Source organism: Varroa destructor, unplaced genomic scaffold, assembly GCF_002443255.2.
Source record: "Varroa destructor unplaced genomic scaffold, Vdes_3.0 BEIS01000002.1, whole genome shotgun sequence".
Taxonomy (NCBI): Eukaryota; Metazoa; Arthropoda; class Arachnida; order Mesostigmata; family Varroidae; genus Varroa; species Varroa destructor.
In genome coordinates, this window is record NW_019211455.1 from 45,588,718 (window position 1) to 45,660,806 (window position 72,089).

General features: G+C 42.4%; 1 protein-coding gene across 1 annotated transcript; it reads right to left on the bottom strand.

The window, feature by feature from the left end:
• Positions 1-40,381: 40,381 nt before the first annotated feature.
• On the bottom strand, positions 40,382-55,592 carry LOC111245245 (uncharacterized). Its single transcript, XM_022793348.2, has 3 exons — positions 55,347-55,592; positions 41,112-41,347; positions 40,382-40,634 (listed from the first exon to the last, which is right to left on the bottom strand). Exons 1-3 carry the CDS (start codon positions 55,390-55,392, stop codon positions 40,587-40,589), a joined length of 330 nt encoding a protein of 109 aa, XP_022649083.1. The 5' UTR covers positions 55,393-55,592; the 3' UTR covers positions 40,382-40,586.
• Positions 55,593-72,089: the final 16,497 nt, after the last annotated feature.

Genomic DNA, 72,089 nt, shown 5'->3' on the forward strand with positions numbered 1-72,089 from the left:
AAGAGGCTAAACATGCAAGGATGGCAGACCATGCTATGATTCCTGGCCTTCAGTCGCCGAGAAGGCCAATAAGCCTAGCGAGTAGCCTGAGCAACGCGAAGTGAATGCGAGGAAGAGGTGCTTGCAGAAACGGACGTTCAGCCGACTTAATTTTCCGCTTAAGTTAACTCACACTTCCGTGATAACGCCAGTCAGGTGCGCTCTAGAGGTCACAGAAAACGAAAAACGCTTTCACTACCGACGGTATGAACCATGTAAGAAGTGTTAGAGATGTGAGGTAGATAGAAAATACATCACGTGATCAGAAAATAGGTCGCCATTACAAAAGTGCAATGACCGCGTGGCTAGGGCATCTTCATACTCATTTCTTTAGAATCCCTGTTGGGATCTTAGAGGGTTCCTGTGTGAGGTAAAGGTGTACATGTGTTACTTAGTTAACCAGATAGATTAGCTTTATGGCAATCTAACTATAAAGGTTGAGAAGCAGTATGCTGCGAACAATCGGTTAAAATATATATTAGACTAGAACGCATGCATGCCCTGGCGACTTCTTGCCCGACATGGCTGAAAGAGAGAGTCTTCTACATGCGTCATACTTGCGCTCGATAGGTAAGGAAGTAAACAAAAATATAAAATAGAAAAAGGTATTGAATGCTTTTAGATTATGCAAATAAGTTGACAAGAGCTCTTCGAATTTGGAGATGCCTATTTTCGCCAGCTCTATGCACTGTTTCTCAGCTCCGCTTCATAATCCGCACGAATAGTGAAAACATTTCTAATAACTCTTGCCATACGACGATCAAGATTAACAGCATTACGGGGGTTCTTGGCACTCAGTATCGAGGTTTTTCTGTGATCTACCTTGATCTTAATATGTACCTCGAAGTTGATCCGATTGTTTCGAGACGGTACTACACCCATACGCGCATGCGCTTTTTCGTGTTACTCAATCTGTCGAATCTACCATTTGATCTCGTATATTATGAACTCGTATATTCCCGAGTGTTTCAAGTATGTTGATAAGTCACTTGTTATCTGCACGATGTAAGAGTTCTATTATCATTATTCAACTCAATATGAATCCAACACGCGGCTTGGTACGAATTTCTGCGACGAGCGTGTTGCAAACGGCTTTGTTAATTTTTCGGTGTTCCGTTGCCACCGGTTACGCTTGTATTGGGTACTTATAACACAACCATCCTATAATAGAATAAAGGACTTCGTTCCGTAATTTGAACTGACGCTCCTGATGTCTCACGCGTGGCGCCATTTCGCGGACTGTTTGAAGCTTGAGCAAATACTTCCGAAGTAACTGAAACCGCTTTGTGGCCTAGGGTTGTTACAGACCTCACGGGGCACAACGTATCGTCAGATAAGATGCAAGTTGAATAGTTTTGCCAGGGCAGGAATCATCCAGCAGCCAAGGTAATTCAAGTGCCACTCCAAAGACCTCGGTCAAGTCCGGAATCTCGCGGACCTGGATTCCTTATGCATCAACTCATTACGCGATAGCGGAAACCCAAGGGAAAATCATTCCGTAAATTCAAGAACGACCCCGAACCGCTCGTCGGATTCGCCAGATTAGGCTGAGTTATGTATTATTTTACTGGCAAGACTGTGACAAGAATTTTAACTCATATACACCGTGCGTCTTCTTCTGAGATAGCAGAATCCTTCTCGCGTTGTCCGTCCCCCAGGTACTGTGTCTGCTCGTCCTTGCGCGCTGGGACCAGGGTGAAACTCACTTGTACAGAAAATATGGAGCTTTACGTTGCTTCAGTTGTACCGTTCATATGCTGGACCTATGGTACAGAAGTGGAGTTTCTTAGGTTAATGCGATACGCTCTGCTTACACACTTGTGCAGGTGGGTGCATATTGCTTGCTAACCGTGATATGTATCATGTAGATTTTCCCTCCCGACTCATCATACTGCGCAGCCTGTTGCGAGTTTGCAGTAGATTTTTGCGACTGTAGAGTCGATGGGGTACGCATGTATCGTATGGGCGGGCAGGGGGATACACGAGCTTTGCTGATGTCACTTGAGCTGTTGCTTCGTTGCCGTCACGTTTCGAAGAAGGCAAGTTAACAGGAATATGACGGAAGAAACGGCAAAGAGAGGTGGATTGGGGGGGGACCCTCTTATTCTCAGAAGACCGTTGTACTTTGAGGCCAAGGAACTTTGGAGTGCGTGCTAAAAGCGTGGCTGCTGCTGCCGGGGGCAACGGTGAGTTCTTTCCCTCCTAACCCCTCCGCTGCGCAAGTTCCACTGAAACAAGTTTTACAACCCAAGGCAGCTCGTATCGAGACCGGTTGATGCCTAAAAGGCGGTCGAGTCTGGCTGACTGCGAGTACAGAAACGGAGCCCTGTTTAGCCAAGTTAAGTATGGATATGTCTGGGCCTGGCAAGGGAACGCGTCACTGCTGGTCGGGAGGCCTGGAGCACAAGACCCGTTACAGACCAAGTGCTGCTGTGGACTCCCCGGCGCGATTTGAAGCTCCGGCAGCCACTTCTCAAAGAGGCCCCGGGGCTTGATGATAATATTCAATGAAGACAAAAGAAAATGGTGATGACATCATTTCGACAACGATGCGTGAATCGCGCAAAATACGACGAGGACAGCGACAACGTTGATGACGTAGACGGTGAGGCGTCGTGGAACGAAAATCACTGTCCTTCGTATTCTGTGCTCGCATGCGGCGATGTTGACACAAGAACTGTAGTTAGACCTGTGTTCGCGCTGAAACCAGTTTTGTCTAGGTCGTATTGCCGCTAGGCCCGATCAGCTCTATTCTAAGGACTTTTTTCCTGCCTTATGCGTTTATATGTTACAGTAGTCCCTGCCTGCATTCGTTTGGTTCGACCTATTCAAAAATAGCGCTGCTCCGCGTGTCATCCGACTCGAACCTTGTGCTTCCGTCCATGTGAACAACAGAACCGTCCGTAGGATCGTCTGACCGATCGTCGGACTGCCGAAGCATGTCGAACCAGTGAGCTGATCAGAGGAAAGAAAGAAAAAAGACCACTGCATGCCTCATATTTCATATCGTTCGGTGCTTGTAGACCGTACGTAGTGCCTTATGCAGTGCTTTGGGAGCTGCACTGCAAGCGCTCCGCCCTATTCGCCTGCTGTGCCGGCGCTACGTATGCGGCGGAATATGGCAGCGCATGACATTGGCTTGATGATGATTATGGGTGGCGATGATGACAGTTGTGGAGCACGGCAGTACGAACGCAAAGCCTGCGACCGGTACCAATTAGGTTCTGGACGTTGTCTTTGCCACCGATGGAGCATGGCTCGGCGAGTTTAGCTCAAGTTCTTCTCCGACGAGAGGGTCGGGATCAAATGGGACGCACCACAAAAGGACTGGTTGGGGAAGGCTCTGGCACGCGATGACAGGACTGTCGAAACCGGAAGCAGGGAAATTACGAGGAGGGATACGATCAGCGATCAACATCCTACATCATGGGGAGGCGATCCCAGGCTTGAATTCAGAGACAAAGAATGGGGGTGTCGCCCAAAGTTAAACCCAGACCATCCTTTCTAAAGGCATGGAGAGGGAAGACGAATAAGTGGCATCCTGCTGGCCGTGTTGCCGCGAAGGTTTTCCATACAATAGGGCGGTCGACATCGGAAACCGCGTCATACCATGTTCCAATGGGAACAGGCTCGTAGACCCCTATCTGTTCCCTTAAACGCTACAGTACGCTATGGAGAATATGGTTTTAGCATTCACTAAGCAACCAAGGACAGAGGTGCGGCGAACGCAGAGACGATCCGGAGATAGTTGGGTGTCGCCGAGACTATTTTCGAAGCTGCACGTCATACTGTTGCCGTGCCGGAGCGTAAACGAAGCAATGTGGCCTTCGGAGAAAGTCGAGGGTCGTCAGCCTCCTCGTCGCTACTCAGAGGAAACTTAGACGACGTCGGTGCGTTGCATCTGTCATTCGCCGTAATAGCGATAGCTGGGTGCGGAAAAGAGACCAAATGAACGAGAGAAAATGGGAGACACGGACCGCGTATAACCGGAGAGGGCTATAGACAAATAAGTAGCTACTGCTGCTGCTTCTGCGCCACACAACACGCTTTCATTTTTAGATAAAGTGGAGAAAAGAATCGAGGTTAAGGAGAAAATGTACTATGATGCTAACGGGAATGAAAAGTATAATTTTGTTGAATGACTGCTATCTAAATGTTTGTGTGGTAATGATGGGTGCGCTAATCTAGACGCATCTCTATATGGTTAGCACTTTATAGAAATATAGAGAATAAGGAAAGGATGCTTCTAATCTCTAATGTGGGTTAGTGGTTCGCAGCAGCTCTTCATAGGAGAGTTTTTTATTGCTGGAAAATTGACAAATCGTTTAACCTTTATTTCTATGAACGGTGGTATTCTGGTATGAACGGTAGTAGATGGCTATTTTCAGCATCTTTCAGCATACCGTACCGTGTATGTAACTTTGAGCGTGATTTTACGACTCACGGCTTCTTAGATGAGCGCCAAAATGCATAGGTTTAGCATAGAATCTTGTTGCGGCGGATTTTTCTTCAGGAGCGATAGAGAGGAAAAGGTTAAGCATGTACTAGATATCCTCGAAATATAGGAATAGTAGGCAGTGTCGGTAGGCAATTAAGCACTTGAATTACGGAAACTGGAAAAACAAAATTTTGCCATTAACAAATTTTACGTATAGTTTTATTCTCCTTAGGACTAAGGCCAGGGACTGCTAAAACATATTTCACTCGTAATTTCAGACGAACAAATGGATTTCAAATTTAGAACTGAGTAACGTGAACTATCTGAGTTACATAAACTGATTTTTAGTTGCGTAGTTATTTAAAGGGAACCTAACTATCTGTGCGAGGTTTGATAGTGACACTTTGAAAAATGATTAATTTAGGAGTACGACAAGATTTTTCGAACGTGTTGAGTAGAAGAATCAGGAGTCAAACTAAGTTTAATATATTATAAAATAGAGAATATTTAGCTCTAGAGGTCCTGCTTCTGTAACCTCTAGATGGTAAAACAACTAATAGGGAGTAACGGGGTTACACGATTAAGAGCATACGCTATCTATATGGTGCTCTCGTATACTACGTTGATACAGTTTTAAAAACTAGAGTTCTTTACTGCACGATACACAATTAACCCTTTAATTTTAGAGGTTCCTCAAAAGTTCACCACTTGAAATAGGTTAGCCTGTTTCCTTGGATTCTCCTCAATAGATAATGATTATCGACGATCGACTTAGTAAAGATCTACATTCCTGTGATGATTTGCGGTATATTAATCGTCACACGCCACATCCACCGCGCTTCCTTTCTATAACCTCAACCAAGGTTTTATACCAAGGTTTACGGGTCGGTCATATTCGTTGCTTAGGGCGTATATACTCTGCTAGAAGCAAACCAGCACCATAGCAGTATATAAAAAGGAGGCTAAACCGAGAGTTGTTAAGGGCCTGGCCGAGATCTACAGTCTGTGGCTAGATTTTCGCTATAAAAACAGACAAAACGTCAAGAAGAAGGAAAATAACCGACGACAACAATATAAGCTGTCACCATAAGCTAGCTTATGTTGACTGACTGCGCAAGTTAGCGCAAGTACCGTTCCAAGCAATCCGTTCCTCTTCTGAGATAGCGGCTTGTGAACAAAGAATGAGTGTTTTGCTTTACTTATTAGAAATATAACAGAACACAGCGAAATATGTGAGTACATCATTGGCTTGTGTCATCGATTGAAGTTGTCGTGAAGCTGCAATTTTCCGTTATAGGATTAATTCCGGAATTCTAGATGTAATTCCTATGATCTTAGTTGACAGATAAGCGGGCCTAGTTAGTTTAGCTCTAAACAGACATAACCGCTTTTAAAGGCTCGACATCGCAGGATACAACGACTCTTATATTTTTGCAGTACTATTTCAGTTTCACCTTGATGAAACAACAGGATCAGTGTTTTACGACAGTCACTGCATCTAAACTGTCTAGCTACCTAGCTCGGCTCGAATCTCTCGCCTGTCATCTATTTGATAGCGATTTCGCTTCGGCAGAACATCCTTTACTTGAAATATCCTCTTCACCAACAATCAGACACGCAAACGCCACGAATCAATTCAAATGGGCATAGGGTACAATAAGGGAAACTTGAGGGGAGACTCGATCCAACCCTTCTCTCTGCTTGTGTCTCTTCCTCTTTTTCGCACAGGAACGGTCGCTCGCCCTGCGTGTCCACAATCGTTTACAAAACTCTATCACGTCCTGCACATGCTGATGATTTTGCTAATTCGCCTCTGACTCGACACTTGTTTCTGCGGCTTTCTCGATAACAGCTACTTCCGCTATCAGTCGCTGCGGAAAAACTAGAAATTGGTTTGTATTCGTTGGGACCGACCACTATCGTTGACGTCTATCGGTTGTGATGAAAACGCGGGTGGCGGTGATGAGCCTGGCGATCAGATGGACTGGAATCGTGACGGCAAAACACGTCACTAACTGCGAGGGAAAGGAAGTTGAGAGAGACAAGGCCGTCAGCGAAAGGCGTGACGCCGATCAGTTCACAGCGCTGTGGAGTAATGAAGCTTTAAATAGGAACGGCATAAAGCTAGAAGCAACAGACAATAATGTAAGTCCATAAACTTAACGATTTCATAATGATCACATACGCGGTAAAACATGTCATACTGATTTGGATAGGCCACTGACCGGCCCTGATGCAACAGTCGTGAGTTGAGCAAATGAGTGAGTTAAACTGCTACGTATTGTACGCTATGGATGATAGTAGTACAAGGTCGTTTGAAGAGGACGACAATTCAAAATACACAATCAGGCTTTCTGGATTTGAACGTCCCTGCTTCTACTCGCACTCAATTGTGTAATGTTGGTAGAACATAGTGCGAAGACCGACTCCCGATTTCGATGACGCAGCGATTCCTGACCATCGTCATCTGCACAGTGTTCGAACATATTTCGTAATCTAATTTCGAAAACAGAAAAATCATATATCTTCTGCACGTCTGGCACGCTCCTGCTTTGACGATATCGGGACTAGAAACATTGTTGCTACTGTTTCACTAAGTCTATATAAATTCGGCGCAAAATTTACAGCTTTTGCTATTACAAGAAAAAAAACGCAGCCTAACAGAGACAGCGTTCTTTCTGTCTATTTAAAAGTTGAAGTTTGAGGGTTCCTGCTACTTAGGCCTCCTAGTCCGTTCCGGTTTCTTCTATTCTAACCGTTTCTCTTAAGGCGTTCAGCGACAGACAACGGAACTGCTCCAAATTGGGCCACCGAAGCATTTGCTTAATGGACAAAGTTGAGATCAGTTCCCAAGCCCAAGTCAGTTCGCATTCCGAACCTTTCCCTGTCCTGTCGGTTCCCGTTGGTAGCCTCCCTGTGAGACAATTTCCCAAGGAGCCTGAACACAGCTTTGTTCGGATCTTCGCTAAATCTTCTTCAGCAGCGCAATCGGCATTGCAATGACTGTGATGTGCTGATGCAAGTTAGAGAAGGAACGGTGGAAGTGGCCTTTCTAAATAGCTCTCATCAGGACTGTTCGTCCTGCGAGTCTTCAACGGCCTCCACCACCTTGTGCGACTCCGGGTGCTCTTTAAATTCAACTCTCTGAATCGGGTTTCGGGTGGACGGTGAGTCTTAGCACAGCGCTACCTACCAATTACGTTAGTTATATAGGTTCAAGAGCTTATACGTATTTGGTCATGGCCATCGAAAATCAGCTCTGTCCGCTTTGCAGGCGTTGTCGAGGTTTTCGATGCGACTGAGCGTAACTGTGTTCGTAATAGATACAGGCTGTGTCGTCGTATCTGCTTTCTTCTGGGCGTATTTCATCTGACAGGACAATTCCGGAAAAGTTTCACGTTTACGATTGGTGGATTATGGAAAAGGTAGAAAGGAGTCCTAATTCATGGCCATAATAAAGCATCAAATAAAATCATAGGTCGCCGTGGAGGGTATTTCAGCTGGCCAATGTAAGGAGTAATAAGGTTATGTTTGCACAATATGCCCAACGGTATTAAGCAGTTCTACTTGTGTTTGCAGTTTGCAATACGTGTCTTTGCAAAAGGTTGATTTCTTTTAATGAACAGATAAGGAACTTCTTTCACTTACACAAATTGTGTTTAGGGCATAGCCCTTAGCATTAATCTGTTGACTAATAGACGCAAGATAGCTTTCTGCAAGTAGATCGAAAAGGTTTGATTAAATGTTTGAGGCAGTTGGAAACCCGCTGCTATGTAGACCCATTTGACTTCCCTCTTGAATGGTAGTTCTCAGTAGTGGCACTTTGCGATCAATAAATCTAAAGGATTTTTTCATTCAAGGTCAGAGGTATAAGACTCGTATTATATATTTAAAGGCAAAGCCGAAATAATCTATGTGAGTATACTTTTCTATAATTCACAGTCTTCTACGGATGTTTGATTGTCACAATAGACAGGGAGACATGTGAAAGGGTTGTTCTAACACTCCTTGACTAAGCAGTGTTGTAAACTCGAGGAAACATATCCGAATTTGTCTCTGACATGTACTCGCAGTGTTGTTCTTATTTGTGTACGAAATCCTAATTCTTAGCTAGATCGCTTCCAAATTGGCAATATGGGTCGCGTCGCATTCGCCGCGCCGGAGGCTGCGATTTTGCGAGATCGCAGGTTTATATTGGAGCGTTTCAAAGATAAGTGAAATTCCCGCAAATATTCGCGATTACAATTCTATTACGGCAAAGGCATAGATTCTGGCCAGGCTTATAAAAGAGGTACGCTGTTCATGGGTTAGCAGAGAGAACGGTCCATAGAGAATGCTATACCGTTTGTTGTCTCTCGTAATCGTCGAGCAACTGTAAAATTAGTTGATGAAATTCTTGCGAAAGTTAAGCAGAACCCCGATGTGGGCAATGATGACCAACGAACTAAATAACCATCATCAATTATCTAGAGCTTTACCATAAACGGAAGCTCGATGTTTGGGTACGACACGAATTGATGCAAAATGAATCGGAAATGAATAGGAAACGAAAGCTACATTAATGCAGTATATGATTTCTAAAGCCGTTCTAATTACGGCTGACGAAAAGTCAGTCATAACGTGCGGTAAAACAACAAACAAAAACAATGCGTCCCACAACATGTGGCCTCCCCTGGACAGACGCGACGCTATGTGTTTAATGAGATTTGAATGGAATTTTTCATTATGAGCTGTTGCTGTTTGGCAAAACGGATTAAGTTGGACTTCTACCAAGACAACGAACAAGATTACAACGGGTCTTTAGAGATAAACGTCGCCTCCCACAATGCCGGACCGCATACAGTTTAGCTAGCTGGAAGAAAATTGAGAGAATTTGAAGCGTTAATTCGGTATCCACCAACGTGTGCAAAAACACCTAGTTACAATTCTTCAATCAGAATGCACGGAAGCTCTACAGTGGTAAGGTGATAATGTTACCAGAAAAATGGCAAAAGATCCCTCTACCACAGGTCTTTTTGCGAGACAACTCTTGTCAGGCTGCTTGTCGTACAGACATGCGTTCATTTACTATTCTTATATTGAGAGAAAATCCAATTTTTTTTTTTTAGAATCAAAGCAAACGTGTCACGCTATTAAACAAGGTACAATAAATTATTATTCAATCCCATTGCGTTCGATGCCCCCCTTAGCGAAACTAAAGGCCTCCTTTTCTGCCCAAATGGCTCCTGAAAGACCTAATAAACATTTCCATAGGGCAGACCAAAGGGCGCTCAATAGGCTTCAGATTTTAACAATTCAATGGCTAAGATTTATTTTTAAACCCCCCTACGCCCAGATTTTCGATAAGAAAAATAGTGTTCAAACGAGAAAATGTATTCACTTTAGAACAGAAAATAGCAGCTTTTTTTTTCTTTGAGAACATTTTTACCTTTTGCACTTTTTCGACTCCTTGGACGTCTAGACTTCTTTTTGGATTGAGATCATTGGGCCTGCTAATAAGCCAAAATTTAGTTCGCACGTGGTGTATTCGACCGACATTTGAGTAAGGCAACATTAGCTAAGGTACTTGACTCATAGTTACTATGAGAAAGTTATTGCAGATTAGAGATTAATTATGGCCCGAAAGAAAACTGTAATCGAGATCAATGGTGGTTATATCAAATAAAGATGAATATGAGGCACGATACTTCTAACAAATATAGAGAGATTTACTGAAATATCTATTTTTTTTTAAGATTCAATATTGAAAAGGAAGCATAAAGAAAAGCTAAAGTCCAGTTGCTGTGCCTTGTACAAAACATTAGGTGTGTAGGAAATTTCATGTAAACTAGCGCTCCCCATGAGCTACTCCGATTCGCTCAACAACTCATCAAACAGTTGTTTCCGCATTTGTAAGTAACAAGTCAGTCACTCTGGTATCGTTGTCGACCAAAGCCTGGAGTGCCAATCTAGCAAGCACCAAGATGGCCCACTTCGCACATATTTTTTTTTCTACATCTAACTCAGCCTTTATCTCTAGCTATGTTTGCGCATCTCACAAGCTCATTTTGCTTGTCCCCTTGGCTAAGAATGCTTGGCCAAATGGCTAAGAAATTGTATTGATTCGACGACAGCAACGCTTTCTCTGTTTAGCTACGTCACTTACAATTTACATATTGTACGTAAACGTTCCTCTAACCTAAAGAGCCCCCACCTTTGCAGCCCTAACTCGCGAGGCTGGATGTTCTGACGCCGCCATTATTATCTTGTTAATAAAGGTTGCCTTGCTTGTACCGCCGTGCTCCTAGTACCTAGGAAAGGCCATAATGGTATGCGATCCTGATTGGATCTATTCAATTCGTTAGGTTTTTGTAGGATCAAAGCGTTTTGGCATCTGAAGCAAGCTACGCCGAAGTACGAACGCGTTATGATTCCGATAGGTGCATCTTGAAACACACATGTATATATGTGAACCTATGTATTTGTGCGTGTCGACATATTCATCTTAAAACAATATGTTGTATATTTTGATTTGGCATACTCAGTGGAGTGCCCCTATGCTGATTTCGCCCTTGGCGAGTTAAGCCGTCAGGCCTTAAAATACTTGCAATCACATTGTTTTGAAACAATGGAGCCATCCAAAACCAGCAGTAGAAGACCTGCTTCACAAAAAGCATAGGCAAGCGTTTGTGTTATAGGCTAGTTATCCAGAACAGTAGTAATATCAGACTTCAAAGTCGAAATTAAAAACGTCTGGTCCCGTTATCTGTTTCAGCACAAGTTTTACTTGACGCGTCCCATTACTAGACCTGGATTCTTAGCGAACACGGTGTTTCTTCAGTTTAAAGAAAGCTCTTTGGACCTGGCCAAGGCTGCTGTAGCGTTAAGTAGCTTGTCAATGCAAGCAAATACATTAGCATGGCTGGTATTCCATGTTTCCCTGGTCCGGTATCATAACGAATAAGATACAAGAATAGCAAGCGACAACGACGAGTGGCAAACAAGCAACAAATGCTCACTTTCCTCAAGTATGCAAAGTAATAGAATCAATTGTTATCTTCTTGAAGATCCACAATGGACGTAAACAGATCTGTCGTATATATGCCAGTAGGCTTCGCGATGCCCCGTCGCATCGAACGTCCCGTAGACGGGAATAGGGGCAAATATTAGTTTAGAATAACTGTCGCTGCTTGACCTCTCCACGATCAGTCCTTTTGCTCATCAGCTTCGTGGAGCTGACTCACCAGGCAGTTACAACGTATGGTATCGTTGTAATTCGTGTCGAAGTTCATCCTATTTTTAACACGCAGCCTATATATTTTTTGAGTGTTACACAAAGTTTCTATGTTGGGCCTTTCTTTTAACAAGTAATTTTAAACGGCCTTTACTCTTTTCTAAGAAACTCTGCAAATGAGTCAAATTTCTATGCTTTCAAGGAAAACGCTGAAAGCATGTATATCTCACTCCTGTAAAATGCGTAGATCACAAAAGGTCCGTTCATAACGTTCAGATTAGGAAACCAAGCTTGCTGCTTTTGATAATTGTGGACGCGTTATATTTGCTTGTTCCTACATTGCTTTCGGCTTAACCTAGTAATTCACAAGCGTTGCCGATATTGGTTTGTTTCCGGAGTTACATTCAATGTAGTTAACAATCATATGCTCAATTCCATTCGTCCGACTGGCTACCAAATGTATAGACTTCATCACTGAACCGAGGTAACCGATCAACTTTGTTTTGTCATAAAGCAAACAGCTGATCAAATCTATACGGTTGCCTTTAGCCTGCAAGAAAAAGTGCAAAGAAGCTACCGATTTAATCCCTTGTGCCGCGCTTACAACTTCGAAGATTTCGACCTAAGTGGGCGTGCAGGTATTAGTGAAACGGTACGTAACTTCGATGTGTACGTACAATAAATAACATACATGCACTTACCTGTACTCTGTCATTGTGCTTTGCCAAAAAAAAGCTATGCAAGCGACACGGCAACTGCAAGCGTTGACAATCGTTTATAGTAAATCAGTGCTAAAAACACGTTTAGTCCTGAGTGTTCTCAGGAAACAAGTTCTAAAGGGAACGTTACTCGATCGCACCAATCGCTGAACAGCGTCCATCTCTTCATTCTCAGCGTGTCGAGGCCTGCTAAGGCCAAGTATGTAGCCGCTGATTATGCATACTCTGGTAGAATGCTAGCGTTTATTACCAATTGAAATTGTGATTTCGACACAAAAATGATGGTGCATTTTGTTCAACGCGTTTCGGGAATTTCTAACACGAACAACTACATAAATTCTAAGCCCTTGAACAGCCCCCATAATATAGGGACTCCTATAGTAGCGCTGATATATTCCCATTACCCTTAACGTACTGGCGGAGCGTCATCAACCCCAATAAACGGAACAGTACCATTATAGATGAAAGAAGGGTCAGTCTATCCGAGTTTTTGAGGGCCTTCGACCACTGAAAGGTCGGAGAGTTATGCCTGCTACGTAAGTTCAGACAAAGTAGCCATGCGTTCCGTTGCTAAGGGATAAAGTTATCGTGTAAACATTTTAAAATGTGACCGTTAAGCATATTGAAAAACTAGTTTCTTTGTTACTAATTACAATTGCGAGATATTATCTCGAGATAATTAAGAAATATCTACTACTGCCTAAATTTTCAATCATTTTAACGCTGCATAGTACACCGGACTGAAGCCGCAATTATCCAAATTAAATCTGATTCGCGCGTCGCTGACGCGAGCTTCCGGCGTAGTAACGCTCCGTAAATTGATGTTGTCCTGGAAAAATATCTTATTAATACCGCCTATATTGGCAGCTGTCTCATGACAATACATATTTACGCTTCCGTGCGACTACGTTTATCCGACAGGATGCCCCCACTTAGGTCTTTAAGTATCCCCACGTACCCTATATTTAGCGTAACGCGCCATTTAAATTTTAAAGCCTTGCCATTGTTCAGTCAGTTCTTCTTAGCGGGAATGGCAGGGCCAGCGTACATGGGCGTCGCTGTAGAGGTCGATTCGCAGATGATTCACACATCTTATGACGTCGAAGTACACTTAGCTCTGCGTGGATCTAGGGGCTTACGATGCGCCTATGTTAGCATAACTTAAACACTAATTCAGGAAGTTCATCAGATCTTAGCCTACTAAGGTAGTAGATGGATCAATAGACGAACGTTTGCATATGGATCACTGTGCAAACACAGATTACCGTGTTTCATTTGCAAGCAAATATCGTAGCGATGGGTATATCTTTTAGTCCGAGCCTAAATGTCTCTTTGCGGAAAATCTGTATTTTTAAATATGTATAAATACATAAATAAAAACGTGTGAAAAAACACGACAAGCGATTTTCTCTTCGTTCGAATGCTTATTATGACAAGTAAAGTATATCAAGATCTCCCGTGAGCATATTAATTGCGGTTCGTTCCAACCAAATCGATGAGGATGGATTTTCCCTAAATGAGAAAACGTTTTTCATCCGTCTTGCTCTCACCAATGTCCTCTAATAGCTAATGCGCCCAACAATGCTACTGTAACGTAAGGCTGGCCTATTTTGCAAAGGCTCAATACCGACAGGTCGTAAATGCGCAAATACATTGGCATACGTTGTTAGGTTGTAGCTATAACAAATAGTACTTGCCATTTGCCTATCGAACCAACAGTCAGACTTCTCCGTTACGTATTATCGAATCAGCTAAAAACAAGTACGCGTAGGGAGTCACTCTTACTGCGGTGAGAATGTTATTGAAAGCCGTCGATCTTGCAGTTCTACGAGTGCTAACTGGCAAAAGTTACGATTCGTATCAGCTAGTTTAGAAGGTATAACTTAGTACTTTCGGAGTAGGTGAACATATCATGTTTATTGATGTCGAAATAAGGCGAAGCCCGAGTCATCGTAAGCGTCTGAACGCATACGGCATTACTTTCTTTTCTTCGCTCCTCTTTTTCTGCGTGCTTTTCTTCTTACCTTCCTGCTTTTCGGCCTTATATTTTGGCTTCGGCCAGCCCGATTTCACCGGGAGCTACTGTTAATTAGCCCGCGATCCGACTGGCTTTGCTAACCATTACGGTATGTCAGTCCGGCGTTGCTATCAGACTGAAAAGCTTAAAGCAAGGAACTAAAGTCGCTTCGTATTATTTGGAGCTTACATACTACAATTTACAGTTGAAACGACAGGCACATAATGACTATTCAAATGAATTGTATATGTAATAACTGTAAAGTTGCGCCATTGATGCTTCATTGTTCCAAAAGTATCCGTAACCGGCCGGAAAACAGCGCATAGCATGCTTCCTGTGCCCTGCGGTTTTCGCAGGCACTTATCGCCTACCGTGGTAGTGATCGCACCCCAAAGGAAGCTGGCACGGCAAAACTTGACAACAACTCAAAACCCTCAAATGACTCTGCGAAGAGTTTGAAGGATGATGAGGGCCATCGAGTTTGAAGCTGCTAACATCTTAATTATTATTATAAAATAAAATATTAATTTCGAATCGATATTCCGATTCACCTCAGCATCGAATAGCTTGTTTTTTGACCCTTGCCAGAATGGTCAGATCATCAAGATGTTTCACGTATCGTGGCGTCCGGCGAACCCTGAAGCCAGATTGCTAGAGTAGAAACAAATGAAACAGATCTGATAATCCTTTCGAGCCCAGTACGAGATATGCAGTTCAATTGCATTTAATATTCATTTAAAAATAACATAGGACAAGCTGTGGCCTACGCTGTTGCCAGCTTATTGATGAAATGATGTAAAATCTAGGTACTACGTACGATTTTTGTCAGCAAAACGAACATAAAAATCGGCAAATGCTAGTTGCGACGCTGATGAGCCTCAAATAGCAAAGTAAGGTAGAAAGCATGCGTTCTGAAACCCAGCCAAGATCTCTATCATACTCCTGAAAAAAATTATGTTATTATTAGCTTGATTCGAGCTGGCTTAGAACTGTGGAAACCTCTTGAATAACGATCGGAAATATTCTCAGAAGATAGTCTCGCTCACTTTTAGAAAACTCTCTTTTTGGAAACTAATTTTTTTTGTTATTTTTAGAAAAATTTTGCTCCAGCTGACAGCAAAAGTAAGATTAGGACGAGCCGAATATCATTGATTAACACACTTCGACCCCAGTAAAGTTCAGCCTTTACGCGGGGCGCCTCATCGATAAACTTTGTTATCAATAACAATTCTACAAATCAAGACGTTGACAGCACATCAAGAAAGACAAGCACTGACGACCATAAGAACAACCGTTTCTAGTTGACCTGATACGTAGGCAACGGAAATTGGGCAGTTTTTGCTTGTGAAGAAGAAAAAATAGTGTAGCTTGAGGGCGTCAACAGTACACGGTGCTCTTCGGGCCTTTGTTCACAACAGAACGACCACGAGAACGGCCATCGTTTCAGAGCTCAGAAGGCAGGAGCTGAAGGATCTTTTCGGTTGACACAGATACAGGTGCACAAGTTCGAGCCACTCTCGAACTGACCGGCTACAGAGGGTTACAGCGATGAATGCATATTGAGCAACTGTGAACTTCTGCCTGTGGTACGCGTGTGGCGGTTATGTAAATAAGATTAGGAAAAGTAGAAAAAAAAAGAATATTCAAATGCAAGTTTCAGCATTATGGCATCGAGAAGGATTATTGTCGTACGTTTTTTTACGTGATACGTTTTTATGGATAAACCTATTGGCCAGGAGACTAAGTGAAAATCTAAGCTAGGTTCATACGAACGATAAGGACAGTTGGCCGTAAACGAAAGCACGGACAGAGATGAAACTGAATTGCTATTGGGTTTGTAATGAAAATTAAACTCAAAAAGGTGACATGAATTAAGGCAGAAGGTTTGCAGGTAGGTGCGCATCCAGGCACGATATTTTGCAGGCTGAATTGTAAATTTTATCGTAAAAAATTATCAATTCATGGAACGGCCATGAACTACTCGATTGAATGCGTCCTTTTCAACTGCAAGATCGTTTGCTTGCATAACGTATATATTTTGGATATTTTCAATCAATGGATGGGTAAACATTGAATTTGCTGCACACCGCTCAAACTGGCTTTCTGCTAACAAAATTAATTCGTCTGCAAAGCTATAGCATCATCATGGGAAATACACAAAACTTCACTTGGAAAAATACTAACATCGAAAATACTTCAGCTACGAAACTAGGTCGACAGAAGCGTTAATCAAGCTTCTCTATTTCTATTTATTTCAATAGTTTCTGGCTAAGGGTATTAAGTAAGGGGTTAGCCTGGCTAAGGGTATTCCTTTGTGCAAAGGTTTTTTTTTTTTTTTTCTAAAAGAATGCCATTTTAAAATAGTCAAATGAACTTCTGTACTATTCTGACAAATATCAACAACATTGTCATTTGCTCGATGCTGATAAATATTAAACAAAAGATATTAATTAAGTATGGACGTTATCGGCATTTAGAAAATTACAAACGTTGTCACAAGTAGAGAGTCTCGGGCGAAACTTCACCCAAAATGAATTTTTATAACTGCGTCTTAATAACATAAATCAACTTGTTTGGTATACATTTGTACCTATATTCTTTGTACCTACACCACTCATCTCTAGTTTAGAACCAGCTCAGCAAAGACAACCCTCCTGGTGATAGTTGCTATGAAAAACCTTTGAGGCTATACAATAGATTTTAAACTGTCTAGGAAGACAATTTCTATCAGATACTGAACAATACAGATAATATTAGCATAACATAGTCGGACGATTGATGTCTCTGCAATACAGATGCAAAGCTTCTAATATTTCCAATTTCGGGGGTAGCGGTTGATTTGTTTTTGTGGAACACCAATTGCAGTATAATAACTTTCCATTGTTCGTAAGCTGATGGTTATTTCACAGGCTTTCGTCTGCGTTTAAGCAGTAAATCGCGATCTATCGAAATAGGAGTAACGATGTTTTTCTACCCTAACTTTACCCCAGTGCCCGGCTTGCTTTCTTATCTAAAGATATTTTAATTATCTAAAAAGAAACAAAGTAATCAATAAATAATATTTAGCTTACTTATTTGCGTCCGGTTTTTAATTAATTAATGTTTCACTAATGTCAAAATTCGTCTCTCTAACACAATATCAGCCGAAATAAGAAGAAGACACGTTACGTTATGACTTTGAGGAATATTTCCTGCCCGTCCCGCCCCACAAGCGCACATACATGTCAAACAGATTGTCTAAGAAAAATTAAATACGGCGGCGGTATTTGGCTGCCACTGTGGTACGCGTACCCGCTAAAGCCCCGTACGCTTCGCTCTTAATTGGCACTTAGATCTAAATGTCTGCCTCCATTATTGTATACAATTCGATGCGCCTGATCTTGAGTCGACCAATTTAGAAACATTTTGCTAGGGGGTTCACAAAGACATGTCTAAAATGTCTGAATTCGAGACCAAGCCTTGTTTCACGCTGAGAATAACTAGCCGCCCGACCCAATACTTAACTGAGGTAATGGGGACTTCAAGCATTTGTTTTGATCGAAGCTTTTTGACATAAGCCGCGCGCTTTGCCTCAAAGATCAGCACGTTAAAAGACGATTTTGTCAAGATGGACTGGAAGCGTAAAGTAATTAAATTGAGTGTATTAACCATTGGGGTTTGAGTTCGTTGCAGTTCTCACATTTGGTATTTCAAAGATGCTCAGTCGAAAATTTATCCCATGTACCGTGTAATGGCACTCAGAAGAGAGGAAAGTTCCCAGTGGAGCTGAATCTGAATGTGAGAAAGCTCGTAGGAAACATGAAGTTGATAGAAATTTGTAGGATCTTTAAAATCTGCTACTACGTAGCATAAGCGCATATGCGGGGTTCGAAGTACATCGACACTGCCTCCGCTGTATCGAGGTTGATTTGATATTTATCTACAGCATGTACAAATAAGTTTTCCTCGGGCAATCTTGGCGTGGCTTAAATCATTCGTGCCAACGAGTATCTTGGTTCCAGGAATCTAATGGACTTCAGACTACTAACTTCCAACAGATCGAAACAGATAAAGCACAATGAATACCAGAATTAACGAGTGCCATTCGAGCTAGCAAAACGCTTTCGTCGGTGTACAACGCTGGGACCTCTATGCTGCACGTTGCATGCTGTAAACCACGGGACCTAATCAACTCGACGTTCTTCGAAAAATTACGGGCGTCACTGAGTCTAGTATAAAGGTGACCTGAACGTGAAACAGAAACCCTAGGCAACTTTGCAACCTACCAAATCGAATTTTAAATTAAATTACATTTCGGAGCATGGTCTTCTTACGGCGAAGTCCGATATTGTCCGATATTGAAACTACGAGTCGGTCGTGCTAGAAGTTAACTGCGGTAGCGGTCTACTCAGAGCAAGTTCCGTAATGTTTCTCGCTGTCTTCGAATGAGAATCTTGCCGTCTGCCGACGAATCTTTCAAATGAATATGTGGATGCTACATCTATCATTACGATTCAATTCATTAGGGATCCGTAGTCCGGTAGCGTTCCGACGCACTTTTGAGTAACGTTAAGCTGTTGCTTAGGATCGCAGTATTCTTTTGGTAACATTTTTCGTCAGCGTGCGTGAACATCATCACGAACGTAAACGTAATCAATAACGCGTCATTTTTGGCTAGCGGTTCCAGCTGATTCTGTATGTAACGAATTAAGGTAACACGGTCGCAGTGCTACACATATTCGTAGAATCGGGCTACGATGAAGATGCTTTTCGAGTTTTAGGAAGTCGTACTTTACTCTAGACGACTAACCCTTATTGGTACGAAACACCGTGTTTACGTCTGGACTCAAACGTAGGCTATCGCGTACTCCTGAGTTCAGTAGGTAAACAGCCTATCCATTTCGCTGTCACAAACAAAGATCAAAGCATCTTCAAGTGGTGGTTGTATAGTAAGAAGAAACGTAATTTCCATTGCCGACTTATAGCAGTTGTATATCACCAGGTTTAAAGGATTGTTAGTCCAAGATAGAACCATGTTGCGTTACGTGTATTACGATGTACGAGCGCATGGAAATTATCAGTAGCTTACACGAGAAGGTTCACGATGACCTACTGACTCGGCACGATAGATCAATAGCTAGTTGTTATTATATTAGCTAGAACGTAATCACTAACACCGGCCATTTTGAAAAATGTGGGGACACCGAAAGTCAAAAATGTGCGATCTGTCCAGCTAACGATTTCAACCGAAGATCAATACATGTTGAAATTAACCCAGTTCGAAACTGACTTATAAAGTCTATTTGGGTATTTTTAAATGAACAGAATGCCGTCAACCAAGGGCATTAGTAAATGAAGCCATCTACAAGGCTGTGTGCCATGCTTTGGATACGTCATAGGCCACAACATACCTAAAAGCTGACTCTAGAAGCCTTTTAGAGACGTTTATAAGAAACTAATATATCTGCAAAGGTGTTAAGCACAGTAAATCGACACGCAGCTCTTGCGTTAACGCGTAAGATTATTGTGGTCAAGGTGACCCTGCACTTACGAATCTTGTTGAAATAGCTGATCTTCAGGCTGGAAGTGTCAAGTTCGAATGGGCTAAAACTACATCGAAGAACTTTAGGCGATTTAGTGGCTATACCGCGAAAAGAACCAGTGATTTAGACTACTCGATGGGTTTTTTTTATACTTGAGTGATTTTCGCAAGATATTTGAGCGAGGAACCAAAATGATCATGGCACTTTTCATCCGCTATGAGGTACGACTGACCTTTTAGCGAGTACTTACTAACTTATATACGAATAAATAGGTGGAAAGGACAACTGTGTCTATTCATCGTATCAGATGTTTCTTTCAATAATTAAGAACCCATAAGTTTCTTGATATAATTTTACTCGTTTGAATCGGCCAATCCCTGCCCGACTATATATATATATATATATATAATCAGAAATATAGACAGTTAATTCGGACACGATTAGAGCACAAAAATCCCAGCAGTCCGCTAATGTATCTGCTTTGATCAATAGCCTAGTCCTTCACAAAATGACTCAAGAAACTGATCTATCATCTTCAAGCAGCCAGCTGATACAGTTGGCCGCAGGCAAAACGCCGTCTAATAGAGCACCTACTCAGTTCTGCACTCTGCGGCGATTGACACCTTCATTGAAGCTTCGAATCAGAGAGCTGACACTCTGAACGACGTTTGTTTCGACAGGGGCTACAGCATCAAAGCCGGTGAAAGAGAGCGCACAAACAGTCAAATGATGACTGAGTGCAAAGTATTACACTGTTAATTCTGTCAAAATTATTTCTTGATTCCTACGAAGGGTTAACAGAGACAGTGTTTCATCGAATTTCTTCAGATGTGTGGAGAGACTACCCCAGAACTCTGAACATGTGCCGGTTCGTTCGGCTGTTTCTTGCCCAGGGAATCTGACGTCCGACATCTGGAGTGAAGTGTAGTGTTGTCAATCGTACGAATCAATGGCGCTTGCTAAAATTATTACTCCAACGTCCTTTGAGGATGAGTTCGACCATTTGGCCTATATTAAGGCGTGCATGTTACGGATTACGCAGTGCTGAGTTTCAGCGAAATCCCACAAATTGCTATTACGGCCGTTGTATAAAGGCCATTACTAGCTCTACAAAAAAAGTTTTGCCAGCAACTTCTATTAATCATTCGTACATACCCTCACACGTACATTCTTCATCTGCTAATGGTAGTGAATGTAAGTATCCCGTAACAACGGGAAATGAATATTCACCTTCTTTATATAGACTGAATCATTATGAAACCTTAACAAACTACAAAGATTTACTACTAATTTAACACATTCCTGCATAAACTTTAACACAGTTTGACTACTGCATAGAGCGCGCGTTTTTCATTTTACGGAACGGTGCCGGATCGATAACAATAGAACATTCAATATAGCATTCGGACCTCTCAGGTCTAACATATAAGCTAAAGGTAGTTGAGATTCATCTGAGGAAGGAGTATGCCATAGCCAAGTTAGGATCGATATTACTTTAACTTATATCCATATTTGCTGGCAGGATAGCATTACTTATTGACAGCAGAATAAAATGACATTTCTAAATCTGAAGCGTCAATTTCAACTTGTAACTACAGCGGAATAAAAATGTTCTTCGACCCCCCGCATATTCGACTGACTGTCGAAGTTTCAAGTGAAGCGTCCACGTGTTCATGAGTACTTCGGCGGACCCTATGTTGCTGATAGAATTGTTGGTCAAAGGAAGAAATGAAGACTCAACCGATCAGATCTATAGTATTCTTTGAAAATAAACAATCTCGAAATGAAATCAAATAATCATTTTCACTTTTTCAATATTAAGATCTTGTATGAATAATTACACGTTTATTAAGATATTGAACAAACGAAAATTTCATGAAGAGCATAGCACCATGTTTTGTCGTACTTCCAAATCGCCGCAGTCAATGGAAGTTCCCGCAAATGACTGCAATTAACAGCTTCCGAATAAATACGCTGGCTTTTCGTATTCGTTATATTGATATACCTATAATAGCATTGAGGTCTAGATGGGCATTTTTTTTTCTGCTGGACTCGACAAGCCCTTATGCAAGGGAGGCATAGTTTTAGGGGCGGTTAGGATTCAACTGTCCCGCCGTTCGTGTCGCTAATGTTCGAATCTTCACATCGTTTATTAAACGTAGATAGTGATTCTTCTGTTGTTTTATCAGTGTATTATCATAAAAAAGAGACGGTCTTCTTGCCAGCGACTGTCATGGATCGGTTAAGCACGTAAAGCGCGTAAGTTTCGATAAGATTCACGGTTGTCGATGGGGTAAAGTTTTATTGACGCTTGATCCATTTTCATCGTTACGCATCACGAACCGTGGGTTTTGGTACAAGTTTTGGGGGTGGCTCATGCCCGCCCAGTTGTCTTGTTTGCCAGAGCGGTCTATTCGTACATGACATCAGAGCTTAGGTATTTCTAGTTCTTTTCACTAGAAAGTACACATGAGGTTCACTAGAAAGGGCACATGCTTTTACAGCCGGAACTGGCGCTTTTTTTTTAAAGAGATAACTAATAACTTAATTTAATTGAGTTTTGCATTTTTTTTCCCATGCTACAAAATAGTAAGAGGGCTATTGTGATGGAATTTGTTGTTTACCTTCCTTTCATATATACTTTTAATTATTTTTAATGGATAGCAATATGGTAATCTTTATAGGCAGCCATAAATAAACTAATAATTTTACGAGTTTCAATCAAAACGGACCGCTTTAAGTATGGCCGGTTTCTGAAACTTTGCCCCTATTATACCCAGACATCATTATTTCTTTTTAGTCCATTTTCATGTGCGGATCTCAATTCGCTGGAGTTCCTATACACATAAAATCTATTTGTCGCGGGTAAAAATAGTCCTGAATTTAACTAATTAAAAAACATTATTATTAAAGCTATGTTTAGGAGACCTTGCATATCGAAGGAAAATGATACGGTATCTTTGGCTTTGGCTGAGGACGTTCGAAAGCTGTGCTCTTGACTCGTAACAAAGCCAGTTAACACAAGCCGACTCGCGCTTATTTACGACATAAGTTACCTTCCTGCGTGTAACTTCGTGTATCTATCGTCACGCTTTTTTCGGATGTCAATCAGTTAGAAGTTCTCGCGTAGCTATGATTTAGGTCATAAGTTCTTACCATCGTTGCTATTCATTGCTCTTGTATTTAGTTTAGAGTACTGAGAATGTTTGTTGGATGTGACTAGACCGTGCAGCAGTGGTCAGCCATAGCGGCCAGACTCGATAAGATCAATTTTTTACGATAGCAAAAAAAACGTAATGCAGTATGATGATATCTATACTCAAGCAATTCGAAGGCTGTATTGAAGGTATCCTGAAATATTTACACGCCTGAAGAGGAGTCAACTAAGCATATACAATTGCAGACCACTTCAAATAGATTATATACATATATATATATATATATACCAATCTATATTCACAATTAGTGGACCTAAAGTATGCACGCCTGAGTCGGATCCGGTGGTTCATTAGATTCCTTTCTTCTGACTCCCTGTCATATTGGAAGACTGGCATATCTTTAGACACCAACTTCTATTTGCTGGATTCAGCTTTATGCTAGGTTTCAACGTGTTTCGCGGCGGTCTACTAGCGTTATTCAGTAACGGTGTGTCGATGGAAGAAGTGATTTGTTTGTTAAAATATTGTTTACTTCACTTTGGGTACTAATGCCCAGGCCTTTGAGTGAATGTTGGCTTCGGCCTCAGCATGGACGCTATGGCTGGTATCTGAAAAGCAAAATTTCTAGCTTAATTAATGATAATTAGTTTACGAGAGGAAACGTACGCGCATCCGGTCGTTGCTTTTCTTAAGCAATTTCTATAGCGGAGAAGTGATGAAGCTTCGTGAAGCTCCTATTTAGAAAGCTATACCCCAGGATATCAGACAATCATGACAATATAAAATGAATAAGGAAATCTCCCCATGATGATGCAGTGGTACCATATTTGCCCATTAAACGGATAAAAATGGAAGTAGATTCACTTCGTTCGTCCTGGGAGCCAGCCATCTAATTCAAACCTAAACCACTACATATCCTTAAGTTAAGTAGCCGAGAAAGTTACCGTTGCGCCATCGCAACGACATGCCTAACATACTTGTCAAGCGTCGAGCGCTAACTATTAGCACTTTTTTTAAGATGGCTCCCTTTTCGCCCACCCGGAGGAATGCACCTTTCTCCCCTAGATAAGTTATAACAGCTCTCCGTACAGGAGAACAGCTCTTGAGCTTTATGCTGCAGTGGCCATAAGCAAACCGAAGATGTAAGCTAGTGGATACTTGGGTTACTTTGGTTATATCTACGTAAATGTTTCTTTTGCACGTTCTGATAGTTTTAAAAAAGTGGCTTGCTCCGTTGCAGACCGTCTCTCTTCCCGGTACGTTCCTTTGTTGCTCCATGTTGTCCATCCAGTTTTATCATACAGAAACGATACTTAGCAATGTGATTTTTAGGCGAATCATGATAAATATTCTAAACGCTTGGACACGAACCCTTGGAACGTTGTTTTCTCCAAGCGCATGCTAAGTACATGATATTGGTCAAAATAACACATTTCAGAAGTAGCTAGAAAATGTAACTACCATCGTTATACAAATTTATATACTACTATTGCTAGTAGAGAGTTAGTCAAGCATTGCTTCTGATGGCTATCCTCTTCTAGCGAAAGAAGCGAAATAATCCTATGGCCGCTTCTGAATGTCGGCCACCTTGCGTTGGCTCATTAGTTATCATTATAGTAAACGAAGGTACTAACCGATACCAACGCGAGTAGAATCAGCCAAATTAGCTGAACTCTGTAAGGTACAAATTTTCTCTCTCCCATCTTTTTCTATCGACCTATGTCGATAGAAAGAGATGGGAACCTATGTGGCCTATGTGTAGTTAGGCGCTGATTTGCGAGGGTCACCAAAGCAAGAACGTCGAGTACCCTGCAAATACGATCGTAACACTGCTCAGTATACTGTACGTCGTGTAGAAAATACACAATAAAAATGCAGTCAAACGTGATTAATTACAATACGACATATAAACGCTGCGTTACTGTTTCTATGGTTAGACGCTTTATCGATCGTAATGAAACAAACGGTTGGATGGATCATCCGGCGTATATGAGCATGCTTGCGATTTATTCACGATTGGCGTAGGTATTATACTCGATCCTGCGGTACCGTTTAGGACTTAATGATTTCGTGTACGGAAGAGCGTAGTCGCCTTGACGTACTTTCCGAAGGAATATCCATAGCCGAAGGGGAATCGGACAAGTATTGAAGCAAAGCAAAGAAGGGTGCGCTTGATGAATCTTGTATTTGAAAATGTTGTTATACGGACCCGCAATACCAAGGTAAACATTCACATGTGAGACCCCCGCGTTCATCAACTAAACATGAAAATATTGATGACCTGTGGTGAGATTTACTAGTTTCGCAAGCTTTGCCCAGCCAGGACAAAACAGTATAGTCAGTGAGTCAGTCAGTCAGTCGATACCGATATAGTCCACAGCTGTCTGTCGCAAGTACGTCCTTTCTATTCGATCGTAATTCCGAGTAGTATTCCGAGCCTGCGGCGCTTTGACCTGGTCTTAATCAGGCCTTTAGCAGCAATGGAACTCATCATAGTGCTAGTGGAATAATCAAATGTAAGCGCGCGTGCTAAACTTAGTCTGGGCGATATAGACTGGACTGGCATACGTAAACTGGGTTGGAATAGCATAAAATGGGACAAAACGCCCGGCATTTTTGCGCGCAGGACATACTACAGTCATCCTCTTTGGAAATCCTCGGAGATGTGATCGTTTTTTAACCTGCCTAATCTTTGGCATAAAATTATTCCGCGAAGCCCAGATGTTTCATGTGAGGAACTGCTGGTAGTGAAAAACAGCAGATATTATATGCTAGTAAATACCTTAACCTTTGAACTTGATTAGGGAAACCTGTTTGGGTCCCAAAATGGGCGAGACAGCTGAGAGAGAGAGAGAGATACCTTCAACCACCCTTTGGCTTCCTGTGATTGGTTAGAGATAAATTTCGGTTCAATGAGTAAACAAAATTTTACCAAAATTTCTGCTGTATTTCATTACATCAAACAAACAACTAAGTCGTTGGTTCAGTTCACGAGCCGATAAAGAGATCATCAGGACTTTAGTTTCACGTTATATAGCACGCATTATACATTATTTCTATCAAATAATTGATTTATATATATATATATATATATATATATATATATGTATAGGACGCCTAAAGTTCTTTTATATCATAAATCTGTTAGTAATCGGCAGTTCCCAAACTTACTATTTCTATAAACCGCAATTAATATCCTAACAATAGCTACCGATCCACCTCTTTTGAGAACGGTGTTGATGTGTACTGCTAGTCTGTCTTTAAGTCTTGGAAGACTAATACTCGATAACTTATTTTAGATGTAACGTGTTTTCTTCAAATGGTCCAAAGTTAATTTTTTCCAAATCATCATCACTTGTGTGTGTAGATGTTTGTAATACATTTCAGTACTTTGCACATAACAATATAACGATGGGAAACGCCGTTTTTTGCGCAGATGATGCTAGACTCCTTTAAGGACTTCAGTTACACATGCTCCTACTACAGTAGCTTAACCGAAAATAGAGTCCACTGGCGATTCACGCTAAATTACGTCTTTTAGGACTGTGTTCCCTAAAGTGTAAATCTAAAATATAGAAAAATCGTAATTATTTTTTTGTGTTTATTCCGCTTATAACTAATCATATATAAAACTCAACTAAGTCCTATTGCTTGACATTGGTGCACTTCAATCGTTTCTCTTCTATCTTCAACAGAATTTTCTTAGAAGACAACGTCCAGGAATACTAAGCCGCTAAATTTCTGCTGTTAATATAGTTTTACTAATTAGTTGTATCCCGAATAAATTGATCTGACCAAGACATAGCCCATATGAATCTTCGCCTTTAAGACTCAATCTCCCGGCAGTGTGTCAGTCGCACTCTCGAACCGATCGACAAAGGTGCGTCGTTTTGATTTATTGACAGGCTCGACAGCGGACCTTACAGCCAAACTCATTGGCTCGTAATAAGGCATCGATATAATAGAATAATTAAGTAACTTCGAAAATTATCTGCTTTCCGGGGAACAATTGCTGGTTGCATGAAAGCCCATCAACAGGGGACCGAATGTAGCGTAGATTTACTGAAATAGAATTATCCACTGTAAACCGGCAGTGTTATGATCCACATTTATTCGTCTCACTCGTTGGTAAATAAATAAATCAATTCAGGCTTTGAGTTTTTACGCCCGATACTATATCCGCTAAGCATACAGCTTCAGGCGGCTGTCGGCTCCCGTATAAAACTATGGAAAGTTTCGAACCTAGACCACCTCATGTACATGGGTTTACTAGACAAGCGCGCGTCACCTATATAAGCACGGAAACACCTAGAGTGATAACCGTCAAACTACAAGCAGTAGGTCGTTTAAAATTTGCTACAATAATGAGCAGGCTTTGCCATTCATCTGACGGATATTCGGTAAGTATAAAAGCTGAATGTCTAACGCTATTAAAGTAAGAGTTCGAGTCAGATGATCCGGGTTCGAAATAGGACGTAGACACCGTCTTGAGTAATATTCACTTAAAACGACAACGGAAGCAAGGCTGTTGCATGTTTTATGTGCCTCGAAATCACCTATTTTCTTGACATAGCATCAAAGACCTACCCCCATTCGGTGTTTAACCAGAGCAAGGCTGGCTGGGCTTATTTCAAGTTTACCTGTCAGGCCTATGCAAGGGAATGCCAAGGATACAAAGAGCGATTAACTATAACAGTAATACCTTATCAATTAAAGGGTTTTTTTTTATTAATTTAATTTTTCATTCTTTATTTTCCAGGGAATATTATTACTATATAGCAGTAAATTTTTTTCCAGTTTTAACCATCCTGTTTTTAGTTGTGCATAGATATACGCACAGACAACGCCAATCCCTAGCATATTCAGTTTATACATTAGATAGCGTTTTATCACAACTTCACTGGACCATTGGGAGCTCGCTCGGGTAGCTACCATTCCGAGTTAACACAGTTTATGATTTTCGCAGTAGTTATCTCCTAAGAGACCTCAGAGCGAAAGACGTCATTCAGGGATTAGCTTAACAAAAAAAATAGGACAGTGTTATCAAATGCAGGTTACCGAAACAACATGCTGAAGGCTAACCCAATAGTATACTCGTCAGTGTTTTGATATCATGATGACGTCTGTATGAAGTCGACAAATAGGTTGAAGTCTCAGTAGGTTGGCAGTAGGCCAATTCAGCTGGTTCATGCCTGAGTGCTTCATATGTTAATAAAAATTATTCATAAATTATTGTGCAATCCTAATTTAGTTGTTACTAATCGTTAGATAATAAGTCTCGTCCAAACTCTGCTTTCGACGACAGTTTTCTCCCAATGCTAAAGTAGAGGACTGCTAGAATAATAAATAATAAAGCTTTTTTGAATGATAGAACGTTCAGGATATCAGCCTAATCAAGTCCTTTAACAATTAAAATATATGTGTAACTATATTATTTGATTATAACTATATGACCGATATAAGGAGCCTGGGCCATTGATTAAAAAAAACACCGTTTAATTATTGCTTAGACGCACTAATAGAACGATTACGCCATCATTGTACAATGCGAATGATTCTCCCTGCACTACGCGAATCCCCGACCCATCGTACGCTAAACAGAAATTATAGTGACAAACATACACCCTACCGAGCGAACCGCAACGAAAGAGGTACGGATTTATTTCCTTTTCCCTTCATATTTCGTATCTTTTCTATCATTTCTTCTACTTCTGTATGTATAGAGACTCTGCTAATGCCTTGCCGCATGGAGGATCACCAATTGATCCGGTACCATGCATTAATACTATGGAATCTTTTTAGTGCTTGACGATACAAAATTATTATCTGGGTTGTATCGTCGTTACGTACTTAAGATTGTAGGCAGTAATCTCAAAAAGAATGAGGTTCATCCATTTGAGCTGACCCCTACGTCCTCCCATAACAAATAGATTTTTCTGCTTATACTCGTCTAAGAAGTAAATACATTACTCAAACCATCCATAAAAACGTCTTATAATGGTAAAACCTCGGTTTCTCTCCTCGTCGATACTTTAGGTCGAAAAGCATCCCTTCGGATTTTCGAGAGAAGACTTTTCCGAAACATTTTTACAACATTAATTTCGATTAGGTTCAATGTTTGTGTATATAATATCAAGCTCGACAAGAACTAAAAAATGGCGCCTTCCAGAACCCCTTCAGGAAACATGCTAGGCGCAACGTGTAAGATAGCTACACATAGCCATTTTGCTAATTGAAGTATTGCTAGTATTGCTGTTAAGAAGACGTACTGGCGAGAGAAAAAATAGAGAAAGAGGCGATGCGCAAGAAACCAGCAAGTAACATCGGGACGAGCCTAGTTATATTGGTTTATGAGCCTTTTGGGGCTCGTAACCGCTTCATGAATTCCCATTACGGCTAAGCCCAGCACGGACAGGATGCCGCTGATTGTAAGGTATGAGAGATGGAGCTCAGGGGTGCGTTAGGCCGCGCCGACTTTCTGGTCCTGCAAGCGACCGGGGATTCGAAGGAAATGCTAGCCTCGCTATGTAGAAACGCAATGCAGGACGAGATGGATCGCCCTTAGCCCGCGGTGGAGACGGACGCTCCCTACAGACGAGGGCAATGCCCTCAAAGACGAGGTCTCTAGGTAGCTGCGGAAAAAGACAGGATGACAGAGAGATAGAAAGAAGACTGCCTCTTTTGAGAAGCTTCTCTTGTAAAGGGGCTGACACTGCCATGAGCACAGGTGCGTGTGTCAAACCCGCTTTTCCTCTCACACTCAGCTATTGGGGGCTGTTGGGGCAAGCAGGAGGGTCGAGGTTCTTCGTGCCTATGTCATTTATACGTCTTCATTAGTAAGGAACCGACAGCGCCTTGCTTGCTGCCTGCGTCAGTAGTCAGAGGCCTGTTGCTGTGGCTCGACCAGAGCTAGTTTTTTGAGGGGTTCCCCTGTTCCCGTCGCGTAACTCTCACGTGAGCTGCTATATGCACGATGCCCTACGAGAGAGTAAAAACTCGGTTCGACCTGCGCGCAGGATTGCTTCGTAAGGGTCGACCCAGCCGAAGCTTGTTTAAATGACGCAAGTGCTCGGTCTTGTCCAAGCGTGACTGTTAGAGCAAAATATGACCCATGTGTATCTGCTCAGTTTACTATATTTACCCCAGCTTCTGAACTGCGACGTAATGCCGTTCGCTGAACAGCGACGAAAGCGGACCGCTGGCCTAGCCCACTACTATGTAGCGGCCGCAACGAAAAAAAAAAAAAGAAGCAACAGGGACTCGTGCACTTATATTGCGTGTTCGACTAAGACGAGACACGACGACATCGAGTATGTGATATATATATATATATATATATATATATACGATGAAAAACGAAAGGTGGCTGTATTGATAGGCTTTGTATACGTACGACATCGTCTGCAAGTACATAAAGAATGATACGGCAAAAGCGGCGTACTAATGTGATTACATCATATAGCTATAGGAAAACGAATGGTCGTGTCCTTCATCAACGTTAAGAGCAACTGAGGCAAAGGTGTCGGGACGACAAGTTAGCTGAACGAACTCGACCGGTAAATATGCATTTCCATATCTATCCAATGGCTAGATTTTGAAAAGTATCTAACGTCATCTGGAAACACGACTTTCGATCTGTTCATAGAACACATGAGTATGTTCTAGTTGGTAATAGGCGGAGATATATTCCGAGGAAGTCAAGCGTATAATCCTGTATATGGTCAGACAGACAGCTACGGTTTGGTGTGATTTATTATAACTGAGTAAGACGGCTCGCAGCTGTAACTGTGACCGGTAGAAATTACCGAGCGTACGTTAAGACACATATAGTACTTTTATATAAAGGAATACATCATGTTTGCATTAACTACTTAATACACTGCTAAGTAAATGTTGCAAGCATATCTTAACTTCTATATTTAGTCTAGCATACAAGTTACTAGTTTATAATTGTTCAATGGTCAAATGAGTTTTTCAATTTTTCCCTAATATTATTATTATTATTATTCGGTTGGCATAGTCTTATCCATATCTGAGGCTTTGTGCCGCGTTTGAAGGTATAAGGTGGATATGCCAGATTTCAGAAGTTACAAAATTTCAAAATATAGCATATATCCCTTGAATAGACAGCGTAACGATATGAGATAATAAGTAATGAACTACAGGCTCTTTAGCTTTGAGTGAAAAAAAAAAAAACACGCAGTAAATATTCGATCGAAAAGCGATCATGTACTTCTAAAAAAGCCGAACAGAAAACATCGTATGAAATATTAAAAAGAGATAAATTGGAATTACATTCGTCATTGTCCAGTCTTTTTTTTTTTTTTTTTAGAGAAAAGACCTTGTTTATTAGTTTCTTTCAATATTTTTTTTTTTCACTCGTTTACGCTTTTCATTTCGGGTTCACTTATTAAGTCATTAATTTTAACTAGTTAAAGTTAAATTTTAGTTTTAAATATATTTTTGTTTAATAAATTGCCAAAGTCGGCAGTCTTTAAGTCATAAACGAATACCATGTGTGCAATAAAATAGGGAAATCATTAGAACTCCCGTATTCTCTAGAAAGTTGAAATTATTCCATAACCACGTATTATATATGTTTTCAAGATGTAATAATTTAAATCTTAGCCACATCTTATTGGGTTAAAATTGAATCACTAACCTCTTTGGCGTATAATACTATTATTACACAACACATCATGCGATAAAATTACGTCTTAGTATCTGAAGCATCTTTGAACTCAATGTGACGGCTCGGACGGCTAAGCCTCTAGTCGAAAAATATCGGGGGCCGCTGCTTCATGTCCGGCTGACGATACATCCTAAGCAATTTGTATGACTAAAGAAAGTTATTATTTTATCTGAGAACTCTGACCTCACGTTCAGGCGTTGTTTATGACTTATTACGTCAGCAGATTACGCTAGCATCGAGTCCCAATTATCCACCGTCATCTTTAATACGTTTAGTAAGCGGCCAGAAGTGATCTGGTCTAGTTGTTTTCTCGAAGGTTAGCGTGCTCCTCCGTAACAGGCGACGTGCACACATCAACCCTACGGCTATCCATTAGCGCGTCTACCCCTTGCGGTCCTAGCCATTCGGCATTCCCGTAAGCCACCAACTCTACGTCTCTACGCGGTTCAACGCTAAGCTACTCTATAGCGAGCTACTAGTGGAATTATTCAGAACTCCTCGTTCTGATAGCCGTAAAAAGTTCGGGATGCTGCCACATCCTAACGTCGGTACGAGCTGCGCGCATCCTTACCGCTAAAGGCTTTTCCGTTGCTACTGCTGCCTTTGCAGGAACTGCCCAGCATCAGGTTCATTTGTCACATCTGAACGGAAACCCGGTTGGTCTACGGCAGCCGCGCAAGCCCCTGGGGCTATAGACCAAAGGCTCGCACCTGCTGTGATGTAACTAATGCCAGCTATACTGGTAGAGCGTCTCTTCTGGCCTGTTGCAGTAGTCCACATGGGATCGTCGGGGGGTCGTCAGGGATGCTGCGGTTGGCTCAGCAGCTTTGTCTTTCGAGGAAGAGATATGATCGTTGGCTTACTCACTCGCTCGTTCGTTCGTTCGCTCGCTAGCTAACGGCGTAGTCAACTTGGAGGTAGGTGAATGTTAAACCTACAAAGCTGCCTACCGAAGCGATCCCGCTTACCTTCTGCCGTGTCTGATTGGGGTCCGCATGAGAAACAAGTAGTGCAACTGGCTCGGTTTGAGCACTGTGGAGCAGAATAGTGTTACAAGGCCTCCATCAGCGAAGTTAGCCGCACCTCTACCTGGCAAAACTTGTTCGATCGAGTGGGGCCGGGAGCCGGCCTATGAGGTAAATAGGGAAAACTGGGCGTTTCGCTTCAGCACGCCATACCCAGAAACACCTAATGCATGGCCTCGGCTTTGACCCGGATGTTTGCGTTTGCTCCAGTCGCACCCTGTTATTAGGTCCAGCAGCTGGCGCTGTCGATGCTATTGTCTGCGATATCTAGCCATAAGCCCCCAACCTTTAACAAACCCCCAAACACATAAGGGATACGGTGCCGTTGCTTTATTAATATAAATGATACACATGGAAAATATTTGGTGGTGCGGCGCGAATTTTCGCTGTAAGGCCCCATGTACAGCGAAGACCTCGACCGCGCATGACGGCGGTTAAAGGTTTTTTGTGTATTACACCAACTTCACGGCCAGGTTAGCTACGTCAAAACGTAGAAAAAAACGGATCGTCTGCCTATTCTAAGGGTGGTACTTGTGGATATTATTAGGACATTTGTGTTGCTTTTGCCCTCATGAGGTTGCGCCGTACAGTCAGTTTCTGTGAAGGCATCCGCATCGAACGGGTGTCTATACTGGTATTATGTTGAAACATAAGCAGATGTGATTCAATTTATATTGACAGTGTAAACAAATCTATGAATATGATGGGGTAAATGTGGCATAAGCCGCTGACACAAAATATTGATTCTGGTCGAAATCGTTCATTGATTAAAGCATATTTTGCCTCGGTTTCCTTACGCTTACCATGGTAACATAACAGCCGTAGCTTTCCATGTGACACCGAACAGTGTGCTCAATATACGCCATGAATTGTAGAACTATTGGAAATTTCCTCGCAACTATACACAGGTATTAGATAAACAGTGTATCTTAAAATATCGTTATGCCATTGTTACATCTAAGAATAGCTGCTGATAAAGAATGTGTGCTTTGCAGGACATGTTTACACACAGGAGCTGAAAAGTCAAAGACGGCTTAAAAGGAATGTGACCTCATTCTATATTTATTTTATAACCTAAAAATTACTTCGTGGATAAAATCTTGCACTTCCCGTCACATGCGTGGAGCCTCGAGTTCTTCCTCAGGCCAGCGCTTTCTTCTCAGGTTATTACTGCGTACGCCGTCATTCCTTTTGCCGGAGTAAAACAGACAGGCAAACATTGCTCCTCTTAAGACTGTGGGACGCGGCATTAAAAAACCTCAACAAATCTGTAATACATATGTATGCGTATAGCTTTACCTCGTAAACTTGCACAGTTAGCGACATCCATCGTCTCACTGAGCCCCACAAATACCGTCTAATAATATAAATGAGGCAGACTCGGCACGTCGATGGTTTCCATTAAACAGATCGAGCCCTACAGACATTTGCCATAGGATGAGTCAGGAAGCTAAATCGACCTGAAGATTAACGTTCAGACAATCAACTGCCATGACCGCTGCAGAATACCACTGGAACAAAGTCGTTATCTAGTCCCTACTACCAGTGTTCACTCGCGTATCTCCTAGTAAAGCGGGAAGACCATCAGAGACAATGAGATCGTTACTCTGTCCTATGCCACCAAACCCCCACACCTGTGTGGGTTGACATTAGGGTGCCCAACGATTGTGACCAGCTCGACCGTCCAATGGGATGATGCTTCGTAAAGTGGGAAGTGAAAATGCGGCCACCGAAAGGGATCAGACGAAAGTCAGTATGTCTTTGTGGAGTTCACGTCATGAGGGGGCTCGCCTACAGCCAACGGCTGCCAACACCCGCAGCTAATGCCGCCTGTCAGCATGGTCCTTAACTCAGATGGATCATCACTGCGGGGCTTGAGGCGGCTCAGTCTCTGTAGATGTTTTGAAATGGGTTATCACCACGAGGCAGTCTCTAATGCTAACAATGAACAGGACTAAACGAACAAGGAGAAGGACGAGAAATGAGAGATGCATCGGTTTACCACTAAGCTCGCCTTGTTGATGGGGATCCCTCTCGCTACATCTTTAAGAAATGAGTCAACAGCAGATTACCAGATTAACAGAGTTCGTATATACCGTTTAAACTGAGAGACTGCCGAACTATGTGTAGTGTGTATCACACAATATGGTATTTGACTTTCTGACAGCCCGGCGGTATAAGGTATAATAACTAAATAAATACTGTGTTGTGGCTGCGTCTGCTTTCAAAAGAAAAGCCTTGGAGGGCTTACATTTTTTAACTTTCCAAAAAACAAGTTTGTATGTGCTTACTGTTTCAATTCATGTTCGCATTAAGCCAATAATAAGCTTTTGAAGAAGCTATTGAGAAAACGTGTTGATTTGGTTGACTATTTATGTATAACAGCGTCAACTAAGACGGCAGCGTATCCAGATCAATCAGATTATTTATCAGATCAAAGAAATAGTTTGTATTAGACATGAAAAGGAGGTGTCTTCAAGTTTTTGTCATACGCACCTTCATCATATCAACTCGAAATGATAAATCATAATTGATGAAATGGTGTCGTTTCTCGTAACCTTAGATCAGTGTTACAGCAATGGTTAACGTATGCAATGGTACAGTAAAACACTATATCTGAGACCTTTTGCGTCGAATCCGAGTCACGACTGATTAACCAAACAACCATCCCCTTCTAATGGTTCAATCGTTAAGTCTATCGTAATCCTAATAATGTAATTTAAATCCGCTCCCTCACAAAACGAAATATGTCTATTCTCTTGTTTACGGATCCAGCCAGCACGAGAAGTCCTCCTATTGCTTCTTTTGTTGAGCTACCTCATTCAAGCTGCACTAAATCTCACCAGCTATATGGATCTAATCCGGCATTTCCCTGACAATTCTCTACATAGCATCTGCCTTTTCTTCACTTTTACCTTTTTGTTACCTTCGCTATCTCTCCATCGGAGTCGCATTGCAAACCACCCATCTAAAGGCTTCAGATAGATTTTTTCATTAACATTAGTTTTCCTGAGCTCTTCCTATGAACGTCCGTCCTTCACCTCGTTTGACCTCTTTTTTTTTGATTTCTTGGAATACCTGCAATTTCGAATCCTAGCCTCCTCTAAGCCGCCTCAGCCGTATCAGATGATGTTGCATCCTTGGGGAAAGCGAAGGCTGTCTCCGCTTCCATTGGCTTCGTTTGCTCTTCTAGGATGGAGCAGTTCTTACGAAGCCTTCCAAATCGACTCGTATCGCTTCTAATGGATCCGCGCGAGCAAACGCGTGCAAAGACTCTCTCAGAATCTCTCATTGACGTCGTCCTGGCCTCGGGCCGTAACCGACTGCACCATCCCGTCGGGTATACCAGTAAAAGCACGTCTCACGTCGGCAAATTGGACACTGACTCGTGCTGAGGACCATAACGTCTCCCAGGTCGAATGGGGATGAAGTCAGTTTCAGCTGGATAAAGTAGCAGGCAGGTGTGAGATTCACACATTGTGCCGAGTTTTGAAAGCTGAAGTAGTCAATCATTCTATTTCGAAAGGATCCATTTCGGATTTTGCTTGGCTGATCCTGCGGCCAATGCACTGTGATTCTTCAAAATTCATTTCCGATACGTAACTAGCAATCAGTCGCTGTTCGGCTTTTGTTATTGTACAACAGAGGACGGTTACTGGATCCTAACTGCTCCTGGTGAGCTAATGTGGTTAGCATACATGGAAATCGGCAAGTGCCTCCGGTGTAGCGGCTGTCAACGTTTGCATAGATAATTGTTACGGCTGGTGATATCGTGTTATCCTGTAAAACTAATTAGTGCGAAATAGTGTGTCATATGATGTAAATAAACGTAACAATTGTTCGATGACAGTAGTTTATTTTTGAAATGTATAAACACGCCATCATCAAGGGTAGTTTAAGGCCACACAGAACCTACAAAAAAGAAGGCTAAACATAATTACTGCATCTGAAGCTAAAAGTGATAGTTCATATCGCTTTTACATCGGTGTTGTTGGCTACTGGGACAAAATTTCCTATATTATATCAAAAATTTATCAAAAATAGATAGAGAACTAGCAATTAGCCATTTTTTTTTAATTCTGCGTATTATCGGACTTACTGCCATCCAAGCGCTATTGAGGAACTAACTTTTTTACGTAATAGCCATTTCAGTCGGGCTCTGTTAGAATAAGTGTACAAGAAGTAGGTGAACATAGCGTCTAGGTTCCACGTTATGTATTAACATATTCTGTGACAACTACATATAACGCCCCATCGATGTTTTTCTGTGGGCATTCAAGGCGCTTCCTTAGGGCCGCCACTTTCGCTGCATCTTGGACGAAAAACAAACCTTTACGCTCTTCCTCTAATAAAGGGACAGCAAAGAAAGGCTCTCCAAGACCATTGAAACATAACCTTTACTGCGTGGAGGTATTTAGATTTTTTTTTATGTCACCTGCCCTGCTGCTCATTTGATAATTAAGTAAAAATAGATAATACGGGTGTTAATTAGTAATGATATCTTGTTTAGTTCCATGAGAAAATAGTGCTATTTTTTTACGCTAGGGAACATGTCTGTGTTTGAACAAAAGTGCGTAATGTATGCGTTAGTAATACCCTGAACATCTAAGCAAATATCTAAAGCCTTGAAAAACTTGAAGGCCAAATGAAGCCAAGGATTACGGGGAAAAAAAGAGAAGCCAACACATTTCACGGTGTATTCTTTACAGCCTTTTGTGTGAAGTTATTTTAATGTATATATTTTTATCAATACTAAGTACTTAGTTATCTACTTAAAATCCTGATTCCATCGTGCGGAATCATCGATCTCTATAACAATACGCTTGATCCACAGACCGTTCCAAAAAAACGTGGTTTCTTCACATAGTTTCTACAGTATAGCTATAACGATAGAAATTCTCTATTTATGGAAATTTCAGCATCTCTAATAACGAATTAATCTGGACGATTCGATTATTTCTCTTAGTTTGAAGCATTCTAACAACTATCCCGAACTAAAGTCTGCTAATACCAGATCTGTGATCCCTCGAATTTTGCTTGACTCAGCCATCTTGACATTTCGGTCCCCCCACCCGTACCAGTTATTCGTGACCTATTAGACATAGAATACCTGACTGAGGAAGATCCGATCTCTTCAGGGGACCAGCTGTCCAGTCTGATTTCCTAGTCTGTCTCGATTCATCTACTCTTTGCTACACATGAGTATGGCGATACTGAAGAAAGCCACGGTTTCGATACGAGTGGACGCCATTACTGCTTCGTTTCGATTGTAACGATCAGGAGAACGACTTATCAGAACATACAGATTATAAACATAATGACGCAGAATACTCCGATTGCACGGAACGTCTCACTTTTGCTTCTCGTAGAGAAATACCTTGTGTCATTGTAATTTATTAGATTTCGTCTGATGCCCGCGCCCTGTACGTCGGACAATCCTTTCAATATCTTTGCCTGCAATGAAAGCCACTGAAGTCGTGCTCCAGCAAACAATGACGAATAGAAGACCAGATTGATTTCATTACTTCCGATCAGTTTTTTCAGACGAATATTTGTCTGCGGACTTCGGAGCACGTTAGGTGATCAGAATTGATGTTTGCGATTCGAGGAAGCGGAGAAAGTACGAAATCAATTCGTCGTTATAGGTATTGGATATTTGGCACAGCGGTGGAAACACCATTACAACAGGCAAATGGCGTATGCACGTTTCTGTAGGGACAAAGCTCTTTTCAAAGAACATTTTGTCTAAAGTTACCTGTTGTCCTTAAACGTTTGTTATGCCTGAGCTAGTTATAATCGGTTATTAGCGTAATGTGCCTAGAGGGATACTGTGCTAAAATGCCGATCTAAAAAGATCTATTGTATGCGTGTCTTACGTAAATTAATCGACTGCCTAGTATAATCGTTTTATTAAGCAAAAAATTATCTTAGTACACTCGACTGGAAATTTAAACTACGGGGATACTTAGGATTACTTCTTTAAGTTGTACTCACCTATCCGTAGTAACTATACGTTAAGACACTTCTATGTTCATTGGCTTGAGCATCTCATATAATGATTATGTATCGCTAACCTTGCTGCGCACGTTTTCAACATTATTTTAGTTTGTCAGTATTAATAATTGTACCAATATAATTAACTAAATAATCTTCTATATTTATACAGATTATGTATCGTCGGCACGACTTGTACGAAGGCAGTCATGGATTTTTTTTCCGCGACAGATATCGTATACGTACAATAAAGATCGTAGCTCTGCTTAAAATACATCCGCTACTAGTTACTTAGCGTAGAGAGTTATCTATTTATCGCAATACTGAAATACGTCGATAGTATTCAACGAAATGGAGGGTCAATGCTTTATCTGCTCAGCGGCCTGGCCTTCCTGCACGCGGCCATGATATGATGCCAGCTCGTCCACCTTTCGAACCGTGTGACTATACATCCATTTCTTGAACGACCGTTTCTATATCGAAGAACTTACAAGTTCGATTATATATTTCTTAAAGTAATTATAACTCAACACATCTAGAAGTAAGTGCAATTTTCGAGACGCCATTTAAGAACATGTGTTGTTCCATGCGAACAGCTTGCCTTAGGATGCATTTACAGATCGTCTGCATATGGTATGTACTTATATTTCCCAGTATATTGAATCATACGTCTGTATTTATACCGATAGCTCTGTCAATGTTAACTGTCAGGGATCAGTGATGCCGCTGTCGTATATCCTGTCGTAAGGAAACTATACCGCGTTCGGCCAAAAGAGGTTCGCCAAATGGTTAGCAATTAACAGTTCTTGTGTGTACTATTGATTTTTGCTCAATGGGACGATAGTTGTGTTGACTATGGAAAAGTACGTGCTATTGCCATTCACCTAGCCCTTCTGTATAGTTGCAAAGTTAGCATGGGTCAAGCTCAGCGTTTGGATAGGTGTATAGGTCTGATAAATATTTATCAGGGTTGACTCATTTACATGCTATTCTATGGATTATACTACAGTGTGGCACCTAAACCAGTTTTGATCGGGTAGCTCTCACGGACGCCACGCACTTCAAACTAAGCGTAGGCAAGGAAAAACTAAGGACGTCAGTTCTTTTGCTCTCCCGTCCTATGTAGCAATCACAGATACTTACAGAGGTCCCCAAGCTTTTCTAGATTTATACTTTTCTCACTCTGACCTCTGGGTAGCTTCCATGAGTTTCGTCGTTTTACGTTACTTGAAAAGCTAGGGTTTGTGTGTTGGAAGTTAAATAAACAAATGCATCCTATGACATTTACTAATTTTTTTATTTATGACGATACTAAACCGCAAGAAAAGTAAACGAACAAAAAGAAAACCGACGCAAACGAACCGGATCAATGAGAAAAACACAAGAGAGCTTTCCCGAGCCATCTACGATTCGATTTACACGTACAAGTACTCATATATGTCCCTATATGCCAATCGCTACCCAATACACCGAATAACCCATCGAATATAATAGCCGATGACGTATTCGCTCGCCATCTGTGCACATAGGCACTAGTGTGCAGCGAATGAAGACACTGCTAACATTTAGTTGTACCGGGTTTTTAAAGCTGATACATATATTTTTATTAACTTACTTAACTTGTTGGTTTGGTATTGCTTCTCCGTATTTCTATCATCGTTGTTGTTAGCTTTGTTCTCCACTATTCGCTTTTTTTTTTTTTTTTTTTTATGTTTATATCGTTCTTAATCTATAATTACTTATGTTTTAGCTATCGAAAAAGACTAATTTTACTCGTCAGCGGCAGCCAACTCGGCCTTCTTCTTTTGGATCTTCTCCTGAAAAAAGAATCAAAAAACAGCACAAAAATACATACGGATCAGAACATGGCCGATTCGAGTACGCAGACCTTTGCTTGAATGGATACAGTGTTAAATCTTCGCCAGTACGAAAACGCGAAGAATATATAGGTATTACGTTATATGGAAATATCTTCGTGTTGGGGAATTGGCAGCCCATGTGAAAAGTAACGACATATTCGACGCGCTTTATCTTTGTTAATATCAAACTCATTGATTTCGAGCTTGATACAGGCACACAGGTTCATAAAACTGTTCTTTTTATTCTACCAGAGTGTGTTTTCTTTTAAGACTCCGCCTCATCAAACGCTATCTACCCTATAATTATATTATCAACCATACAAAGGGTTAAATTCCGCGGCCATCATCTTTTCTACGGCTGGAGTGCTTTCTGTGAGCATGTTCCATATCGGCAGGAACCATATCTTCCTATAAAACCCTGTGGGGAGAGCTTACATAGGACGCGGCGATGACCTTGGCGACGAGCTCCTTATCGGCCTCATCGACCTCAGCCTGGATGGCCGCAGTCGACTCCTCTATAAACTTCTTCTTTTCCTCTTCGGTCTTGTCCGTGGTATATTCACCCTTTTCTTTCATCGCCTCATAGATTTTCTTGTAGTACTCGGCGATCTTCTCGGTGGAAGCCTCGCTCAGACCAAGCTCCTTCGCGGTTTCCTTCATGATCTCAGTTCCTAATAATAATAAAACGAAGAGTAAGCGAAAATTAAAAAAACATTTTGCCCGAGCAGCCGACAAGGATAATAACGATCTACGTTTCTCTAAACGAACTAATTCCTATTCTCGAGCATTTTCTGCTCGTATTACAGCTTTCGGCACATAGATATAGATAGAACTAAACCTCTTTCTATCTGATGAAAAAAGAGGGTGGGGACGCTGTCTTGAAACGTTTGTGTGCGCTTGAACAGAAAACGGTTTGAAGTTAGGCATCGCGGCATACTCCGCGAAACACTGTTACACATTGTCTACATGCGATCATCAAAGATTGCGCACTAGGTAACTAAGCCAAGATGAGAAACAGATAAAAAGGCTATAAAGCGAGAGATAGAAGCATTCAGAATCGCTATAACGTGGATTTCTTCACCGCTTCAAATAGTTTCGTCTATGATACAGTATCAATTGTGTGCAACGTGTAAAAATGTTATTGAGACAGGCTTATTATAACCCGCGATAGATGTTTGTAGTATAGTTTGATATAAACCTCAATGCTAATAAGGATAACTGTAATTACTTTACATTTTACTGTAAAAGCAGCCATTATATAGAGTCAAACGATAGTAGACAATGGGAAAGCTCCGTAAAAATCGAAATCGCATGCAAGTAGAAAATGCACAGCAGCATCTAAGCAGACTGAGTAATCGGAAGCACAAATTGCAATGTAGCTAATCATGGACTGATGAACGGCGTCGGCTGATGTGCTTAGGGGCCAGCGGAGCCCTATTGACGTTGTTGTTTAAACAAAATAACAAGGGCTTTGTCATTAGCTTATCGTTACAATGTCTAGCTGACAGGGGGTTAGAGGCTTTCCTTTGTCTGACCTAGAGAATACTTACAGGGTCGTTCATCGTTGCATGTAACGTATTCGTTTTTGTTACTCATTCCTATGCCACTCTTGGAAGCCATTGTGCAACAGCCTTGATAAAATTAAAATCTAGAGAAATTTCCGCAGCTAGGAGAAACAACTAGCTAATGACCGCGCCTATGATTAGATCACATGAAATGAATGGAAATAAGGTCTGTGTAGCGTCATTAAAAAATATAACATCAGCCGACACCCAACACCTAACAAACCTAGCACACAAAATCTATCCAGACCGTCTTATGCCCCGCCTCTTAGCTGTTTATACATGCACCTGGACACAAGCGCCTTTTTAGCCTCTTATTCTTCACAACTTAACCACATTCTCAATAAAATAAAATACAAATGACTGCGCATGACGCTAACTACCACATAGCAACGTACGTATATATACGTAGAATCCCAACGAACACGTATCAAGCAGCAAGTAACGCACTTAAGGCATTATTTTTAGTAGATCTGCCCCCGCTGTGTCTGCCCGCACCATTCGTGATGGATTCAGGATGAAGCTCACTATCCTGCCTATCGCACGTTGCTTAAGTACATTACTTTCGCTGAGCACGTAAGGTCAAAGAGACAAGCCTACGAGTTCAGATAAACAGGTGATACATAGTATAGCATATTCTGCTGCCGCCATCGCCACGGGGTGGGTCACCCACTCACACAGAGTGAGAGAAAAAGCGCGTCCTTTACTATGCGCTTTTCTCGCGCGATCTAGCACGCGATCAGATACGATCTGTTCTCGCTTCAACGTCTCACCTCTGTCCGTATGTTTTTTGCCCCAGTAGATCTACGCCTGAACACTGAATGTGCTGGGCGTGCTTTAAGATACTGCGAAGTGAGATGCTACAGTCATCTTTTGTTGTGGTTGTTTCGGGTCTCGCCGCTATTACCATTATTGCCGTTCCTGACGCACGTTTAGCGTTAGAACGACGAGAGAAAAGTCAGAAGCTAGTAGTAAACCGGTATCGATGTTAAACCATCCAAAGTATATAGGATTCGCTGGGACCTGATCGATGGTTTGATTCTGTTCAATAGCGCCAATCTTTGTCGTTCAAGGATAAAAAAACAAACTTACCGGAAGATGGCTTGGATGAAAGTTACGACATAAAATGTATAGAGGCTGTATGACCAACGTATTGTTAACGTTATGCTCAGTCTTTTTCTTTTAGTTGTCTTTTGGACCGTTTAAATAGGTTTCTTTCTAGCTTCATTCGTGCGTCCATCATCGTACTCGAATACTGGGTGATACGCGACATTATTCACAAAAGTTTAACGGGAATGAGTGTGCGTGGCCGCTAGTGGCGTTGCCGTTAACGGCAGAATCATGTGGCACCGAGGGTGAAACGATTAAAATGGCTCGCGCACGGTACGGCGCGATGCATCGCTATGCGCTGGCACAAACCGAGCGACATTATGGAGCAAGTAATGGAGACTTTGTTGCAAGTTAGATAATGGTCTACGTGGTAAGATAATCGCACATTAACTTGATGCTAGTTAGAAACTGCTGCTCTACATAAAATTGTAGCAAATGGATGTTGGTTGTATGCACGTAACCTCTCTAGCGCTCTTCCGAAGTAGAGGAAGACGAGGCAAAGGAGGCTGCAAATGTTATACGGAAGATCGGTACAATATTTCTTCCTAACAGAGCGATCACCCAAAAGACGTGCTGAACGTGGCACAGCAGTGCCGGCGAAGAGTGTAATGAAAAACTTCATAGATCATTGCGTAGAAGAACGTTATCATATCATGGGTAATCTATTACGAATTACTAATTGTAAAAACAACCATATGAAACTGTTATAGTTGAGAGCGACGTGATTTGTAAGTGTCAGCACACAAACGTCGAGGGCTCATACCTCCTTGGGGGAGTCTATTTATAGCGTTTTGACCAACTGATAACTTGAATGCGATCCGCAAAGGTCAAACACGTGGCTTCCTTTTCTTGGCAACAATTTACACTTTAAGTTCTACACTTCACCAAGTGCTTGTTTGATAAGCAGTCAGTGTCATTTCAGTACGCGTACTGGTTTCTAGTTTTTAGCGCACGTATATCGAGTTTAGACGTTGGGAAAATAAGTTAGGTCATCACTTTCCAAGACGATTAATTCAGGGGGCCGAAGGTGTAGGCTTCGACGTCGTCGACTTTTCATGTTTTGCTAGAGTACGAGATTATTCGTTGTGTCGCTTTGCGCAAAAAGTGCCACAGGGGTAATCAATCCGTTAGCTGATAATGAGACGATGCCCCCTGCCTCGCAGAGAAACGCTTCAGTTTATACCCGTCACACCCGATAGAATATGATCTCCTTTTCAGCAGTTATTGTAAAGTTATTGTATAGAAATGTACTCATTTCTTTTAGCTGAACTAAGAAGATTTCATGGTGTGGCCTGCCTGTTTGCTTGATTATAGTTAGATACAGGTACAACGTCCAATTTACGTATGCGTGATGGCTGTTTTTATACTCAACAACCTAGGCTAGGCGGGGGAGCACGAACATGTTCACAGCTGTGGCCTCGTCTATTCGCGTCACTATTACTCGTAGGGATAACACTTTTTCCAAAGTACTGCTAGCTTTGTTATCGCCTAGGTTGCCAAAGGAGACAATTGCAAGCTGGCGGCAATCACTTCTATAGAAAAAAAAAAATCGCTTATATAGAGTTAACGATGAAATGGCGAATGTGCGGCATAATATGACATCGTTACGAAAAAGAGATGGACAGCTATGGATGAAGATATGGATTACCAAGGGAACTGTGAATATCCGTGTACAGATATGGGCATCCATGCTTCGCTGCCGTAACCGCTCACGGGCGTTTTGGGCGGAATAGCCCAACATGCAAATAGGAACGGTTCGGATACTTTTGTTTTAAGTAGAAGAATCTACAGTTGTTATAAGCAGACAGCAGTGGCTATAACGGCCCGCCCTTTACTAGACGCATTTTCATATGCCAATGTTTCCCAGATATTGCCTTTTACATAAGGTCAGCAGACGGTATAAAAAGTATAGATTTGTATAAACGCGATCATTGTTGTTTATATGGGTACATATGCATGTACTACAGAACTATACCCATTGTGCTACACAATAGATAATGTATCTATTATATGATACATGCATATAAACGGCAATGTTTGCATTTCGGTGCACGCCGTGCGCATACCTGCTGAATCTTTCGCTGTAACCAAAAAGGCAGACCTAAGACTCATTCCTTTCTCTATGCAGCCTTCTCCGTCGAAGCGGCAGCCAACGCCTGCCTTCGATCTCAGTCAGCACGACTTGCACAACAACCGCGTGCTACGAAGGCCACAGACTTCTGGTACAGACGCGGCTATTGCGCTTTGTTATGTCCCAGACCCCTCTCTCACATATCTATTTTTATATATGGATCTACGTCTATGTAACTTTGTACAACCCGCTTCTGTTTTCCATAGATCGTCTTTTATATCCGCTTTGCGCGGCAGCGAGGTCCTGTCAGCAGTTCCCCTTGGAGCGTCCATATTTTCGTGCCCTACACAAAAAGCAACACGCCCTCGCAGACAGACACACATGTAGATGTGGATTCCCATATAGACACATCGGCTTTCGGGTGGAAACTGAAAACGTCCAAGCCATGGTTGAGTCATGCGGAAGCTGAATAGTGCAACGTGGCTCGTTCGCTTTGCCCTTGTCTCTCCGGAGGCTGTAATGCTCCTGCAGCCGCTGCTGGTACCGATGCGGGCGCCATTTGTCCATGGAAAATTTCCGCTCTCGCAGTAGTCGTTGCGGTGATAGCAAAGGTACTGCGCTCCTTCCTACCGGAGGCAGTCTGATCTCACGATGCCAGCGCAAGTCAAAAGAGTGAAGCAACTGGCTGCTTGGCCATCGCACGTTTGTTCCTTTGGCTGCAGTCCGCGATGGCCCCTTGTTCCATCCTTCGTTGTATAATACGATAGTAAGGAGCGCATCATATTGTCAGCACTACGAACGCCATCGCGAGCAGCAGTATAAAACGCCACTGTATCTCTACTTGCCGCTGCTATATACCATGGGAATTGTGCGATTTCAATGACGGCGTGTTCGACCGACCGCCAGAGTTCTCCTCCTCCTCACTTCACTTTACTTCGTAAAGTGTCGTTATTTTTATGCGATCGAGGGTCTTCACTTGGCCGAGAACAGGGTCGGTCTTTTGGCGATTTCTTTTTCTAATGCTAGTTTCTTTCATCGGGAACATTGTTGGGCTAGCTACCACTGCCCTGAACTTTTGTCGTATAACCTCGCATGAGATTACACCCACGAGGTCTTTTTCATTACACGGTTAGTGCCGTGTGTATTCGATGCGTTTTTGCAGCTAGAAATCAACAAGCATGGCTCGATTAAATTGGGAAATCTTCAGCGAAGCAAAATTACCGCTGGTCCGTTCGAGTCAGTGTCGGCTATCCGGGTCCGTTGCCGGTCTCTATGAGAACATGGCATCTATGAAACCCAACGGGCTCAGACGACACATACTAGCTCTAGGTAGGTAAACAACGGAAGGTAGCACACATTGAAAATCATTGCAGTTTCAGATCGGAAAACGACTGCAGAGGACCACCGGCTTCTGAGTTCTCCTTATTGTTTGGGTAATAATTAGAAATTTGTGTCGAAGGCATGGTCAGTGAACGCGCGTGACCTCACGAACCATTACGGTTACAGGCTACGATGACAATCAACCGAGTCTTGACAGTGGCGCGCCGTAAATACCGCATCTAAGCTAAAGGAAGTAAATGTTGGCTAGTGACGGGGGTAATGACGGTAAGTTGAGCTTACTTGCTCCATACAACTCGAACACTTTGCAGTGAAGGCAGAGGGCCGAAAGTGAAGTGAACTTTCGAGAAGTTCACCTTCGAAATTCTGAATCTCGCTTAGACTTGTTCGCCTTTACAGTTACTTCGTTTAGCAACGGCGATGTCAACGCCCGCCCATCACGAACCTGGAATATATTGTAGCTCAACTTTTGTCGGTACCCCACAATGCGCGGCGCAGTACGAAACCTTTTGGCAACGAATAATGCAGAAAGATTCTCAACCAGATTGATCGAACCACAGCCAAACAAATAGTTAAATCGAGATAAAAGAGACAAAGAAGGCGAGAAATGCGGATGAACTTCGTTGGAACACGGTCGCACAGTCTTCAATCTACATTCGCTGGTTGACAGAAGTTCTTGCTTCATTTTATGCTTTAACATTGTGAAGTTTTAGTTGCAGAGACAATAACAACCAGGAAAAAAAAGTGGAGAAAGCCAGGCCGGACAGCAGACAGATAGTGTATAAATGTGTGAATCTGGGCATTGACCGAGTCACGACCCCACTGGGCGACCAGTCATAGCAGGTCGCCATATTGCCAACCAACAGCGCTATCGTATCTTTGTTATTCTTCAGCTATAAGCGAATGGCTGGAAAGCCATCAGCATTTCATCAGAAATTTTCTTATATCCTCACTCGTCATGTTCCGAATGAGTTCAAGTCCCTGTAGCACCGACGTGGCTGAGCAACGAAATTGCCAAATTCAGAATTAGCAAAGTTCAATTCTGACTGACCAGCGCTGTCAGGAGGCTGGTTGCCGCTACTGCGTTCAAGCAAATGGCAGAGAAAAATGGCAAAAGGTAGAAGCAAGAAGTGGCCGAAAGGATAGGGCTCGTGACAGAGGCAGCGCGAATGCTATAAGGAGTCGCCACCGCTCTTGTTTGTGGTCTGTAGATTGAAGTACGCGTGGATCTTCAATCTGTCTTCGTTCGCTAGTACCAGATAGGCTTTGCGCAAATCTCTGTTCTCATTCAATGAAGAATTAAATTTATGGAAGATGTAGGCATATTTAGTCACTCGACACCGTTAGACTATGGGACCGTTTAGCCATGTGCTACGGTCGTAGCGCACAAAGTAAGTTATGACTTTAACTATTTCAATTACTAGCAGTGTTATTAAATGGCCCTCCTTTTTGGATGACTCATCCAGCCTTTGATTGACCCTGTGTGTTTATATCTGATTATATACCACCTTAATAGTCCTCCTGGGTACCACAATTGATATTGGGACAAAGCCGCCAACGCACTAAACTTCTGCATAGACAGCTCAGTCATCAACGGCGACTTGTCCGCTGGGTCAGTCGCCTTATTTAGCAGACCGCTTTGAGAAAGAAGAACTTTATTAGCGGACGTTCTTTATACAGCTAGCGCAGAGTAGCAGCAACGGCAAATGCCTTGCAATTGTTGCATTTGATTCATTCCTACACTGTTGGCCCACCATTTCAGCAACCCGGATGCTGTGAATGATTCATAAACATTGGGCCTGCTGTCCCAACAGCTTTGGTCGGCCAACTGATTAGAGCCTTGCGAGAATAACCGTTAGATACGGCAAGTAACACTTGTCCAACGTAGAGGAACGCCACGCCCAAATCAACGACCGTTGCTAAACTTCACATGCTATTTGTCAATACTAAATTGGCGTTCGAAATCGATCTGCGTTAAAGGCCACGCAAGATCCATGATGATATGCCCCCTATATATATATATATAATACTTTGAAAAGGTTGTTTATGTAGTAATCCAATAGTTTGATTTGCCAAGCAATATAATTACGCTGTTAGCAACCAACTAAAGTAGTTAGCCTTGCGATACTCCATATATATATCGGGAGTGACGCGCGGTTAATATTAATTTTATGCAGACACTTGTTCCATATTCGCTATATATAAGCGTTGTTAGATCGTCATCATTTTACTGGCCCACTCCGAACAATCGACAAATATTGGGTAACCCATTTTTCGCGTCGCATTGCAGCAGACGATCATTATGCCCCACCACTTACGCGGAAGGCAGAAGCGATTCCGGCTACACTAAAGGTATCATTCATATCAAATGATTATTAGCACCTGTCGTCGGCCACCCGCGGATGCCCACAGACATGACACCAGATCGCCCCCAGTTAGACTAATCGTCAACAGCGATTCTATTACAGAACAGAATCGTCGCTCAGGGACTATCTATTTGTTATGTTGATACATTCATAAACCGTAGTCACATACATTTTATAGTAGATATTTCAAACCTATGAGTCTATCCACATTGAGTACGTCTATTCAGCATAAGAGAAGCTCTCTCTACTTAGCGGCGGGTTTGTATCGGCGCTAAGTAGAGATGAAGCAGAGGTGAAGGTCGAGATGGAAGCCCCGACAACGGCGTTGATGATGGCTGCTCACCGAGCATTGTCCGGCTATCTGAGCACGTCGCTAGAGTTCAGCTGTTCCGCCTATGGACGAAACTGGGTCGCCAAAACGATGTTCGGTTAGGGAGTTTCTCCGCATGCGCCGATCAAACAGGAGGAAAACTATAAGCAGCCTGCACCAGTGACTAAAACCAATGTCATTGCTTTATTAGTTCGTGACCGTGTAGCACGTACGTACAATTACGAGGCAGAATAACCTGCGCCACGATACGAATTACTTGTTCGTGTCCGCTCGCAACGCAAACGCTTCGGAGACGGTGGTAACTGTGGTGACAACGCGTCGACAGCGCTATGTCCAATAGACATAGCGTTGCATCCTGCTGCCACTCGATTGTAGCCATCTCTTGCTAGAGAACAGGACCCAACACAGACGAAGGCAGGATAAGAAGCGGGACGACTCGAGTGCTGAAAGTAAAGGTTTAAGGATGCTCGTCATGCTGTTGGCCTCTTCGCCAATTGCGGCCAGAACAGACAGAGAATGGGTAGAGAGCTCTATCTAGAGATAGAGAAATGGCCACTGTGCCACTGTATTATGCAATCATATGCAGGCATTTTTTCTGTAATCAGACAAACGGTGTGACAGAAAGTTCGGAAGTGTAGGAGTAGCGGAAACTGAAGTCACGCTAGAAAGTCACGCTAGAAAGTCATGTAGTAGAATTTGCTAGAGGTGGATTGGCTTGGCCATTGCTGCTTCACTGGCTGTCTGCTTAGGAGACGGTGTCCTGCCAGATCACGATTGGTAGGTTTGTGATAGCGCTGTCGAGTATTCCGACAATTGCAACGCGATTTTCTGTTGTCATGTGAAAGAATCAACGGGGGTCTAAAATCGTAGAACTATAAAGACTAAAGGGTCGAGTTACTACTAAAGAAAATCCAAAGAAAGTGACCTATATTAAATCACATCCATGAGCGCTTTACAGGTCGATATATAATTAGAGAAAATGTGACTATTCAGCGTTTTCAATTTATTATTCCTGTCGGACCGTATTGGGAAGTTAAACAGAAAGACCTTTGAAAAACAAGCACATATTAGTATTACGAATATTTAGTTAACCCTTGTTTAAGTCACTCAAGTTAACACTTAAGTTATATTAACGCTTCATCAATCTCATAAGTTCTTTATAGTTGACCAGCTGCTCTTTTGTTCTATACGGGCATCTTCGGTAAGGCAACGTCGCAAGATGGAATCTTTCTGGCCTTCGCTACCGACGACGACGACGACAGTTTAATTGGACATCTTTTTTCCACCTACCGCAGTAAGTTACCAGTTTCTTTATTTATATTTGCTCATGCTAGGCAATCAGTTTGTCCAGGCCAGATAGGATTACATCGAGCTCAGATGCCGCCGTGTGGCCGGTCCCAACGAGCATTTGCTAATCATCTGAGCATGGCAAGGAGACCTTCCACAGCACAACAGGCCACCGGACCGTGGCCGCCAGTGACTACGATGAATAAGTAAACAGCGGAATACGGGAAACTTCACTAACACTATTATAATCACTTACATTTCTGCAAAGTTCTGCTGTTGCTAGCGCTATATGAAGTCAGCTTAGCCCCTAAAGGACGGTAGCTGGCTAACTAACTAAACGTGAGAGCGCCACGCCGGCTCTACCGATATTATCACGTTAGTTTCATTTGCGTCGCTCTTATGTGGTGGCACTATTGTAGTTTTTATATAGAGGCATATAACTATCACTACAACAAACGGAACACTAGATACAATCTGTAGTATACAGGGTGTAGAGAATCCTTCACAGTTGAAAAAACAGCTCATTTTTTTTTTGTTTTTAGATTCACTACAGTTTCGTCAGTTATTTCGTAAAATGATGACCTATCAAGTGACTTTTCGAACTATCAAACAATTATCTTTGCCCCACTTTGTATAATAGACCAGCTCACAAAGCCTTACAAGTAAGTAAACCATATATGGTTTTACGGGAAATAGATAAGCATGGCAAAATATCAACTGTTGGCTTTGCCCTGCTGCTGCTGCTGCAGTAGTCATTAACTGCAAATCGATTTGCCCCCTAGTGGCACCATCAACTTGAATTCGCCAAGCGGTCAAGTGACGAATCGCGCAAGTTGAGCCATATAATCAATTGCACAGATACAGTGACGGCTGCAACAGCAGAGGCGGAATCGAATTCGATAAGGTCATCTGATCTCGAGTAGAAAGCATAATTGCTATTTCAAACGTTCCTACTTTGGACTACCTTTATCGTAACGCCTTTGTCGTTGTGGTAGCGTTAGCGGGGCTCACGAACGAGATGCGATGGGCGCGGTCACTGGGTCTGCGGCGCGGCCAGTGTGGCGCTGTTGCCGGCATCGGCATTTGTTGAGTTTCATGTTGGCTTTAGGCTATTGTGAAAACGCTCGTTGGTCATAGGGAAAAAACCGTCTTGTCTAGTTCTAGCAGGTGCGCATATGTGGGTAGAGGTTACGGCAGCTGTCCGATTAGCGGTAATACGTTAACAGGACGCGTGGCCCATTGATGCGTGTTCTAAGTGGGGGCAGTGGTATGGTTTTCTTGGATGTGGTACTCAATTTTGATCCGCTTATATATACATATATGTAAGAACCATTTAGGACATTAGCTTCTACAGTTGACAGGTTGCGCTTCGTGCTGTTTTTTTCTCACTGTTTTCCCATTTTTCAGCTAGCCCACGACACGGATTCGAGTCGCTTTATGGCATCGATCAAGAACCCAGTTTCGGCGAGCTATTTGCCAAGACTTCATAGCGTTTATCTGTCGCGTTCTGCAAGACGTTTATTGTCGTTCGGTTTAGTTGAGTGCCGTTTGCAGCGATTTGAGAAAATGGGTCTAGTAATTAGCAGAGGGTAACACTTGCTAACAGAAACTGAACGGAGCAAGTGATGAAGTTAGCTGAACTGTTTAATGTCTTCAAGCAAACCTTTTCTGTCTAATTTTGAATTACAAGTAAATTAGTTGAGTCATTGTTGAGGAAACTTTTGCCAAGGCCAGTCCAAGACGGCCATCAACAGCGACGGTAATCACATTCAGCTCAATAGCCTCGCAACGAAACAAATCAATTAGATAACGTGTGCCTCTGATTATATTATCGCCACACGCCGTGGAGAAATGAGATTGGGTTACTCAAGTACTATTGGAAATTCGTTTTATTTGCCACGTCTTCAACTATCTACTAAGTAATAATTAAAGCAATATTAGAAATAATAGATATCATGGGGCTTTATATTCATGAGAACTTACCAGCGAGATTTTCCGCCGGTCGGAAATATCACAGTAAGCCTATAGGCTACATATGCACCGCGTCATCAGCTGGCGCCATTATTATCTATATCCGTATAAAGAAATCGCGGTGATAATCTAATACAATACCGTTAAATGGATGTGGTCTTCCCCTCGTTATGATTGCGACACGGTTTATTTCCGATCCGATACGCTACTCTTCACTAGATTATCTCTTATCCTATAATAGCAACAATACAATTGTAAACTATCGCTACGCCGACGACCCGCTGTCCATAGAATAAAATATGGGACAGAATAATAACTAACGATATGGCGTTGCAAAGATCACAGCCAGACATACGATGATGATATTGTGTTTCCTCGAGTACTCCGGCGGCCCTCATTCTGGCCAGCTTACGCCGTTCTGGCCAGCTTACGCCGTTCTGGCCAGCTTACGCCGTTCTGGCCAGCTCATGCCGTTCTGACCAGCCTACGTCGTTCTGTCCCTCAATGTATCTACGTATGTTTGAGTGTCAAATCTAGGACCTCTTTCGCGACGTAACACGTCGGATATCGCTAAACAACGCGTCAACGGCCCTCGAAAGCCGTAGATTCGCGGTTGACTCTGATATCGAGGTTAGCCTAGAGAAATTCGAGGGTGACTGCTGGCTACGAGAGAAGCAGAAATTCGTCTGTGTTTGAGCGCGTTTCTGAGTGAAAACAAAGAAAAAACCAACTATCAGACATGCTATAGACGGAGTCGTTGGGTAGGACAACACTGACCGAAGAATGACTCTCCAGGTCAATGAAATCGGTAGAACGATCAAGCAACAAATAGACGATGTTCCCATGGAAGAAATGGAACTGCAATTACCTCTACCCGAGCGAATGATAGTTGGTCGGCGTTTACCACGTGAGTGAAAACGGGGCACAAAGGAACAAAGGGATAGAGATCAAGCGATTGACTGCTCAATGGCAAACAAGTACGTCTCGTGGCAATATTTTGCGTTTCGAAATAGAGATAGTAATGACAATATTATTACCCATAGCCATAATAATGGTAATAAGCTAAAATTCAGAATGGAGGCTCGTTGCCCTGCTGATTATTTATAAAATTAAAAAAACAACCAAACTCATACCTAGTTGTCCTTATTTTACAATATACTATTAGTAATAATCTCATGCAAATTATTCGCTCTAATTTTGCATCTCTGTATTTTGTTGGAAAGGCAAAAAAACAATGAGTTGAACCTATTTAGTAAAAGTTTTATACGGTATAGTGCGCAGCTTACGCAAGCCTCATTAGCTATACGTTCGGTTCAGCGAGCAACGTTTAGCGATGGGAAATCCAGGCTCAACTTATTCGAGCTATACCAATTATATTGTCTATTATCTAGAGAAAGAACTCGTAACTCGGATCCATGGATGTCATCTCAAAACGTAGCTCATACATGATGCAATGCAATACACGTGTACGTATGCATTTCTATATAGTAACATCTAGTCATATAGCTATCTAACATAGAATTGATCTTCCGCAACCTGCTCAACAGGCTGTATCGTCGTAAATGTACAAGCTAAGGCTAAGGTCTTCGGACAGTTTAAAGAAGATACGATGCAAGCGTAATTTTTTAAAGCTGTTCAGCCATTTTTACCTCAACCGCCATTGAAATAGCCTGCGTACTTTGGAAAACGCTATGAGGAAATGCGCCCCCACCCAATAGCACGTGGCGCCACGAGGCAGCCAGCCAGCCGGCCGGCCAGCCAGCCAGCCAGCAAGACCCTGACGTTGTTCGCCATCAACAACAGTGGCAGCCACGCCAGAGTCAGAATCGGTGCCGACATCTGACGTTAGCGCCACTGCATATCGCTGGCCGCCATTCGGCGCCGGCCGTTATTTGTGATGTTGAAGCTGTCAGATCCACGCCCATCAACAGCAGGAGTGCGGGGCTCACTGGCATACCGCGGCCAGCATGGTCGCTTCTGACCGCCTCGTGGCGCGCTATAGCAATCTCGAGTACATGTAGAATGTCTCGATAGAGTTGCTTGTACAACGGATACAACAGTGACGAATTAAGGGAGGTGCATAATGAATCCTATCAAGAGGCGTAGTAACTCAGGGGCATTAAGTATGAGATAAACTGCAAGAAGATGGAACCGACTTATTATTCAGTCCTCAGGGCTCTGACTGCATTCAGACGAGGGCTTGTATGTGCGACATGAACGGGCTGCACTCACACTCACACAGACACACGGTTTCATCGAACGATTTAAAACAAAAGAAAAAAACTGCTCGTTACTTTTTTGTTGGACGAACGTTCGTATCTGTTCGTTCGTGAACTCGTCGGCGAGGACGATAAAAAGTACGAGGGTGGAGTGACACACTTCACGAGTATTGAAGTTTCACGTTGTGGACTTCACACATACGGCACAAAGGGATAAACACTTTCTGGGGCGCGTGGTATTTTGCCGGTAACTTATCCATCGCTTCAGTAGTAGCAGATCTTTTGGCAATTTGCTTTCGGAAAGTTTCTGCTCATCCGGTCCAGCTAGTAGCATTATCCATTCTAGTTTACTTATGTACCGAGTTGCAACACAACCGCCTCTAAACAGGTATAACCAGTTAGCTAGACTACTTACCAAGCTTGGCAAGCTTCTCGAAGGCGCAGACAGCTTCACACGACATATTGACGGTTGTTTCTTGTTGTTGCCGTTGTTGTGCTGGCTACGACAAAAGCAAAGCGGTCGGACACACGATGTCGTTCAATAACGGGCCGTAAAGGTCTGGTGACGGGAGCTGGCAATCCGTTCTCTTTGTATCCGATCGTCGACTAATCGTCGGCCGTTCCCTTACCGGATTCTCCTCGCTCATCACTGCCGCCACCCTCTGGCCCGTCCCCTGCACGGACAACGACTGCTTCTGCCGCCGCCGCCGTCAACGGAATTACGTTGCCGTTGGGGGCCTTACAGTGAATGTAACGTAGCTCGCCAGCGCGCTCATACAGTCACTCCACTCTATAGATCCCTTAGACCCACCAGGTAGACTGGCGAGATAGTGGCCATTAGTAATGTGCGAGCCATATAGCAAACGTAATAGAGCTTGGTAGGAAGCAAAGGTATTCGTCGAAGGAGGCCGGTTGCCGCTGCCGCTGTGGCCGTCTGGTCGTAAGAGGGGACAGCAAAACCAACAAGGCACTGCCGCTCGAGGCGGCGATGCTGGCGGCGGCTGCAGCCAGAATCGTCACCAACCGCGGACGCCGTAAGAGACGCGAGGGTTCGTATGCCGCTGTGACAGCGGCGGCGGCGGCGGCAGCAGCGGGTGTTTCCAGGAAAAAGCAATACTACGCAATATGCTCATTGTCGAGGTTGTTTAGCCGCCAGCAATGAGGGGGTTGTTATTAAGGTTGTTGGGCTTCCAGTGCTGCTCGAGTCTTCGTCAAGCTCGCCCTCTAACTCTTGTCATCATTCGGAATTCTTCCTCGTATTGCTTCGCCGGTTCGGTCTGATGCTTCCTCGTGCCGTCGGCCCAACGGCAACAAGAACATGGATGTTGTTAAGAGCCAATCCCCTATCTCTCCGCACTCACACACGTTGTCGAATTCATTGTCATTGTGTGTTTAATAGGAGTAGCGACGAAGGAGCTACTTTTTTGCGGCAGTTCAATAAACTGTGTGTGACCGAACGTAATCGAATGGCAGCCGCTTCTGCTGCCGCTGTTGAGAATTGCATACGCAATATTAGCCATGCTCGCATTTAATAGGACAACACGAAATCGTAGCAGGAAGCAGGACTCCAGCTATGAAAACACAAGAAGCGTGAAAGTTTTAGACAGCAAACAGCTACATCCGAGCTCATCAGACTCTAGCCGCGGGAATCACGTGGAACACTCTGGTAATGCAGAACCGCTTTAGGTTCTTTTATACTATCGGTTTGTCTGTCTATTTCCTGATTGTTACTATCTGTTACTCGGTGTTAGCAGTCGACAGTCGGGTATATGGGACATGGTAGTATTGGCCTAGAGCTGATCTAAAATTCTCCCGCCGATACAGCGCTAAAATCGTTGTCATCAACGTGGTGACAGCAAAGGCCACGCCGTGGCCCGTCATCACGAGGGCCACCGTAGACCACGAGGGCCTTTGCCGCTGTCTACCATTTTTTCTTTCACTCGTCAGCTTGAATCTTCATAACAACGCTAGCAACTGTCATCGGAAGATTCCATGAGCGCCGTGGCAGCAGCTTTGCCATCGTAGCTATTCTTCTCGTTATTTTCGCATCCTCATTTTTCAGCATCATCCTTTCAACTGTCTTTTTATCGCCGGCTGCATCGGTGAAGTTCGACCGTTGCTGCCTGCTACGACAACGAAAGCGGAACCAGCAACGGCAGCGGCGTCAGCGAAAGAACGAATGGCTTTTGGTGGCAGCGTATCGACGGGCAGAGCGTAAAGCGGCAAGCGTCATCGCGGCACACTCGTGCCGCTACAGGAACGTTGGCACAGGGACGCATGCTAAGATGAAATCTAGTTGAAAGAAAAGGCACAACAACCGAACAGAGGAACCGCTTAAGTATGTATTCGCCCATTTACACCATGTCAGATGACATGAAACAGATAGAAGTGGCACCCAGAGCAAGGCGTAATTGGGGGGTGGGGGTGGGGTGGGGTGGGGGCTCTGATGAGAAGACCTCGTCAGCGCTATTTTCATCGTCCTGTGTGTGTATCTGGATGGATGCGAAGGTGGTAGCATCGCTTAAACGAAATATTATACGCGCTGAAAGGTAAAAATAGGGAAAATCTGTCGTCTCTGTGTGCCTAAGGGCCATCTGCTGGTAGCAAGAAATAGCGCATTAACGCGCTAACAAGACGACAGACACACAGGTAAGAACTGAGCCTTAACACAGCGTACGTTCTCCGTGATGGTCGACTCTGACATGAAGGCATAATACGTTGCTTCGAATGGTTCCGGTGGTGAGCACCTCGTGGCGGCCTCGTATATGGCGAGGCACCCGTATAAAAGCATAAAACATTAAACGACGCTTCCAGAAAAGCATAGAGGATTGCGTCTGCCAGAAGCATCTGCCAAAATATAGTGCTATTGTCTGGATAGGGCGGTGTAGCTGAACCAGTGAATAGTTTGCTCTGACTACACCGAGCTCCTGTTGAACAGCCCAGAATAAGAAAGATCAAGAAGACTGCATGAAAGAGAAATAACATGAAAAGACCTGGGGCAAGGAGTCAAGAGACCAGGAGAAAGGCAAAAGGAGGGCAAACCTGTGGGACACAGTTTGCGCCATAGATGAATTCGAACGACAAAACAATGCCGAAGCATATTCAAATAATGAAGAACACGGCACGCGCGACATGACTGTAGTACCGGGTGACACTGATTACAGATTCAGGTCTGACTCGTCCTGCGTGCTTCCATCTGCTTGGTGCTAGCGTCGCTGTAAACGTCGAAGATAATGATTGGTAAATGGCGCTGGTGGATTGCGGAATGAAAAAATGTTGACCTAATGATTAAGAAGAAAAGCGGGTATCAAACAGATCGCTATCGGCAGCCGTAAATGTGGAACGTCGGCGGGCAGAGGCGGGGGGAGGCGGAGGACGGGTTGACTAATGTTGCTGCCTATGGCACAACCGTTGCCACAACATATTATCACCTATCAAAAATCTGAATGCAGAAGCAAGAACACTTTGGTGATTTTGTTCTTAAAACCATCGACGAGCTGGTCGTCGCAAACGATTTCTAAGTCAGTTCTAGAAAGCTGCCAATTACGCCTAATCGGTGGTTTGGAAGCCATACCTGGTTTGCTTATTTCCATTCCTACATATAATCAATCTAGTTCGGTTTATTTCTCTGCGTGTATGCTTTCGACGTTTTCTTAATACTTTAAAGCTTTCAACCATCCTACCGTGCCAGTCAGCCAGTGGCAAAGCCCTGAGGGACACGACGCAGAGCTGCTCTTGTCTGCGGTTGTTTGCGCTGACTATAGCTGTGTCACTGACGCTTTCTCGATTAAAGAAGACCTGTCTATTGAAAATACAGCGCAAATCTTCTGGAAAAATACATATATATAAAAGGATACATTTTGCTCCGTTTATCAAGAAAGGATCTTCGTTGCCCGGCAAATTATTAATATTTAAGCCTAAAGGCCTAAAGTTGCCTTTCACAGCCTTCTCTGGCTGGCTGTTGCTGGTATTTTTTTAGCGAAGGGGCATTGTTTTTTTCGCGCGTATACAGAGACATAAAAAAGAACTTCTTGCAGTGAAATTTTAAAGCTTTCTCTCACCCATAATAACAATCCTAACTAAATCCCGGGTTTACTAAAAAAAAGACCGACTCCTTCACTATGTACTTTCACGTGAACCGGTGGGCACTTAGTATTATCTCGGACCCATGAGAAAGGAATGATTGCTATTATGCTTGTGCCTCCGTTTACGCCTTTCGGCTCTCTAAATTGCCGAATTTTCGTTGTCGGATCTTTTACAGTTCATCTCTTCCTCATTATGCCTTCAAAGAAAGCACTTCGACGACCCATGAGTACTGCGATGTAATTATACCGTCGGTAATTTTCTTAATGTAGTCCTCCATGTGCGACCGCGCCCTATTTCGCGCCCTATGTCTTAAAGAGCTCTGCATCGAAAAATCGTGCACTCTGGCTTGTTCGGCAGATTCGAGTTTTACAAGACGCAAATGACGAACTGGGTTTTTCTAATACTTTTTATGAATGTTTGAAATCGCTTATGGCCATTAGACACATGATTACTCTATATGACAGCTCACCATATGGCCAGTCAAACTACTTGTCAAGTATAAAACCATGGGTCCGATAGTTCGCCTGTGGTCCAACACGCTTTTGCATATCTGTATCTTTTTATCTAGGTATTGCTCAGCCCTGTAGCCCGCCAGAGGATGCCAAAGGATCCTCCTAGCAAGAACGAGAGCACCATTTGTAAATATTGTCCTATGGAATCTAGCCATTTTGTTGGTCACCGCCCGTTGAACCTCTTCTTACTCTTTTTGTGTTGGGCTCAGATCGGGGAGCTATAAGGAACGATAGATTCTGCAAATAAGCTAGTAACCATCTAGCTGTTGGTCGTCCTCCGGATTACGGTTATAAGTCGTGTCACGTCCACCGCACATCTTGCTGTCTTATCAACTGCGTATTTAACATGGGTCATAGCTGTTAATTATGCATCTAGGAGTACTCTCAGGCATTTGGCCGTACGGTCAATCTCGATGGGTAAATCATCGAGCGTCAGGCTGATCCCCCCAACTCTCTTCTTACTGGTCGAACAGATGGCTCCATTTTCCTCCGGTGCTACCCCGAAACGGTGCTTTTCCATCCAGATATTAATCGTGTTTAAGATAGCGTTTGTTGTCTTGTCTGGCAGCAGCAGGTCGTCTGTATACACTAGGCCTTCAATTCTGTGTGCCAAGCCAGGTATTGCTAATACGTCATCGTACCCTAAATTCCACAACGTTAAACCGAGTACTGACCTTGAGGACTCCTGCTGTGATATGCGTTCGTTTATGGCCGATGTCTAGCTTTCTGCAATCCATTTTAAGGAATATTCTTTCTACAAGGCCGTCACAATCACTAAGCAGTTGGCTGTATTACAAACCTTTTGATGTCTAAGAGTACGATTAGGACAAAATTTATTTTCCTAAGATCCTTTTCGGTTTATTCGTGATCGTTTTACTAAGAATCTTTTTGATTGCTTCGAGGGTAGGTCCGTTTCAGCACGACCCGCCCTAGGAGGCTGATAGGTAATTCTTTTTTTAAATTTCTTCTTTCTGATCTTGCAATGCTTTTCGCTGCCATTATTCTTGCCATCGTATTCGCCAGGCGAATCGCTCGATGCGTCGACGGTCTAACTTTGCTTACCGGTGTGCCAATCAGCACAGATTTCGCTTCCTTCTGGATCCTAAGAGATCGTCTTTCTCTCAGTCTTTTTCCGGCGATCCTCTAACCAAAAGTCTTATTGTCTCAGGGGAACTCCGACCGGACCCAGTGCTTTGCCTGTTGCAAGTTATTGGTTTGCCCTTTGTCAGCCTTCTCTGCAGAAATCTTAGGGACGTCTTTCTCACCAATCCGAATCTGCATCATTCGCTTAGGAGGCTATCTTGGACAAAGATAATTGCCCATGCTTTGAATCTGATCAACCGGTGGGCAGGACGCTCTTTTTTCTTAGTTCATCGATCGAGTTTAGCGATTGGACAGGCTAGTCGGAAATGATCTTGCTTTTTCTACTAACTCCTTTTGTCAGCAGCTTTACTTCGCTTTGTCAGTAGGAAAGCAGAGCTCTTCCGCCTAATTCCAAGCTCTGGCTAGTACTTCCTCGTCTACGACCTTGTGTCTGGTGGCCAACCACTCGTTCTTGCGTAGATGGTGCAAGGCCGGATGGATCCTCTCCATGTTGTTGCTATCTCTTCATTCCATCAGTAAATATACAGGCAGCGGCTACGCTCGCCTAGGTGCGGTTGTTTTCGCTGGGACGTTCTCGTATGAATCAGTATTCTTGAAATCTTATCTTGTACTTCATTCATTACTCGGCATAAAATTTTATACATTTCGGCTTTTTTTTTTTGTGTCGTTTTATTCAACTTATCATTCATTTGCCATTGCCTTATGGCCAAGGGCATTTGGCTTACCATTTGTCTATCGGCCCGTACCTTAACGACCACGTGCGTACAGCCACTATCATTCCTGCTCAGCTTTGCTTCTGCTAGTTATCATTCTTCTATATTGAAAGGAACATCGCATCCTTAGATCAATAAAATATTACTGATTTCTGTGGACAAAGGTACCTGTTCTGTCATTGTTATCAACTACCAGATGTTCCATGATTAGCCATTCTTGGAGGCATCTACCTTAAACAAGGGTCTCTTCGTTACTCCCATTCTGTAGCCGCTGCACTATAATTTCTTGTTGAAATTATTCGTGTAAAGCGCCCCTGTCTGTTTCTCTGTCCTCGGTATATTCCGCTAGATATTGTTCAAGTTCGTATTGTTTTTGATTCGGGGAGAAGCAACAATTGAACATTATTGCGACCACTTCTATGTCTATCCATGCAAAACCCCTCCTAGCTCCAGTACCCCGCATCGCTAATCTATTGATTAGGCTGTATCTGCGCTATGGTCTGTCCGTCACTCCTTCGAACTTTTAGCAATTTCCTTGTTAGGCTTGCTTGGTTACCTCGCAGAAAAAATCATAGCCATCATAATACCTATTTAAATTTACTCGAAGAGGCCTGATTACAATTATTATTTGGCTTTCGCCATCTGCCTGCTTTTAAGAGTGCTGCAGCTGTTTTTATTAATTAAATTCATTGGCCATACATGCCTTTTACCCCTTTGCCTCGGCTGAGCCATTTTTCTCGACAGTTGAGTATGCTACTGCTATTACTATGGTCAGCTGCCATAGGTCGAACAGGCATGCGTTCGCTTCGTGAATATTCGACTATCTTTCGATACATTGGGCACCGCACAAAACTAACTCTGTAATCGTCGATGTCACATGCCTAACGTCGCGGTGTATCTTCCATCCAACTTTTAGCTATATCTCCGACTTGCTTACTTTTGTAGCATATCCTTCAACTTTTTTCCAGTAAGCTTAGAGTTCATGCAACTTTATGCTAGATGCTCCAACCTCTGGCATTGGAATTTAGAGCCAGTCATCTGTAGTGCTGATGGTACAGTCCAATCGTACTTTTTCTAAGTAATTTTTTGGTTAACCCGTAATTGAGGTTAATCACGGACCAATATCCGCTTTTTTCTTGCCTTATTCGTGGCTCTTGGACTCGAATCTGTTGGCCTTACGGAGCAATAAGCATTTTAAAACGGTTTTCCCCTAGCTGTTCGATGCTAAGTAACGGGTTAGTGTTCCTGAGGAGGACAGTTCTAGTAGGGGCTTTTCCTTTATGGTCGACTTAAAGACCCGTCCGACTTTGGATGACACAAGCAAAGGATTTGCCTTTTCCTGATTTCATCTCTTTAATCCTAATATGTAGACTTCCCTCCTCTGCTTTGAAGACGTAGCTTAATTTGACCTCTGGTTGCTCCAGTAAAGCCTCGTCTCTAATTTCATTCATGTGTCCTCAAAAGACTGTCTGAGGCGCTCTGATCGTGCTCTGCCCACCATCGGCCTTATTCGACACAGACCTGCTGATGCTGAGCTTCCTCGATTCACGGTTCCTACAGGTAAATTCCATGTCCACGTCATAGGCTTGAAAGGCTCTTCTTTAGGCCACTTCTTTTCTACGTGTCCGAGACATAGAGCGTTGAGGGCTTTTGGAATTTGAGTTTTATAACTTTTCCTACGATTTTCCTGAAAATTTTCATAAACTCGCTGGCCATTTCATTTTCTTCGATCATACTCACTACTAGGAATTTAGTAGAAGAGAGAGTATTGAAAACTTCCCCATTTCTTTCTCTTTTTCCGTTGTCTACCACTTCAAAGGCATTGCCGCTTCGTTTTGGGACAACCACATCCGCTGGTGAAACGTTCATGGCCGCTGAACTAGACAGAAATTTATCTGCTATCTCATTTAGCAACGTTTTATTGGTCCCTGACCCTCTAGTGACTGTCTATGCACGTGTTTCTTTGGTTAGAAGGATCCCTTTCCGCATAATTTTAACGTGTCGGTATACCTTTTCAGGCCAGGTCCGTGAAACAATCCATGTGAGTTCATCGTCAATTTTAGCCAGTTCTAAAGCTCCTTATATTTTTGTAGCCTTCTCAGTCTTCGTCCACATTTTGATCGCACCTGTTACACAAGTGTCCTTACTTCTTTACGTCCTGACTTCAGGCGTTGTCTTGCTTAGACATGCGTTCTCAAATATGCAAGATCTCAACGTCTCGCTCTCCACCTGTTGCCTCTAGACATCCAGTCTTTCCTCGCAGCCCTCTAGCGTTGCTGCTCATCTAGGTCATTGGTGCGGTTCCATGCACCGACATTGTAAAACGGTAACAACAACCTTTACTGGAACCTTTAATGGAAATATTATTAAATACATAGATTGAAAGACATGAGACCTTACAGCCGTTTATAGAGCTTTGCGCCCTGCCAGCTTTCTATTTTATAAGCAACAACTGTTGCCGATTCAGTAGTTCGATGGCTAAGAAATGCGCAGCAAGGTGGCAAACCAATTGGGGTACTTCATTTTTAGCCTAAAAGTAAGCACCTCTATCGTGAGGGAGGGTCAGACTGGATGGCGTAACCTCGCCAGGACTAATAAGAGCTACTCAACTGCCGAACACAAGTGTCCGTAAAAGTCCCATAATAAGAAAAGCACACGAGGCAGAGTCCAATGGGAAGTTACTCCCAGTCAAGTTGGCCCCATCGGCAGACCGAAATTCATCTCTGAGCGATAGACCTGGGTTGTGTTAAAGCGGTCCCAGGTCAATGCAGCATCTCGGTGGCATGCGAATCGTTTTAGTCGAAGACGACAGTCGGACGAACGATGGAAGATTCGTTTAGTTTGTTTTGCCAACTACCGTAACCGCCTGTAATAGCACAGTAACTATAGCGGGACATTTGGACGAGACACTTACCAACGCTCGTATGGACTTTGCGTCTTCGTGATAGTGGAATGGTAACACGATTTTGTATATCATTTACAACCTGGACTTCATTTTCTGTGATGTTCAATACTGGGCGTGCAGACAAAATTCATTTCGGTTGCTGTTAAAAGAGGCCGCTAGTGGTCTGAAGTACTAATGCTTAAGGCTATGTAAGGGAGGTCATATGTAGTGCTATACGCACATGCTAATAACAATCGGTTTTTATTACTTTATTGCTTTAGTGTCTGACTGTTTCTAATGTACGAATATCGGGACTGACTAATCCTGAGCGCTAAGCTACAGCTGCGATTACTATCGGCCGCAGTATTCAATCTAAAGTTATCGTTAGCCCATAACAAATGCTCCGGAAAATGTAGCTCGTCTATCAGCCGAGACGTCATTTGTAACTGTGAGATAGGGCCGCTCCACGTAGCTTGCCAGTGGCCCACTGGAGAGAAACTGTACTTTTCGAATTTTCTCGAAAACTTTTAACTTACTCACAAACTTTATAAAGCAATAAATATTTAGCTTAGACAGGACGGACCGATGCGCTTGCACGGTCGACTAGTCTGATTTAGCCGGTCTGAAGTATAATGCATTTAAAATGATCTTCAAAGCGTCAGTGAAAGCTGATGGTAGAAGATAGGGCAAAAAATCTCGCCTATGGGAAACTGCTTATGACGCTATGTTCAGTCGATAATAGTAAGTATTATTAAGAAATGGTCAAAATGGTTCCCTCGAACTTTATAGCTATTGGGCACGATATTAGCTCTTGAGAAAATATATCGTTCTAATTAATTGCTGGATCATGTTGATAAATGGTCAAATGGTTCGATGCGAATGACGCTCATTTTGTTAAAACCAAGCGTTAAAGTTAAAAAACCCACACTTTAATCAGCCTCCATTACGCTTTTCAAAAACACTATTTAACTTGAAAGATTAATATTTTATTGAAAATAATTATCGTTGCCTGCCATCCAAGATAAAACAGTCATACTACTGACGTTCAGACGCAAAGTCATCATTGACGCGTTTTTTCTTTCATTCATTCAGTTTACTAGCTCTACATCAGTGACCTGTTTATATATTCTACCGGATGAAGCAAAAGTCCCGATGCAGTTTAAATAACTCGATAGCTAACATGTCTTCATTAAAGTAACTAATGTATAAAATAAAGGCAAAAAAAGACAGCTAAGTAACTGTGTGTAAGGGAACGGTTTTACGTAAAACGTTCGCTTGCTTCTAATAAATGCTTCTGAAATACTAAGCTAAGCTATCGAACTGTATAAATCAGCGTATCGGTATGACTAGACTAGCGTGCACCTATCTATATCTTCAGACAGACTGTTTTGAGATGCCTCTCAAAACATTTTCCAAGAGATGAAGTTCTAGCGCTTCTCAGTAATAGCAGTTGTGCCCCTAGTACTAGTGTACTTCTATCAAAAGAAAAATTAGTTAGAACTTACGGTAGTTCGATAGGAAAAAGGAGGGCATCGGAAAAATGGCATGAACGCAGCCCTCATGGTCAATAATGTAATATGCACAATTGTTTTCTTAGATCAAAAAACCATCGTAACTGTTTTAGTGAATCGGTAACCAACAAGACAGGCTGATAACGAACGTTACTCGGGGAACTCGACAGTCAATTGTTGTAGACCCCCGAGAAACGTGCTTCGACAGAAACAAGTGCTCAACATGTGCTCACATAAAAGGAAACGACATAGACGCATTTAGACTACACGTCTATTACATAGTCAAACGCCACCGATCGTTGAACAATTTCTTGAGAAGCCCGTACGGATGGGACACAAATTAAGAGATAGACCCACAAATGAATGGGTTTTTCATTTTGGGAGGATCGAGATGAAATGGTAAAAATTACGGCGTCCATTCCGAACGTCAGAGCCAGAAAAAAAGTAAAATTCAGCTACGGGTTTATTCGTAGACGTAAACGTACGTTTGTTTGCAATATCATGTTAGACGGAAATAAGATGATCCCTGCAGACAATAAACAGTTCTACCTGCTAGCTTATCTGAAAGAAACTGAGCCAATGTCCTGTGTACCCATTTTTTTTCCAGATGAGCGTTTCAGCTACGGGCTTTGATGATTTTTTGATGTTTCTTTTATTTTTTACTTATAAATTGAAGATTTGCCGGCAGCACTCGATCATTTTTAATACTCATACTCAGATAATACTTTACTAGATGTATTTTACATAGAGGAAAGATGAGCAGAAAACGAACGCTTTCGACCTGATCAAGTCTTCGTGTATAAAAGCTGAAAAATCGCTCGGCCTTAACGAAAACCGAACATCTAAATATCATGATAGACAAAGACAGTTGGAAGTGCCGAGTAAAAAGGAAAGCGTAAAAATTCAATAAAAATATCGTTATTTGGAGCCTATTGCCTTCGGCTCATCGCGCAGATTCTCAGACATCTGTTTAAGTTCTAAATTTTAGATTTTTTTATATATATATATATGTGCCAAGCAGCCTATCAGTATTTACCAATCAGAAACAAATCTGCCCAGCATAACTCTCATAATTATTCCACGTCGGGCGTTTCTGATCCAGAGCTAACGATTGGATGGCACGCGACTGTGTCGGAAGCTATGAATCATATGACTGAAGTAAGTCAGTGTTGCGTACGTGGCCAAGGTCGATCACCAAATGAGGGTTGCTCGAGCTAACCTTTGGCAAGCGGAGATGCTTATCAGATGAGCAAAGCATAAGAGTGTTAAAGAGTTCTGTGACTCACTAATAATTGGGTATATTTTCTGGGTGATGAAATCTGCCTATGAGTTGAATCGTATGAACCGGCTCTCCATTTTCCAAGCGGATGGACTGGGTACACTTTTAAAATTAAAAATAATTTTTGAAGACTCATTCTTGTGTGTGGGAAGAAAAACGCGTAACTCTAGACACTGATACAAAGTATTTGGCTATGCTTGCTTTGCGATGATAAATATTCTGTAATTTCACTAATTAGTAACATGTCGTTATTAAGTTATTGGTGCATTGTAAAATCCTATGTTGATTTGATCGACCAAGGACTAAGGTGTCATTTTCTGTTAGGGAAGTGAGTGAGAACGGGGGAAAAGTCTCGTCCCGTAGACCTGTGCTTAATCTTTGCTACTTACGACCTGTCCATCTACAAAACTCGCCTGAGATCCGGACTAAAACTATATGAAAGAAAGTGTAAAAGAACGGCCTAAATTCCCACACTAATAAACCCAAACTGAATCATATTCGGTTCATAGTCTTCACTACTACAGATCTTATCTGACACGTGGCGCAAGCCGCCAAATTAGCCATGCTATTTGTAGCGTTTTTTTTCTTTTTTTTTTTCCTGATTTTATGTTCAAGTTACTACAGCATTGCTTCATTACCCGCAATCACCGAATAACAAAAAAAAAAAAAAAAAAATCGATGCTTCGACTTTGGTCGCGGTCAAACAACTATTGTCTTGTGCCGTATTTTGTAACTGGTATCATGTCATATTCAGATGTTATACCATATAGTACAATTGATCAGCATTTCCGCTAAACAGCACACGTTCGTCACAATTAAACGCCAATAACAGTAATATAACGTCGCTCTCTTACGTTAACCCTCTTGAACTTTTACTGAGAAGTTATTTTCGCCATGTCTATGTTAGTCAGCGCAGAATTGTCAAACTTATTAGCTAGTTTAGGACTATGACATTAACTAGGACAATTATATTAACTGAGACCATGTCAAACAGTTGTGTCACTGTATCAAACGGCATATGGGGCACCGTAGCTAGCGACGTAAAGAACGTAATAACTACCGCCGAACTGCAATCACTCTGCATAAACGCATATATAATCGTCGTCCCGATAGGACGCCCAACTGTAAATTGCCATTAGTGGCTATGTGTGGGGCGAACTTGCGCCGACTCAATGAAGTTATGTAGATAAGGGGCATGGCAGAGTATAGCGGATTATAGTCACTTTGAAATCTGCGATTATCGGGTCGATGGTTCATAAGTGTAAATGTGATTGAAGCTATGATATTATTGAATAATGATACCGGCAATGTTTGATAATGCCTAACGGCGACGACAAACGTACTTAGCAATACGATAAACGTTTTCTAGTTGAATTTATATACATATTTCGTCGCTGTATATAAAGACGTTTGTACACAAAATAAGCTACTTCTAACGCCAATTAGAAGAAGTCCACAGGAGCGCTTCCTCATATAATCTTAATAACAGTTTTTTTTTTCTTCTTAATTACTTCTGCTAAATCTGATGAAAATAGGTGTTTCTATTGAAGGTTAACTAGCATACGACGTTCCCTAAGCATTTACATAGTCAACAGACACTGTAAGCTCTCTTCACTGAGCAGCCAATGGAAGTTTGGCATTTCATCACAAAAACTTCACCAGTCCTCGAATCAGCGAAGCACTTGTTAAAAATCGCTCTGTAAATCCATCCATAACAGTCTATATATAGCCGAATCCGAAACGATAGTCTCCGTTAGAATAGCTAGTACTACTCTGGTACCGGCGAGTAGCAGGCTTCGATCCTCAAAATCAGGCAAAATTCAGTGGCATTGTCACAAGCGTAAAATCCTATGCTAGCATACTCATAAAGCAAATTTTCGTAAAATTGAAAATATCCAAATGATTTACTTGTCAAGAGAAACCGCTTCCGAAAATGTCTGAAGCAATGACTGTTTCGATCCTTCTCGGACGAACACATGTATATGTAGTATTGCTTGTACATATTATCATATATATGGCCTCCGTCTAGTAAATACGTTAGATTATACATGTCTCAAACGCCAGATGCGATCAAATAGAGAAACACATAGCTTGGCCATTCATACGGTTGGGTCGCATTGGTCCGCAATTTAAGAAACTCGAACATTTCGCTATAATGATTATGGTAATGGTAATAATAGAAACTTAAATTGCGTATAATTGGGTATTCCAAGCAGAAAACAGCTTTTCAGAAAGAGGCACGTCGATATAATATGGCACGCAACGACGCCGCCGCCGCTTTCAGGCGATACCCGACAAACTGTATGTGGGACACACTTCTGGTTTTGGCCGAACGTTGTCATCAGGGTCGTCTGTCCGTTCAGAATTTATATAGCTGCTCCCCCGTGGAAACTGATAGCTATAGTTAAAGTTACGGTATGATCAGCTGATAGGATGTGGCGTTCGCGTCCGGTGAATCCAACGATGAAAGGACCAAAGATGGAACGAGAGATCTGGATGGAATATTACCGCAAGCCGACCGTCAAGGTTAGGGGTAAACTTTGAGCAATATATGGGTCATGGCCAACATGTCGTCTGTCCGCCGCGGCAACGTTCGAACAAACCTCTGCAGATTGAGGAGACGCTCATTTCAAGATTGTCAACTGTTCTATCAGAAACACGTAGCAGCAAGCATACGTATTTACATTTCTATGTAATATTTTGCAATTTAACCGCTCTCTCGAAATTAAACACTAATGTAGCGTATCTACATATACATATATATTTTTGAACCTCTATATATATATATATATATATAGAGGTTCAAAAATTATACACGATTTGAATCATTATAACCTGATTTTTTGCTTATGTATAATTAATACTTAAATTATAGGAAAACTCGCATAGAAGGTACAACGTTTCCTCGTACCGCATATGTTTAAAACAATTACTATCCCGGTCAATACTCTGCTGATAACGATGGCCTGTTGATCAAAACACTTGCCCAGTGGCCCAGAAAAAGTCTACTGACTCCGGGTCTCGAATACCGATAGGGTACTTTATGGGACTTAGCGATCTTTTTGAAAGGTTCTCATCAAGCTATCACAATAACAGTGTGGGGATAATTCGTTATATTGGCGGTTTTTATAGAGGTTTTCTTGAATGCTTATCGAAAGAGATTCGCGTAGCCAAGTAACTGGCTCTGGACGCTTAGGAAAGAAGATCAGTTTAAATTACAGTATATGCATTTTTTTTCATACATCGTGTACATATTTTCTTCTAGCATAAATAAGTATCAACGGCAGCGTAGTTTCTGTAGCGGTTAATCTATCGAATAAAAAAACAGTACCCCGAATGGACCTCGGTTCTTCGTGCCTTCAACTGGATTGCTATATGTACATGTCGTCATCGACTTGCTCACGATATTAACGTCTCCATAGACATCAATTAGCTATTTCAGCATATAATTAGCTAATGAGTGTACGTTTTGTATATATTAACTATTCACAAAAAAAGAAAATCCGTTATTGCTGTGTTTAGCCTTAATTCATCCTGTGTGTCTCTCTCAAACTACAATTTTCGCATTTCATCTTCTCAGTGAAATGTATAGAGATATACAGATACTTCTGGCTGCATTAAATAATCACGTGTCCACTGTCCTAAATTAGGACACCTAAGGACACACTTCGATGAAGGTTCTAACGCCGTTACGTCTATGATTACGGAATTCTTATCGGAATGCACATATTCATAGTCTACCTGTGAATTTCTTTTATCAATAAGTGAATCGCGCATATAAAATCCGTTGTTTGTGCGTCTACGGCGGAGTAGTTGGGTTTGTTAAGTTCTTCCATTAAGTTAATGTCGATCTATCTATCATCTCGTTGACCGGTTGAGACTGGAACTAATGTCGGCGATCGTCAAATCATTATAGCTCAGCTATTTCTGACACCAAAGCGCTAGCGACCGACGTGTTCTAGAATCACGTCGATGACCAATACGAGTAGAATATGCCTTTATGAGAGCGCTCTCGTTCAATAGGCGTATTTACATGCTCACTTAGTGATAACCTGTCAAGTAGAGGATTTCGTCTTCGGCAAGTTTAGTCCTAGTCGAGCCTAGCAGCCTTTGATATTTCTCACGCCGACAACCTGGAGGGCACGTTGGCAAGTATACGACAGGGAAAAGACTGGATTGTAAACGGTTCCGGGTACTGGGAAATTTTCTGGGTAGAAGTTGACGAATGGAAAGGCTTTCGGGTAAAGGCAATGACCGAAATGTATTGAGCATAATGAAGATGACAATACCTCAATAGGCAATCCTGGCTTAAATCATGTTTGGCGTAGGATGGCGTGCACTTTGGGGGATAGGTCTTCTGTAACCAGGCAATTGATCCTAGTTACATTTTTTTTAACGTAGTATTTTTAATCGTTAATAATATTAATCTGAGTGTATTACAGAGAGTCTCAGTTAGATCCGGGTGACTATTTGGACAACTATTCTAGAAGCTGCAGTGAGTTATAATTAGGTGAAGTCTACGAGCACTGTCCTACTTCTAATATAATTGACTTAATATAGATAGAAATTGAAGAGTTATACATTTTCGTCAAGGCGATAATTGATCATCACCAAAATTAGATTCTCATCCATACTCTGTGACTTACACGAATAGTCCGTTTACTACTTGTCTGTTACGATATGATGATTTGAAATGTCTTCTTCACAATGATTCGATTGTGGTCACGCAGTTTGCTATGTGTTATAGGGGATGAAGAAGATTCGTAAGAACTTGTGCTGAGTCATCGTCTTCATGTGTTAAGAGAGAAATTCTAAATTTAACAGTAGATTATCTATGTCTCCTTCTTGGGTTCGACCTGGCGTTTTTCTGCCTGAGCGAGCGGCCTCTAGATCTAGCCAATGGCCAGGATCGTAGCTGGTTTAGCAGTCAGACGTATATAGTACTATTCTTGGTGTACCAAAATGATCCACGTCCTCATTCTGCGACAGTGGACCTCGCCACTCATTCCGGGTGAACTTCACTTACATAATAAGTCACATTCGCATGCGAAGTTATCAAAGTAACAACC

Coding starts and splice junctions, on each gene's coding strand:
- LOC111245245 (XM_022793348.2), bottom strand. CDS start 55,392: ATGTCGTGTGAAGCTGTCTGCGCCTTCGAGAAGCTTGCCAAGCTTG. Junction 41,348..55,346: donor CGAGAAGCTTGCCAAGCTTG/GTAAGTAGTCTA, acceptor TATTATTATTAG/GAACTGAGATCATGAAGGAA. Junction 40,635..41,111: donor AGGTCATCGCCGCGTCCTAT/GTAAGCTCTCCC, acceptor TTCTTTTTTCAG/GAGAAGATCCAAAAGAAGAA.